Source organism: Lolium perenne, chromosome 6 (genome assembly GCF_019359855.2).
Source record: "Lolium perenne isolate Kyuss_39 chromosome 6, Kyuss_2.0, whole genome shotgun sequence".
In the NCBI taxonomy this organism is placed as follows: Eukaryota; Viridiplantae; Streptophyta; class Magnoliopsida; order Poales; family Poaceae; genus Lolium; species Lolium perenne.
The window spans coordinates 177378373-177450461 of NC_067249.2; the positions used below are offsets into that span (position 1 = coordinate 177378373).

At 43.3% G+C, this 72089-nt stretch overlaps 1 protein-coding gene across 2 annotated transcripts; it reads left to right on the plus strand.

Annotated features, from left to right (window-relative positions):
* The first annotated feature begins 34073 nt into the window (after positions 1-34073).
* On the plus strand, positions 34074-37303 carry LOC127306827 (uncharacterized). 2 transcript variants are annotated; one of them, XM_051337542.2, is made up of 4 exons: positions 34074-34261; positions 34332-34622; positions 36513-37038; positions 37113-37303. In XM_051337542.2, exons 1-4 carry the CDS (start codon positions 34109-34111, stop codon positions 37151-37153), a joined length of 1011 nt encoding a protein of 336 aa, XP_051193502.1. In that variant the 5' UTR covers positions 34074-34108; the 3' UTR covers positions 37154-37303. The 2 variants fall into 2 exon arrangements, with proteins under 2 accessions (XP_051193502.1, XP_051193501.1); XM_051337541.2 differs by having other exon boundaries at positions 34075-34261; positions 36513-37303.
* Positions 37304-72089: the final 34786 nt, after the last annotated feature.

Consider the following 72089-nt stretch of genomic DNA (forward strand, 5'->3'; position numbering starts at 1 on the left):
ACCTATTAGTGAAGAAATACATAGAACTTGCTAAAATTTGGTTTGCATAATTGGTCTCTCTAAAGTCTAGATAATTTCTAGTAAGGGTTGAACAACAAGGGAGACGGTGTAGAGTCTTATAATGTGTACAATATGTCTTTTATGTGAGTTTTGCTGCACCACTTCGTACTTGTGTTTGTTTCAAATAACCTTGCTAGCCTAAACCTTGTATCGAGAGGGAATACTTCTCATGCATCCAAAATCCTTGAGCCAACCACTATGCCACTTATGCCACCATACCTACCTACTACATGGTATTTCTCCGCCATTACAAAGTAAATTGCTTGAGTGCTTAATGTCTACGCCCCCTCCTTTTCCTGTAGACAGTGTTGGGCCTCCAAGAGCAGAGGTTTGTAGAACAGCAGCAAGTTTCCCTTAAGTGGATCACCCAAGGTTTATCGAACTCAGGGAGGAAGAGGTCAAAGATATCCCTCTCATGCAACCCTGCAACCACAAAGCAAGAAGTCTCTTGTGTCCCCAACACACCTAATAGGTGCACTAGTTCGGCGAAGAGATAGTGAAATACAGGTGGTATGAATAAGCAGCAACGGCACCAGAAAAGTGCTTTGCCCAGGACAGTAAACAAGCAGTAGTAACGCAGCAGTAGTAACGCAGTAAAACAGTAAACAAGCAGCGATAGCAGTATTTAGGAACAAGGCCTAGGGATCATACTTTCACTAGTGGACACTCTCAACATTGATCACATAACAGAATAGATAAATGCATACTCTACACTCTTTTGTTGGATGATGAACACATTGCGTAGGATTACACGAACCCTCAATGCCGGATTTAACAAGCTCCACAATTCAATGTTCATATTTAAATAACCTTAGAGTGCATGAAAGATGTCAACACCCGGATTTTTAAGTCCGAATGCCTATTATGTCATACATCGCAATCCCAGGAATATTGTTGTTGCGAGGCATAATAGTTAAGTATCACAGTCATCATTCATTACAACCCATAAGTCTTACAAATTGGAATCACATGATCCATATTACACGAATAGTTGATCTATTGATCAACGAACAAACACAAGTTCATAGTTCAACATAGCGGAAGCGTAAGATACAAGGACTCTCTAGTCCACAGGCCAACGCTTGACGTCGGAAGGCGCTTAGTTGTCGTAGGCATCCTGCTGGTCATCTCCTTGTTCATCTTCATACTCTGGCCATTTGAATAGCCAGGGACAAAGCCGTGAGTACGTTGAGTACTCGCAAACTAATTCAAGAAAAAGTGCTAGACATTCTAGTAGGGTTTGCTAAGCTCTAGTTTATTTGCATAAAGCTAGTTTTGGTTCACAAAGTTTTGAGAAAAACTTATTCAAGTGCTAACTAACCCAAGGGGGGAACATTAGTGTCATTCCCACCATTCAAGTGGTGATTTCAATTCAATTCACCACAAGTCAATTCACCAACACTTTTCAACATCTTTTTCAAAGATATGACATCGGAAACTGTATGGCCTTTCCAACCGTCCGTAACCGTGGACGCGGCTATTCGAATAGGTTTACACTCTGCAGAGGTTGCACACTTGTGCCACAACATTTGATTTCATCCGTCGGGATTTCCCCGAATAATCGTAACACGAGACGCGGATCATCAACCATAACCTTTCACTTACGAATCCTAGTATGAGCACCTCTCCCCATGAGCTTGGCCTCCCAAAGAAGACCAACCGTCAACCTGGGAACTGCACAGGGCTTGGGCCGGACATTCACCTCATTTCGCATCATATCGTATCGTTTCTTTTGTGGTAGAGGCAGCTTTCGGCATAACCCCGATGACGCTTGTTTAGAGGGAACCCATACTAAGACGCATAAACTTCCAGTTAAGCCCTACCCATAATCAGGTATTGTGGGGGTACTTGAGAATTGGAAAGGTATCGCATTCAAACCAACATCATGTTTTATCAAAAATCACCATCTTCTCTTGGTCATATTCACCTTCAACATTCATTCAATGGAAGGCATCTTCATTCCAAGGTTTTCAAAATCCTTTCAAATCACATTGTTCCCATCTAGAGTAGTTTAGTTCATTAGCACTAGCTCTAATTCATGAGGGGTGCTACCTTGCTTTGCTGGGAAGGGACTAACTCACTACTCTAGTAACCACTTGTATTTTGACCAAAGTTAACTATAAAAGGAAAATCATTTGGAAAACAAGTAAAAACTTGGGATGGGTTCACATAAGAAAAGGTAAGACATGGTGCCTTGCCCCAAGGGGCTTTGCACTTGGCAAGAATAAAAGCTTGCATAGTAATTTAGCTTGCCTTGGTAGTTCTCAAACTGTTCCTCTTCCTCCTCCTGGTAGCAACCTTCTTCTTTGGCGTACTCTCCGGTGCTACCGTCTAAATTTGAATACGAGTATAATTACTCACTAATTCCAGGGCTATTCCACACATCACAAATCAACACACCACTACTCTAGGCACACACATAAATAAACTAGGGTGCATGGGTGGTGGGATTTAAATAGGATTTGTATTCTATATGTAAATGATAGTTTCCATAGGGTTCTTGAGAAATAATTTCCTCTCATTGAAATCTTCTTAAGATTTAATTTCTCCAACGATCATGGATGAACTCATCTTGACCTAGATCAAATGTTCATCATCATCATCATTTGGTAGAATGATTTAAATGAGGTGGAACACCTCATGCCATTTAAATAACACTATATTTGATTTAAATCTCAAGAAATTCATATAAGAGAGTTTGGAACCAGGGGTCCAAACATCCCATGAATTCATGTGAGACAAGTTTAAAATGAAGTGTAAGACTTCACACAATTTAACTTTAATAGTTTTGGATAATATCAACTAGTTAAACTAGTCAAGATATCCATTCACTAAACCATGGCATGATCATGCAAAGTGACCACACCATTTTATTGCATAAACAATTAGTGTAAGTCAAAAGTGAGCTATTAGAGTTGGAAATAACTTAATATCTATTTTGGTTGATTTTTAAGAATTATTTGAATAGGGAAAAGTCCCTGGCTTGTTATTTTTGTCACATTAATTCTACAAAGAATTTGACCAAGAGGCCAGTGGCATTGGATAGAGAATTTCAGTGGCTTTCCAACAATGTCAAATTCACTAAATTTGGTTTAGCCAATTTGAAATGGTTGAATTTCAAAGTTTGGGCAGTATTGAAAATGTTTGGAAAATGTTTAAAACGAATTTGAATTAAACAGGCCGGCGGGAAAAGCTAACGGGCTGAAATGGTTTAAACAGGCCCAAGGCCAGCCCACCACGCGTCTGTGCCCGCGTGGGCTGCCTGACAGGGGGTCCCGCATGTCAGCGGCGTTTAAACGCCGAAGCGGTACGGGGCGATGTGGAGCGTAGGATTAGAGAGTAGATCGACGGCTCAGAGCCATCGTCTTCTCCGGCGAGATGCCGAGGTTCTGGCGGCGAGCCTAGGGGGTGGGAGAGCTAACCAGGGCTCCCGCGGTGGCTGGCAGTGTGCGTGATGTCGATGTGGACGACGGCGAAGCTCCTGGCACCGGCGGCGTCTCCTGGATCGGCTCCAATCGACGGCGGCGAGGTGCGGTACTGGCGGGCTCCGGGCTTCAAATTGGAGCAACTCCGGCAAGAATCGAGCGAGTGGTTGGGTGGAGGAGAAGCAGTGGAGGGTGGTGAACGTGGTGGTGTGCTCAGCTTTGTCCAGGGAACGCGGTATTTATAGATGGCCAAGGGTGCGGCTTGGCCGTGAAGAAGTCGACCGAGGTGCGGCGGTTCCGGCGAGGTGTTGGGCTAGGCGAGGGTGCTACGGTGTTCTCCTCGTCCAGGCGAATCTGTAGGTGGCGATGGCGCGGTCGGGCGGCGTCTGTGGGCGAGGCATTGTTTCCGCGACGGGCGCGTCTGCGGCGGATCGGGGTTCTCTTCTCCGGCGACGGCGGGCACGGGTCGTGGTCGAGATCATGTCTGGGCGCGCTGCGGTGTCACGGTGAGGCTCAACGTGTTCGCCGGGGGTCCAGGGGGTGCTCGAGGTCATGGCGTGGCGCGTGGCCAGGGTGTGTCCGCGGCGTGCACGCGCTCGACGCGAGCGGCGTCCAGGGCGCCATGGACGCGTGCTGGTCTGGCCAATGCAGGGCTCCTCCTCGACAACGGCCGATGCTAGGCGACTCAGTAGAGTGAGGTGGAGTGCAGGGACATGGTGGCCAGGGTCGGCGATGAAGGAGAGAGGGGGAGGTGCGGCATGGCCGGCATGTGGCCGGCATGGCCATGCCATGCATGTTCTCTCTCTCTCCCTAGGGTTTCTATGCTGGGGTTAGTGAGAGAGGGGACCAGGGGACCATTTGGGGTTGGTTAGAGTAGGTTAGTTTGAGTAGATCACTATTTGCTATAGTGTATGAATAGGGTTCAAATTTGGAAAATACAAAAATATCAAAAATGGAAAAAAATCAAAAGGTGAATGTTTGTGAAATGTGAGTGTTGAGATAAGTTGTATTTGACCAGAGATGAGTTGAGGTGGTGGTGGAAAAATTGGATTTCAAAAATGGCCCAAAATGGCTAAGTGAAGATTGTTGAACTCATTATAAAGTTGCAACTTTGGATGAGCATAGCTAGTGATCAAAGATGAATTTGGCAGGGTGGTCTTCATCAAAGTTGTTCACCTTGATGTTGACTTTGAAGTGGTGCAAGGAGTTAGCAAAGAATGGTTTGGGAAAATTGAATTGCAGGGGCTCAAAGTGGTGACCAGACTAAAATTGGCAGATTTGGTCATCATCACATGTGATTGGGAAAAGTGTTGGAAATTCAATTGAATTGTGAACCCTTGCTTCCAAAAGTTGGGATAAGTGTTTAGTAACATTATTCCACTAATGGTGAAGACAAAATAGGTCTAGGGTCAAAATTTATAAAAATGCCATAGGGCATATGTGAGGGTTTTTAGGGTTTTTCAATTATGGGAATTTCTTCCCTTTTTGATTTATTTGGTTGGTGATCTCCACATGATCACTCTAGGGTTTTAGAGCATATCAATAACAAGTAATAACAATCATCATGGCATATCACTCAAATGCACAAGTCCTATGCATGGTACTATATGCAAAAGAAAAGTTTTTGTTGGTTTGAAAATTTGTATTTAAGAATTCTCTAACTTTCTTTTTCATTGAAATTTGGGGTGTTACAAACCCTTCCCCCTTACAAAAGATCTCGTCCCGAGATCAAAAAGAAAGTTAGGTACTAAAGAGATCTGGGTACTCCTTCTTCATGAAATCTTCGCGTTCCCAGGTGGCTTCATCCTTGGTATGATTGCTCCATTGGATCTTTAGAAACTTGATGCTTCGGGTGCGGGTGGTTCTGTATGCTTCTTCTAGGATGCGAATCGGCACTTCGCGGTAAGTCAGATCCTTGTTGATATCCACCGATCGGTGATCGATGTTCTTGAACACTTCGGTCTTCTCAGGGACTTCAAGACATTTCCGGAGGAGTGAGATGTGAAAAACGTCGTGCACAGCCGACATTTCTTCAGGCAACTCCAGCTTGATAAGATACTTCACCTCGGCGGCGAGGACTTGGAAAGGTCCCACGTAGCGAGGTGCAAGCTTTCCTTTCAGCTGAAACCTTTGCATCCCTTTCAAGGGGGATACTTTGAGATAGACAAAATCTCCGATCTCAAAGGTCATCTCCCGACGTCTCTTGTCGGCGTAGCTCTTCTGTCTGGATTGCGCAGTCTTGAGGTACTCACGGATCTTGTGAACCTTCTCTTCGGCTTCACGAAGAACGTCTGGGCCGAAAACTTGACTCTCTCCGACTTCGACCAGTTCAGGGGGTACGGCACTTCCTTCCGTACAAGGCTTCAAAGGGGGCCATCTCGTAGGCTGGCTTGATAACTATTGTTGTATGAGAATTCTGCGTAAGGTAGGCGGTCTTCCCACTTGGATCCGTATTCCAAGACGCATGCTCTAAGCATGTCTTCCAAGATCTGGTTTACTCTCTCGATCTGTCCGTCGGTCCGAGGGTGATAGGCGGTGCTGAAATTTAGGCGAGTGCCTAGTCCTTCATGCACCTTCTGCCGTAACCTTGAGGTGAACCGTGATCCTCTATCCGACACTATCGATTTGGGGGTTCCATGCAAAGCGACTATTCTGGAGATGTAGAGTTCAGCTAACTTGGGGCCTTGATAGGTGGTTTTGACGGCGATGAAATGGGCGACTTTGGTCAATCTATCGACCACTACCCATATGGAATCATTGCCTTTGCTGGATTTGGGCAGTCCGGTGATAAAGTCCATTCCTACGGAGTCCCATTTCCATTCTGGAATCTGAAGGGGTTGCAACAGTCCGGCGGGTCTCTCGGTGTTCCGCCTTAACTCGCCGGGCAGATGTCACACTTAGCGATATAGCTACCGATCTCTCTCTTCATTCCGTGCCACCAAAATTGTTCTTTCAGGTCCTGGTACATCTTGGTACCTCCGGTGGATTGAGTAAAGGGTGTCATGGGCTTCTTGCAGATGACTTGTTTCGTGTCGAGTCCGATGGTACGCAGAGGCGTTCTTTGTACCAAAGCACTCCGGCTTCGTCAATGGTGAATCCGGGGCTTTTCCTGCGACTATCTGTTTCTTGATTCCATCAATGCTAGCGTTGTCCTTCTGGGCTTCCTTGATCTGACCAATCAAGGTGGGTTGCAGTTCGATGCTGGCTAGGAATCCTTCACTTACAAGTTCAAGTCTGAACTGTTCAAACTCTTGGTGCAAACTAGGCTGTTCGGTTGCGAGCATGGAGTTCAAGCTGCACGGCAGTCGACTCAAAGCATCCGCTACCACATTGGCCTTGCCGGGGTGGTAGTGAATCTCCATGTCGTAATCCTTGATCAATTCGATCCATCGGCGTTGTCTCATGTTTAACTCCTTCGGGTGAAAATGTATTTGAGGCTTTTGTGGTCGGAGTAAATCTCGCATCGATTACCCATGAGGTAATGACGCCAAACTTTCAAGGCTAAGACCACGGCTGCAAGCTCGAGGTCGTGGGTTGGGTAGTTCTGCTCATGTTGCTTGAGTTGTCTAGAAAGGTAGGATACAACCTTTCCTTCTTGCATAAGCACGCATCCAAGTCCAGTCTTGGAGGCGTCGCAATATACGTCAAAGGGCTTTGCGATATCCGGCATGATCGGGATTGGGGCTGTTGTCGGTCTACTCTTGAGCTGTTGAAAGCTCTCTTCACACTTGTCGGTCCACTCAAACTTTCTGTCCTTTTTCAGCAGTTGGGTCATTGGTCGAGCGATGCTCGAAAACCTTCTACAAATCTGCGGTAATATCCGGCTAATCCAAGAAAAGCACGGACCTCGGTTGTGTGGTCGGAGCTTTCCATTCCATAACAGTTTGATCTTGGCGGGATCTACGGCAATTCCTCCTGCAGACAAGATGTGTCCGAGGAATCCAACTTCTTCCAGCCAAAACTCACACTTGCTAAACTTGGCGTACAACCAGTGCTGTCTCGTGGTTTCTAGAACAATCTCCAGATGTCGTTCATGTTCTTCTTCGGACTTGGAGTAGACCAAAATGTCGTCGATGAAAACAACGACAAATTTGTCCAAGAAGTTCATGAAGATCTTATTCATGAGATTCATGAAATAAGCGGGAGCATTGGTCGATCCAAATGACATGACGTTGTACTCATACAACCCATATCCGTGGTAAAGGCAGTTTTTGGAATATCGGTGGCTCGGATTTTCGGTTGGTGGTATCCAGTTCTAAGATCAATTTTCGAGCAAACTCGGGATCCGGTGAGTTGGTCGAACAAGTCTTCGATCTTGGGTAAGGGGTATTTGTTTTTGATGGTGACATCGTTAAGCTTACGATAGTCGGTGCATAAACGATTTGCACCATCCTTCTTGTCGACAAACAAGACGGGGATCTCAGGGGATGCACTTGGTCTGATCAAACCTTTGGCTAACATGTCATCTATTTGCTTCTTCAGCTCCACAAGCTCGGCTGCGTTCATGCTGTAGGATCTCTGGGCGATGGGTCCCGTTCCGGGGATTAACTCGATGATAAACTCGATATCCCGGTCCGGGGGCATACCGGGTAGATCATCCGGAAACACATCAGGGTAGCGACAACCGCCCCGGATTTGATGCAGAGGAGGCTTGGATACACTTTGGTTGCGAGTAAATTTTCCGGGTAGTTTTTCGTAGACGTGCTCAACTACGATTCCGGTGCTGCTAGTCATGGTTATGGCTTTCTTGGCGCAGTCTATCAATCCATTGTGCTTGGACATCCAGTCCATTCCTAGGACAACTTCCAAACCTTTGGTTCCAAGTATGATGAGATTTGCAAAGAAATCAACATCATGGATTTTGATTGGCACATTTTTACAAAATTTTCTCGCTTTGGTGGTTGATCCGGGATTTGAACTATCATAACATGCTTCAAATCTGAGGGGTTGAATTTTACTTGTTGATGCAAAATCTTCGAGTGACAAAGGAATGCGATGCTCCGGAATCAAACAACACTCTAGCAGGGGTGTGGTTGGACGAAAACATACCCGCACCACATCTGGGGCTTCCTGGGCTTCTTCGGCGTTCATGTGGTAGAGGCGGCCGTTGCGGTTGTTGGGGTTGTTGGGGGCGAACTTCTTGCCGGTGGAGACACGGCGTTGCTGCTGAGCAGGAGCAGCGGTGTTGCCGGCGAGCTTGGCAAGACGCTTGGGACACTCGTTGGAGTAGTGCCCCACTACGCCACACTCATAACAAGTGATAGTGCTCTTGTCTGGCTTGTTCGCAACGGGAATGGCATTGCTCCCGGTTCTGGGGTTGGTGTTGGTGTTGGTGTTGTTGGTGTTCGGGGCTCGAGGTGGAGCGCGGTTGTAGTTGTTGTTGTTGTAGTTGGGGTTGTAGCCTCCTGGCTTGGAGTTTCCTCCACTTCGGTTCTGATAACCGGGGCGAGAGTTCTGCATCGGGGGTTTGTTATGTCTCGGATTGAAACCTCCGCTTGAGCTAGGGCGAAACTTTTGGGGGTGGCTTGATCCACTCTGATTTGCCATGCGGCGCTTGCGGTTCTCATTGGCTTGGTTCAACTTGCCCTCCATCTGGATGGCGGAGTCAACAAGGGCTTCGAGGTCGGCGAAGGGGATGTTGACGAGGACAGTCTGCATCTCATCATGCAGCCCGTTCAGGAATCTCTCCTTCCTCTTTTCAACGGTGTCCGTCTCATCAGGGGCATACCTTGACAAGGTGAGAAACTTGTCGCGGTACTCAACCACCGTCATGCGACCTTGTTTCAGTTCACGGAACTCATCCCTCATCTTCTTGATAAGACCCGGGGGTACATGGTACTTGCTGAACTTGAGTTTGAAATCCTCCCAAGTCATGAATTGACCTCCGTTCATGGCACGGGTACTTGTCCACCAAGCGCGAGCTGGTCCAGCGAGGTAGTGAGTGGCGAACAACACCTTCTCGTTGGCTTCCACTCCAGCTACTTCCAGATTGTTCTCCATAGTCTGGAGCCAATCGTCGGCGTCGAGGGGCTCCTCGGTCTTGCTAAACACCGGAGGGTTGGTGTTCTGGAAGTTCTTGAGCTTGGATCCGGGGTGGTCATGATTTCCATGGCCTTGGGCGATGTTCGCAAGGCGATGATGTTGGCTTGTCGCTCGGCACTCTCGGTTTCCCGGTCTGCAAGCAGGGTTTGCAGAAGCTGCATCATCGCGTCGTTGGTGCGATTCGGAGGGGCCATCTGAAGGTATAGAAGATCATGAGATAAGAGGGAACATTCTATGGTTCATTTAAGTTTGAAAAATATTTGAAAACTTGTAAACTTTTCATGACAAACATAACATTCATTCATTCATGCAACACATAGTACAAACTACACACATACTCCAATGGTTTTAAGAACCATTCTCATGCTACGATACAAAGGACGGGATACAACTCACACCTACTATAAGTGAAACTAGTGCAACTACTCCTCATCATCGATATCAATCGGGACGTAGTCATCCTGTCCGGCCTCCAGAACTCGTAGTCCTCCTCCTCGGTGTTCTCGTCCTCCTCAAAGTCATCGTCATCGCTCGTAAAGGCGTCTCCTCCCTGAATATCGATGCCTTCATCGTCCTCCTCCATGTGACGAATCTGATCCTCCTGGGCCGTGACAGTGGCCTCAAGTGACGCGATCCGGTCGCGAAGGCGGCGAATCGTAGCGTCCTTCTTGGCACGCTGCTGGCGAAGGTTCCTTCGGTCGTTGTTGAGTAGCTTGATCGCCTCACCCTGCTCGATGATGTGAGCATGGGTCTGGTTCGCGTAAGCGCGAGAGGCGTCGAGGTCCCTCTGAGTCTGGTAGAGCATGAAGTCCAAGTGATCCACATGGTGCCTCAACTGGGGGTGGAGTGGCACATCCATGGGTCTTCCGTCAGAGTTACGCCGTGCGAGATGCGCAAAGCGTTCCTCACGAAGGGCTTCGGTATTCTGTCCGCACAGACGAGCAAGTGCTTCCTGAAGAGCACGTGCAAGCCCGTCGAGCCAGTTGCTTTCCCTGAAAGAGAAAAGGATCCTCTCCGAGGTGGGAGGCTCCAACTTGCCCCTCAAGTCGGTAGTGATAATCCACTGCAGTTCCCCTCCCGGCTGGTCGTCCACCTGAATCCCGTGAAACTCGGGGTGTGGGCGGCCAAGGTGATCCGACAGGGAGTCGAGGTCATGCTCGAAGATCAAGCTTCCTCCGTTTCCAAGCTGATAGAACTTGGTGTTGAGGGGTTCATTCGGCTCCATCTGGAAGAGAATTGGATGAGTAAGTTAGAGAGTGCAAAGTGTGGCAAGGTTTTAAGTTGATTTAAAAAAAGATAGACATGATCAAATTTTGGCAAAGTCTCGAAGGCAAGAGTGTAGTAAATTTTCACAAATAAGTCCTTTCATTTGATTTCAAAGTTAAATTTTTCAGAACGCCCATTCTAACTAAGGTCTTCTAAGGTCAAACAATGGCTCTGATACCAACTTGTCAACACCCGGATTTTTAAGTCCGAATGCCTATTATGTCATACATCGCAATCCCAGGAATATTGTTGTTGCGAGGCATAATAGTTAAGTATCACAGTCATCATTCATTACAACCCATAAGTCTTACAAATTGGAATCACATGATCCATATTACACGAATAGTTGATCTATTGATCAACGAACAAACACAAGTTCATAGTTCAACATAGCGGAAGCGTAAGATACAAGGACTCTCTAGTCCACAGGCCAACGCTTGACGTCGGAAGGCGCTTAGTTGTCGTAGGCATCCTGCTGGTCATCTCCTTGTTCATCTTCATACTCTGGCCATTTGAATAGCCAGGGACAAAGCCGTGAGTACGTTGAGTACTCGCAAACTAATTCAAGAAAAAGTGCTAGACATTCTAGTAGGGTTTGCTAAGCTCTAGTTTATTTGCATAAAGCTAGTTTTGGTTCACAAAGTTTTGAGAAAAACTTATTCAAGTGCTAACTAACCCAAGGGGGGAACATTAGTGTCATTCCCACCATTCAAGTGGTGATTTCAATTCAATTCACCACAAGTCAATTCACCAACACTTTTCAACATCTTTTTCAAAGATATGACATCGGAAACTGTATGGCCTTTCCAACCGTCCGTAACCGTGGACGCGGCTATTCGAATAGGTTTACACTCTGCAGAGGTTGCACACTTGTGCCACAACATTTGATTTCATCCGTCGGGATTTCCCCGAATAATCGTAACACAGTACGCGGATCATCAACCATAACCTTTCACTTACGAATCCTAGTATGAGCACCTCTCCCCATGAGCTTGGCCTCCCAGTGAAGACCAACTGTCAACCTGGGAACTGCACAGGGCTTGGGCCGGACATTCACCTCATTTCGCATCATATCGTATCGTTTCTTTTGTGGTAGAGGCAGCTTTCGGCATAACCCCGATGACGCTTGTTTAGAGGGAACCCATACTAAGACGCATAAACTTCCGCTTAAGCCCTACCCATAATCAGGTATTGTGGGGGTACTTGAGAATTGGAAAGGTATCGCATTCAAACCAACATCATGTTTTATCAAAAATCACCATCTTCTCTTGGTCATATTCACCTTCAACATTCATTCAATGGAAGGCATCTTCATTCCAAGGTTTTCAAAATCCTTTCAAATCACATTGTTCCCATCTAGAGTAGTTTAGTTCATTAGCACTAGCTCTAATTCATGAGGGGTGCTACCTTGCTTTGCTGGGAAGGGACTAACTCACTACTCTAGTAACCACTTGTATTTTGACCAAAGTTAACTATAAAAGGAAAATCATTTGGAAAACAAGTAAAAACTTGGGATGGGTTCACATAAGAAAAGGTAAGACATGGTGCCTTGCCCCAAGGGGCTTTGCACTTGGCAAGAATAAAAGCTTGCATAGTAATTTAGCTTGCCTTGGTAGTTCTCAAACTGTTCCTCTTCCTCCTCCTGGTAGCAACCTTCTTCTTCGGCGTACTCTCGGTGCTACCGTCTAAATTTGAATACGAGTATAATTACTCACTAATTCCAGGGCTATTCCACACATCACAAATCAACACACCACTACTCTAGGCACACACATAAATAAACTAGGGTGCATGGGTGGTGGGATTTAAATAGGATTTGTATTCTATATGTAAATGATAGTTTCCATAGGGTTCTTGAGAAATAATTTCCTCTCATTGAAATCTTCTTAAGATTTAATTTCTCCAACGATCATGGATGAACTCATCTTGACCTAGATCAAATGTTCATCATCATCATCATTTGGTAGAATGATTTAAATGAGGTGGAACACCTCATGCCATTTAAATAACACTATATTTGATTTAAATCTCAAGAAATTCATATAAGAGAGTTTGGAACCAGGGGTCCAAACATCCCATGAATTCATGTGAGACAAGTTTAAAATGAAGTGTAAGACTTCACACAATTTAACTTTAATAGTTTTGGATAATATCAACTAGTTAAACTAGTCAAGATATCCATTCACTAAACCATGGCATGATCATGCAAAGTGACCACACCATTTTATTGCATAAACAATTAGTGTAAGTCAAAAGTGAGCTATTAGAGTTGGAAATAACTTAATATCTATTTTGGTTGATTTTTAAGAATTATTTGAATAGGGAAAAGTCCCTGGCTTGTTATTTTTGTCACATTAATTCTACAAAGAATTTGACCAAGAGGCCAGTGGCATTGGATAGAGAATTTCAGTGGCTTTCCAACAATGTCAAATTCACTAAATTTGGTTTAGCCAATTTGAAATGGTTGAATTTCAAAGTTTGGGCAGTATTGAAAATGTTTGGAAAATGTTTAAAACGAATTTGAATTAAACAGGCCGGCGGGAAAAGCTAACGGGCTGAAATGGTTTAAACAGGCCCAAGGCCAGCCCACCACGCGTCTGTGCCCGCGTGGGCTGCCTGACAGGGGTCCCGCATGTCAGCGGCGTTTAACGCCGAAGCGGTACGGGCGATGTGGAGCGTAGGATTAGAGAGTAGATCGACGGCTCGAGCCATCGTCTTCTCCGGCGAGATGCCGAGGTTCTGGCGGCGAGCCTAGGGGGTGGGAGAGCTAACCAGGGCTCCCGCGGTGGCTGGCAGTGTGCGTGATGTCGATGTGGACGACGGCGAAGCTCCTGGCACCGGCGGCGTCTCCTGGATCGGCTCCAATCGACGGCGGCGAGGTGCGGTACTGGCGGGCTCCGGGCTTCAAATTGGAGCAACTCCGGCAAGAATCGAGCGAGTGGTTGGGTGGAGGAGAAGCAGTGGAGGGTGGTGAACGTGGTGGTGTGCTCAGCTTTGTCCAGGGAACGCGGTATTTATAGATGGCCAAGGGTGCGGCTTGGCCGTGAAGAAGTCGACCGAGGTGCGGCGGTTCCGGCGAGGTGTTGGGCTAGGCGAGGGTGCTACGGTGTTCTCCTCGTCCAGGCGAATCTGTAGGTGGCGATGGCGCGGTCGGGCGGCGTCTGTGGGCGAGGCATTGTTTCCGCGATGGGCGCGTCTGCGGCGGATCGGGGTTCTCTTCTCCGGCGACGGCGGGCACGGGTCGTGGTCGAGATCATGTCTGGGCGCGCTGCGGTGTCACGGTGAGGCTCAACGTGTTCGCCGGGGGTCCAGGGGGTGCTCGAGGTCATGGCGTGGCGCGTGGCCAGGGTGTGTCCGCGGCGTGCACGCGCTCGACGCGAGCGGCGTCCAGGGCGCCATGGACGCGTGCTGGTCTGGCCAATGCAGGGCTCCTTCTCGACAACGGCCGATGCTAGGCGACTCAGTAGAGTGAGGTGGAGTGCAGGGACATGGTGGCCAGGGTCGGCGATGAAGGAGAGAGGGGGAGGTGCGGCATGGCCGGCATGTGGCCGGCATGGCCATGCCATGCATGTTCTCTCTCTCTCCCTAGGGTTTCTATGCTGGGGTTAGTGAGAGAGGGGACCAGGGGACCATTTGGGGTTGGTTAGAGTAGGTTAGTTTGAGTAGATCACTATTTGCTATAGTGTATGAATAGGGTTCAAATTTGGAAAATACAAAAATATCAAAAATGGAAAAAAAATCAAAAGGTGAATGTTTGTGAAATGTGAGTGTTGAGATAAGTTGTATTTGACCAGAGATGAGTTGAGGTGGTGGTGGAAAAATTGGATTTCAAAAATGGCCCAAAATGGCTAAGTGAAGATTGTTGAACTCATTATAAAGTTGCAACTTTGGATGAGCATAGCTAGTGATCAAAGATGAATTTGGCAGGGTGGTCTTCATCAAAGTTGTTCACCTTGATGTTGACTTTGAAGTGGTGCAAGGAGTTAGCAAAGAATGGTTTGGGAAAATTGAATTGCAGGGGCTCAAAGTGGTGACCAGACTAAAATTGGCAGATTTGGTCATCATCACATGTGATTGGGAAAAGTGTTGGAAATTCAATTGAATTGTGAACCCTTGCTTCCAAAAGTTGGGATAAGTGTTTAGTAACATTATTCCACTAATGGTGAAGACAAAATAGGTCTAGGGTCAAAATTTATAAAAATGCCATAGGGCATATGTGAGGGTTTTTAGGGTTTTTCAATTATGGGAATTTCTTCCCTTTTTGATTTATTTGGTTGGTGATCTCCACATGATCACTCTAGGGTTTTAGAGCATATCAATAACAAGTAATAACAATCATCATGGCATATCACTCAAATGCACAAGTCCTATGCATGGTACTATATGCAAAAGAAAAGTTTTTGTTGGTTTGAAAATTTGTATTTCTGGAATTCTCTAACTTTCTTTTTCATTGAAATTTGGGGTGTTACAAAAGATCAACACGACTAAACCAAGTACTAACGTAGCATGCACACTGTCACCTTCACGCTATGAAAGGAGGAATAGATCACATCAATACTATCATAGCAATAGTTAACTTCGCAATCTACAAGAGATCACAATCATAGCCTACGCCAAGTACTAACACGGATGCACACACTGTCACCATTACACCGTGCAGGGGGAATAAAACTACTTTAATAACATCACTAGAGTAGCACATAGATAAATTGTGATACAAAACACATTGCAATCATAAAGAGATATAAATAAGCACTTCACTATGCCATTCATAACAGTGAATAAGTATTCTGTGAAATATAGCCTAAGAGACCCACACGGTGCACACACTGTCACCTTTACACACGTGGGACAAGGAGTCTCCGGAGATCACATAAGTAAAATTCACTTGACTAGCATAACGACATCTAGATTACAAGCATCATCATATGAATCTCAATCATGTAAGGCAGCTCATGAGATTATTGTATTGAAGTACATAGGAGAGAGATGAACCACATAGCTACCGGTACAGCCCCGAGCCTCGATGGAGAACTACTCCCTCCTCATGGGAGACAGCAGCGTTGATGAAGATGGCGGTGGTGTCGATGGAGAAGCCTTCCGGGGGCACTTCCCCGTCCCGGCGGCGTGCCGGAACAGAGACTCCTGTCCCCCAGATCTTGGCTTCGCGATGGCGGCGGCTCTAGAAGGTTTCTCGTACCGTGGCTTTTTCGTCCCGAGGTTTTAGGTCCAGGGGCTTTGTATAGGCGAAGAGGCGGCGTCAGAAGGTCGAAGGGGCGCCGACACTATAGGGCGGCGCGGCCAGGGCCTGGGCCGCGCCGGCCTATGGTCTGGGTGGCCTGTGGCCCCCCTCTGGTCCTTCCCGGGTGTTCTGGAAGCTTCGTGGAAAAATAGGATGCTGGGCGTTGATTTCGTCCGATTACGAGAATATTTCGTTACTAGGATTTCTGAAACCAAAAACAGCAGAACAAGAATCGGCCTTTCGGCATCTCGTCAATAGGTTAGTTCCAGAAAACGCATAAATATGACATAAAATGTGCATAGAACATGTAGATATCATCAATAATGTGGCATGGAACATAAGAAATTATCGATACGTCGGAGACGTATCAGCATCCCCAAGCTTAGTTTCTGCTCGTCCCGAGCAGGTAAACGATAACAAGGATAATTTCTGGAGTGACATGCCATCATAACTTTGATCATACTATTGTAAACACATGTAATGAATGCAGCGATCAAAACAATGGTAATGACATGAGTAAACAAATGAATCATAAGGCAAAGACTTTTCATGAATAGTACTTCAAGACAAGCATCAATAAGTCTTGCATAAGAGTTAACTCATAAAGCAATAATTCATAGTAAAAGCATTGAAGCAACACAAAGGAAGATTAAGTTTCAGCGGTTGCTTTCAACTTATAACATGTATATCTCATGGATATTGTCAACATAGAGTAATATAACAAATGCAATATGCAAATATGTAGGAATCAATGCACAGTTCACACAAGTGTTTGCTTCTTGAGATGGAGAGAAATAGGTGAACTGACTCAACATAAAAGTAAAAGAATGGTCCTTCAAAGAGGAAAGCATCGATTGCTATATTTGTGCTAGAGCTTTGATTTTGAAAACAAGAAACAATTTTGTCAACGGTAGTAATAAAGCATATGTATCATGTAAATTATATCCTACAAGTTGCAAGCCTTATGCATAGTATACTAATAGTGACCGCACCTTGTCCTAATTAGCTTGGACTACCGGATCATCGCAATACACATGTTTTAACCAAGTGTCACAAAGGGGTACCTCTATGCCGCCTGTACAAAGGTCTAAGGAGAAAGCTCGCATTGGATTTCTCGCTATTGATTATTCTCAACTTAGACATCCATACCGGGACAACATAGACAACAGATAATGGACTCCTCTTTTATGCATAAGCATGTAGCAACAATTAATTTTCTCATATGAGATTGAGGATATATGTCCAAAACTGAAACTTCTACCATGGATCATGGCTTTAGTTAGCGGCCCAATGTTCTTCTCTAACAATATGCATGCTCCAACCATAAGGTGGTAGATCGCTCTTACTTCAGACAAGACGAACATGCATAGCAACTCACATGAAATTCAACAAAAGGTAGTTGATGGCGTCCCCAGGAACATGGTTATCGCACAACGAGCAACTTAATAAGAGATAAAGTGCATAAGTACATATTCAATACCACAATAGTTTTTAAGCTATTTGTCCCATGAGCTATATATTGTAAAGGTGAAGAATGGAAATTTAAAGGTAGCACTCAAGCAATTTACTTTGGAATGGCGGAGAAATACCATGTAGTAGGTAGGTATGGTGGACACAATTGGCATAGTGGTTGGCTCAAGTATTTGGATGCATGAGAAGTGATCCCTCTCGATACAAGGTTTAGGCTAGCAAGGCTATTTGAAACAAACACAAGGATGAACCGGTGCAGCAAAACTCACATAAAAGACATATTGTAAACATTATAAGACTCTACACCGTCTTCCTTGTTGTTCAAAACTCAATACTAGAAATTATCTAGACTTTAGAGAGACCAAATAAGCAAACCAAATTTTAGCATGCTCTATGTATTTCTTCATTAATAGGTGCAAAGTATATGATGCAAGAGCTTAAACATGAGCACAACAATTGCCAAGTATCACATTACCCAAGACATTATAGCAATTACTACATGTATCATTTTCCAATTCCAACCATATAACAATTTAACGAAGAAGAAACTTCGCCATGAATACTAAAAGCTAAGAACACATGTGTTCATACGAACCAGCGGAGCGTGTCTCTCTCCCACACAAGCATTTATTCAAACAAAAACAAAAACAAAAGCACACAGACGCTCCAAGTAAAGTACATAAGATGTGGCCGAATAAAAATATAGTTTCAAGAGAAGGAACCTGATAATTTGTCGATGAAGAAGGGGATGCCTTGGGCATCCCCAAGCTTAGATGCTTGAGTCTTCTTGATATATGCAGGGGTGAACCACCGGGGCATCCCCAAGCTTAGAGCTTTCACTCTTCTTGATCATAGTATATCATCCTCCTCTCTTGACCCTTGAAAACTTCCTCCACACCAAACTCGAAACAACTCATTAGAGGGTTAGTGCATAATCAAAAATTCACATGTTCAGAGGTGACACAATCATTCTTAACACTTCTGGACATTGCCCAAAGCTACTGGAAGTCAATGGAACAAAGAAATCCATCCCACATAGCAAAAGAAGCAATGCGAAATAAAAGGCAGAATCTGTCAAAACAGAACAGTTCGTATTGACGAATTTTATTGAGGCACCAGACTTGCTCAAATGAAAATGCTCAAATTGAATGAAAGTTGCGTACATATCTGAGGATCACTCACGTAAATTGGCATAATTTTCTGAGTTACCTACAGAGAATTTTGCCCAGATTCGTGACAGCAAAGAAATTTGTTTCTGCGCAGTAATCCAAATCTAGTATGAACCTTGCTATCAAAGACTTTACTTGGCACAACAAAACACAAAACTAAGATAAGGAGAGGTTTCTACAGTAGTAAACAACTTCCAAGACACAAATATAAAACAAATTACTGTAGCAAAATAACACATGGGTTATCTCCCAAGAAGTTCTTTCTTTATAGCCATTAAGATGGGCTCAGTAATTTTAATGATGCACTCGCAAGAAATAGTATTTGAAACAAAAGAAAGCATCAAGAAGCAAATTCAAAACAAATTTAAGTCTAACATGCTTCCTATGCATAGGAATCTTGTAAATAAACAAGTTCATGAAGAGCAAAGTAACAAGCATAGGAAGATAAAACAAGTGTAGCTTCAAAAATTTCAGCACATAGAGAGGTGTTTTAGTAACATGAAAATTTCTACAACCATATTTTCCTCTCTCATAATAACTTTCAGTAGCATCATGAGCAAACTCAACAATATAACTATCACATAAATCATGAGTCTCATGCATAAAATTATTACTCTCCACATAAGCATAATCAATTTTATTAGTTGTAGTGGGAGCAAATTTAACAAAGTAGCTATCATCAAATATAGGAGGCATATTGTAATCATAATCAAATTTATCCTCCATAACAGGTGGCAACAAAAGACTACTATCATTATAATCATCATAAATAGGAGGTAAAGAATCATCAAAGTAAATTTCCTCCTCAATTCTTGGGGGACTAAAAAGATCATGCTCATCAAAACCAGCTTCCCCAAGCTTAGAATTTTCCATAGCATTAGCAACAATAGTGTTCAAAGCATTTATATCAATAACATTCCCATTAGCATGCATATAAAGTTCCATGGGTTTTTTAATTTTCTCTTCAAACACATCATGTCCTAATTCAAGATAAAGTTCATAAAGATCTCTCATATTTTTGTTGTTTTCCATTATGCCTAACTAGTGTAAACAAGAAACAAAAAGTTGCAATTGCAGGATCTAAAGGAAATAGCTTTGAGTACTTACGGCGCCGGAAAATAGCTTAGTAGCCGAGATCCGGAGTGTGAGTACCTTTTACCTTTCCTCCCCGGCAACGGCGCCAGAAAATAGCTTAATGTCTACGCCCCCTCCTTTTCCTCAGAGATGCTGTTGGGCCTCCAAGAGCAGAGGTTTGTAGAACAGCAGCAAGTTTCCCTTAAGTGGATCACCCAAGGTTTATCGAACTCGGGGAGGAAGAGGTCAAAGATATCCCTCTCATGCAACCCCCGCAACCACAAAGCAAGAAGTCTCTTGTGTCCCCAACACACCTAATAGGTGCACTAGTTCGGCGAAGAGATAGTGAAATACAGTGGTATGAATAAGCAAAGAACGGCACCAGAAAAGTGCTTTGCCCAGGACAGTAAACAAGCAGTAGTAACGCAGCAGTAGTAACGCAGTAAAACAGTAAACAAGCAGCGATAGCAGTATTTAGGAACAAGGCCTAGGGATCATACTTTCACTAGTGGACACTCTCAACATTGATCACATAACAGAATAGATAAATGCATACTATACACTCTTTTGTTGGATGATGAACACATTGCGTAGGATTACACGAACCCTCAATGCCAGAGTTAACAAGCTCCACAATTCATTGTTCATATCTGTGTTATCGTTTTACCTGCTCGGGACGAGCAGAACTAAGCTTGGGGATGCTGATACGTCTCCGACGTATCGATAATTTCTTATGTTCCATGCCACATTATTGATGATATCTACATGTTTTATGCACACTTTATGTCATATTCGTGCATTTTCTGGAACTAACCTATTAACAAGATGCCGAAGTGCCAGTTGCTGTTTTCTGCTGTTTTTGGTTTCAGAAATCCTAGTAAGGAAATATTCACGGAATTGGACGAAATCAACGCCCAGGGACCTATTTTTCCACGAAGCTTCCAGAAGTCCGAAGATGAAACGAAGAGGGGCCACGGGGTGGCCAAACCCTAGGGCGGCGCGGCCCCACCCCTGGCCGCGCCGGCCTATGGTTTGGGCCCCTCGCGCCGCCTCTTGACCTACCCTTCCGCCTACTTAAAGCCTCCGTGACGAAACCCCCAGTACCGAGAGCCACGATACGGAAAACCTTCCAGAGACGCCGCCAACGCCGATCCCATCTCGGGGGATCCAGAGATCGCCTCCGGCACCCTGCCGGAGAGGGGAATCATCTCCCGGAGGACTCTACGCCGCCATGGTCGCCTCCGAAGTGATGTGTGAGTAGTCTACCCCTGGACTATGGGTCCATAGCAGTAGCTAGATGGTTGTCTTCTCCCCATTGTGCTATCATTGTCGGATCTTGTGAGCTGCCTAACATGATCAAGATCATCTATCTGTAATTCTATATGTTGCGTTTGTTGGGATCCGATGAATAGAGAATACTTGTTATGTTGATTATCAAAGTTATATCTACGTGTTGTTTATGATCTTGCATGCTTTCCGTTACTAGTAGATGCTCTGGCCAAGTAGATGCTTGTAACTCCAAGAGGGAGTACTTATGCTCGATAGTGGGTTCATGCCTGCATTGACACCGGGACAAGGAGAAAGTTCTAAGGTTGTGTTGTCTTGTTGCCACTAGGGATAAAACATTGATGCTATGTCTAAGGATGTAGTTGTTGATTACATTACGCACCATACTTAATGCAATTGTCTCTTGCTTTGCAACTTAATACCGGAGGGGTTCGGATGATAACCTGAAGGTGGACTTTTTAGGCATAGATGCAGTTGGATGGCGGTCTATGTACTTTGTCGTAATGCCCAATTAAATCTCACTATACTCATCATGATATGTATGTGCATGGTCATGCTCTCTTTATTTGTCAATTGCCCAACTGTAATTTGTTCACCCAACATGTTGTTTGTCTTATGGGAGAGACACCTCTAGTGAACTGTGGACCCCGGTCCAATTCTCTTTACTGAAATACAATCTACTGCAATACTTGTTCTACTGTTTTCTGCAAACAATCATCTTCCACACAATACGGTTAATCCTTTGTTACAGCAAGCCGGTGAGATTGACAACCTCACTGTTTCGTTGGGGCAAAGTACTTTGGTTGTGTTGTGCAGGTTCCACGTTGGCGCCGGAATCCCTGGTGTTGCGCCGCACTACATCCCGCCGCCATCAACCTTCAACGTGCTTCTTGACTCCTACTGGTTCGATAAAACTTGGTTTCTTACTGAGAGAAACTTGCTGCTGTACGCATCACACCTTCCACTTGGGGTTCCCAACGAGCGTGTGCTTTACGCGTCATCAAGCTAAATTTCTGGCGCCGTTGCCGGGGAACGAAGGAAAGCTACACCATTTCCTCCCACGCCAACTTCACGTCAGCAGTAAATTTCTGGCGCCGTTGCCGGGGAGATCAAGACACGCTGCAAGGGGAGTCTCCACTTCTCAATCTCTTTACTTTGTTTTTGTCTTGCTTAGTTTTATTTACTACTTTGTTTGCTACACTAAATCAAAATACAAAAAAATTAGTTGCTAGTTTTACTTTATTTGCTATCTTGTTTGCTATATCAAAAACACAAAAAAATTAGTTACTTGTTCTACTTTACTTAATATCATGCATGTTTTTATTTCACTAGTTTGGCATAATGGACAAGAATGAGCTTCTATTTCTATTTCCTGATTTAAAACATGGATTGTTTGATGCGAAAATTAAAAAACCTATGGAATCTTATTTGCATGCTGGTAGTAATATTAGTATGAACGCTTTGAACACCATTGTTGATAATAATATAGAAAGTTCTAAGCTTGGGGAAGCTGGTTTTCATGATCTTTTTATTCCCCCAAGCATTGAGGAGAAAATTTACTTCGATGATACTTTGCCTCCTATTTATGATAATGATATTGGTCTTTTAGTACCGCCTGTTATGGAGGATAAATTTGATTATGATTACAATATGCCTCCTATATTTGATGATGAGAATAATAATGATAGCTACTTTGTTGAATTTGCTCCCACTACAACTAATAAAATTGATTATGCCTATGTGGAGAGTAATAATTTTATGCATGAGACTCATGATAAGAATGCTTTATGTGATAGTTATATTATTGAGTTTGCTCATGATGCTACTGAAAATTATTATGAGAGAGGAAAATATGGTTGTAGAAATTTTCATGTTACTAAAACACCTCTCTATGTGCTGAAATTTTTGAAACTACACTTGTTTTATCTTCCTGATCTTGTCACTTTGCTTTTCATGAATTTATTTGTGTACAAGATTCCTTTTCATAGGAAGCATGTTAGGCTTAAATTTGTTTTAAATTTGCCTCTTGATGCTCTCTTTTGCTTCAAATACTATTTCTTGCGAGTGCATCATTAAAACTGCTGAGCCCATCTTAATGGCTATAAAGAAAGAACTTCTTGGGAGATAACCCATGTGTTATTTTACTACAGTACTTTGTTTTTATTTTGTGTCTTGGAAGTTGTTTACTACTGTAGCAACCTCTCCTTATCTTAGTTTTGTGTTTTGTTGTGCCAAGTAAAGTCTTTGATAGAAAAGTTCATACTAGATTTGGATTACTGCGCAGAAATAGATTTCTTTGCTGTCACGAATCTGGGCTGTTTTCCCCTGTAGGTAACTCAGAAAATTATGCCAATTTACATGAGTGATCCTCAGATATGTACGCAACTTTCATTCAATTTGGGCATTTTCATTTGAGCAAGTCTGGTGCCATTTTAAAATTCGTCAATACGAACAGTTCTGTTTTGACAGATTCTGCCTTTTATTTCGCATTGCCTCTTTTGCTATGTTGGATGAATTTCTTTGATCCACTAATGTCCAGTAGCTTTATGCAATGTCCAGAAGTGTTAAGAATGATTGTGTCACCTCTGAATATGTTAATTTTTATTGTGCACTAACCCTCTAATGAGTTGTTTCGAGTTTGGTGTGGAGGAAGTTTTCAAGGATCAAGAGAGGAGTATGATGCAACATGATCAAGGAGAGTGAAAGCTCTAAGCTTGGGGATGCCCCGGTGGTTCACCCCTGCATATTCTAAGAAGACTCAAGCATCTAAGCTTGGGGATGCCCAAGGCATCCCCTTCTTCATCGACAACATTATCAGGTTCCTCCCCTGAAACTATATTTTTATTCCATCACATCTTATGTGCCTTGCTTGGAGCGTCGGTTTGTTTTTGTTTTTTGTTTTGTTTGAATAAAATGGATCCTAGCATTCACTTTATGGGAGAGAGACACGCTCCGCTGTAGCATATGGACAAGTATGTCCTTAGTTTCTACTCATAGTATTCATGGCGAAGTTTCTTCTTCGTTAAATTGTTATATGGTTGGAATTGGAAAATGATACATGTAGTAAATTGCTATAATGTCTTGGGTAATGTGATACTTGGCAATTGTTGTGCTCATGTTTAAGCTCTTGCATCATATGCTTTGCACCCATTAATGAAGAAATACATAGAGCATGCTATAATTTGGTTTGCATATTTGGTTTCTCTAAGGTCTAGATAATTTCTAGTATTGAGTTTGAACAACAAGGAAGACGGTGTAGACTCTTATAATGTTTTCAATATGTCTTTTATGTGAGTTTTGCTGCACCGGTTCATCCTTGTGTTTGTTACAAATAAGCCTTGCTAGCCTAAACCTTGTATCGAGAGGGAATACTTCTCATGCATCCAAAATACTTGAGCCAACCACTATGCCATTTGTGTCCACCATACCTATCTACTACATGGTATTTTCCGCCATTCCAAAGTAAATTGCTTGAGTGCTACCTTTAAAATTCCATCATTCACCTTTGCAATATATAGCTCATGGGACAAATAGCTTAAAAACTATTGTGGTATTGAATATGTAATTATGCACTTTATCTCTTATTAAGCTGCTTGTTGTGCGATAACCATGTTCACTGGGGACGCCATCAACTATTCATTGTTGAATTTCATGTGAGTTGCTATGCATGTCCGTCTTGTCTGAAGTAAGAGCGATCTACCACCTTATGGTTAAGCATGCATATTGTTAGAGAAGAACATTGGGCCGCTAACTAAAGCCATGATCCATGGTGGAAGTTTCAGTTTTGGACATATATCCTCAAATCTCAAATGAGAAAATTATTAATTGTTGTTACATGCTTATGCATAAAAGAGGAGTCCATTATCTGTTGTCTATGTTGTCCCGGTATGGATGTCTAAGTTGAAGAATAATCAATAGCGAGAAATCCAATGCGAGCTTTCTCCTTAGACCTTTGTACAAAGCATAGAGGTACCCCTTTGTGACACTTGGTAAAAACATGTGCATTGTGATGATCCGGTAGTCCAAGCTAATTAGGACAAGGTGCGGGCACTATTAGTACACTATGCATGAGGCTTGCAACTTATAAGATATAATTTACATGATGCATATGCTTTATTACTACCGTTGACAAAATTGTTTCATGTTTTCAAAATCAAAGCTCTAGCACAAATATAGCAATCGATGCTTTTCCTCTATGGAGGACCATTCTTTTACTTTCAATGTTGAGTCAGTTCACCTATTTCTCTCCACCTCAAGAAGCAAACACTTGTGTGAACTGTGCATTGATTCCTACATACTTGCTTATTGCACTTATTATATTACTCTATGTTGACAATATCCATGAGATATACATGTTACAAGTTGAAAGCAACCGCTGAAACTTAATCTTCTTTTGTGTTGTTTCAATGCCTTTACTTTGAATTATTGCTTTATGAGTTAACTCTTATGCAAGACTTATTGATGCTTGTCTTGAAGTGCTATTCACGAAAAGTCTTTGCTTTATGATTCACTTGTTTACTCATGTCATATACATTGTTTTGATCGCTGCATTCACTACATATGCTTTACAAATAGTATGATCAAGATTATGATGGCATGTCACTCTGTAAATTATACGTGTTATCGTTTTACCTCGCCGGGACGAGCAGAACTAAGCTTGGGGATGCTGATACGTCTCCGACGTATCGATAATTTCTTATGTTCCATGCCACATTATTGATGATATCTACATGTTTTATGCACACTTTATGTCATATTCGTGCATTTTCTGGAACTAACCTATTAACAAGATGCCGAAGTGCCGATTCTTTGTTTTCTGCTGTTTTTGGTTTCAGAAATCCTAGTAAGGAAATATTCACGGAATTGGACGAAATCAACGCCCAGGGACCTATTTTTCCACGAAGCTTCCAGAAGTCCGAAGATGAAACGAAGAGGGGCCACGGGGTGGCCAAACCCTAGGGCGGCGCGGCCCCACCCCTGGCCGCGCCGGCCTATGGTTTGGGCCCCTCGCGCCGCCTCTTGACCTACCCTTCCGCCTACTTAAAGCCTCCGTGACGAAACCCCCAGTACCGAGAGCCACGATACGGAAAACCTTCCAGAGACGCCGCCAACGCCGATCCCATCTCGGGGGATCCAGGAGATCGCCTCCGGCACCCTGCCGGAGAGGGGAATCATCTCCCGGAGGACTCTACGCCGTCATGGTCGCCTCCGGAGTGATGTGTGAGTAGTCTACCCCTGGACTATGGGTCCATAGCAGTAGCTAGATGGTTGTCTTCTCCCCATTGTGCTATCATTGTCGGATCTTGTGAGCTGCCTAACATGATCAAGATCATCTATCTGTAATTCTATATGTTGCGTTTGTTGGGATCCGATGAATAGAGAATACTTGTTATGTTGATTATCAAAGTTATATCTACGTGTTGTTTATGATCTTGCATGCTTTCCGTTACTAGTAGATGCTCTGGCCAAGTAGATGCTTGTAACTCCAAGAGGGAGTACTTATGCTCGATAGTGGGTTCATGCCTGCATTGACACCTGGGACAAAGGATGAAAGTTCTAAGGTTGTGTTGTGCTGTTGCCACTAGGGATAAAACATTGATGCTATGTCTAAGGATGTAGTTGTTGATTACATTACGCACCATACTTAATGCAATTGTCTGTTGCTTTGCAACTTAATACTGGAGGGGGTTCGGATGATAACCTGAAGGTGGACTTTTTAGGCATAGATGCAGTTGGATGGTGGTCTATGTACTTTGTCGTAATGCCCAATTAAATCTCACTATACTCATCATGATATGTATGTGCATGGTCATGCTCTCTTCATTTGTCAATTGCCCAACTGTAATTTGTTCACCCAACATGCTGTTTGTCTTATGGGAGAGACACTTCTAGTGAACTGTGGACCCCGGTCCAATTCTATTTACTGAAATACAATCATCGCAATACTTGTTCTACTGTTTTCTGCAAACAATCATCTTCCACACAATACGGTTAATCCTTTGTTACAGCAAGCCGGTGAGATTGACAACCTCACTGTTTCGTTGGGGCAAAGTACTTTGGTTGTGTTGTGCAGGTTCCACGTTGGCGCCGGAATCCCTGGTGTTGCGCCGCACTACATCCCGCCACCATCAACCTTCAACGTGCTTCTTGACTCCTACTGGTTCGATAAACCTTGGTTTCTTACTGAGGGAAACTTGCTGCTGTACGCATCACACCTTTCACTTGGGGTTCCCAACGAGCGTGTGCTTTACGCGTCATCAAGCTAAATTTCTGGCGCCGTTGCCGGGGAACGAAGGAAAGCTACACCATTTCCTCCCTCGTCAACTACACGCCAGCACATGCACACTGTCACCTTCACGCTATGAAAGGAGGAATAGATCACATCAATACTATCATAGCAATAGTTAACTTCGCAATCTACAAGAGATCACAATCATAGCCTACGCCAAGTACTAACACGGATGCACACACTGTCACCATTACACCGTGCAGGGGGAATAAAACTACTTTAATAACATCACTAGAGTAGCACATAGATAAATTGTGATACAAAACACATTGCAATCATAAAGAGATATAAATAAGCACTTCACTATGCCATTCATAACAGTGAATAAGTATTCTGTGAAATATAGCCTAAGAGACCCACACGGTGCACACACTGTCACCTTTACACACGTGGGACAAGGAGTCTCCGGAGATCACATAAGTAAAATTCACTTGACTAGCATAACGACATCTAGATTACAAGCATCATCATATGAATCTCAATCATGTAAGGCAGCTCATGAGATTATTGTATTGAAGTACATAGGAGAGAGATGAACCACATAGCTACCGGTACAGCCCCGAGCCTCGATGGAGAACTACTCCCTCCTCATGGGAGACAGCAGCGTTGATGAAGATGGCGGTGGTGTCGATGGAGAAGCCTTCCGGGGGCACTTCCCCGTCCCGGCGGCGTGCCGGAACAGAGACTCCTGTCCCCCAGATCTTGGCTTCGCGATGGCGGCGGCTCTGGAAGGTTTCTCGTACCGTGGCTTTTTCGTCCCGAGGTTTTAGGTCCAGGGGCTTTATATAGGCGAAGAGGCGGCGTCAGAAGGTCGAAGGGGCGCCGACACTATAGGGCGGCGCGGCCAGGGCCTGGGCCGCGCCGGCCTATGGTCTGGGTGGCCTGTGGCCCCCCTCTGGTCCTTCCCGGGTGTTCTGGAAGCTTCGTGGAAAAATAGGATGCTGGGCGTTGATTTCGTCCGATTACGAGAATATTTCGTTACTAGGATTTCTGAAACCAAAAACTGCAGAAAACAGCAACTGGCCTTTCGGCATCTCGTCAATAGGTTAGTTCCAGAAAACGCATAAATATGACATAAAATGTGCATATAACATGTAGATATCATCAATAATGTGGCATGGAACATAAGAAATTATCGATACGTCGGAGACGTATCAGTGCTACCTTTAAATTTCTATCCTCTACCTTTGCAATATATAGCTCATGGGACAAATAGCCTAAAAACTATTGTGGTATTGAATATGTACTTATGCACTTTATCTCTTATTAAGTTGCTTGTTGTGCGATAACCATGTTCCTGGGGACGCCATCAACTACTCTTTGTTGAATATCATGTGAGTTGCTATGCATGTCCGTCTTGTCTGAAGTAAGGGAGATTTACCATGAGTTGAATGGTTTGAGCATGCATAATGTTAGAGAAGAACATTGGGCCGCTAACTAAAGCCATGATCCATGGTGGAAGTTTCAGTTTTGGACAAATATCCTCAATCTCATATGAGAAAATTAATTGTTGTTGAATGCTTAAGCATTAAAGAGGAGTCCATTATCTGTTGTCTATGTTGTCCCGGTATGGATGTCTAAGTTGAGAATAATCAAAAGCGAGAAATCCAATGCGAGCTTTCTCCTTAGACCTTTGTACAAAGTGCATAGAGGTACCCCTTTGTGACACTTGGTTAAAACATATGTATTGCGGTGATAATCCAGGTAATCCGAGCTAATTAGGACAAGGTGCAGGCACTATTAGTATACTATGCATGAGGCTTGCAACTTGTAGGATATAATTTACATGATGCATATGCTTTATTACTACCGTTGACAAAATTGTTTCTTGTTTTCAAAACCAAAGCTCTAGCACAAATATAGCAACCAATGCTTCCCTCTGCGAAGGGCCATTCTTTTACTTTTATGTTGAGTCAGTTCACCTATCTCTCTCCATCTCAAGAAGCAAGCACTTGTGTGAACTGTGCATTGATTCCTACATACTTCCATATTGCACTTGTTATATTACTTTACATTGACAATATCCATGAGATATACATGTTACAAGTTGAAAGCAACCGCTGAAACTTAATCTTCCTTTGTGTTGCTTCAATGCCTTTACTTTGATTTATTGCTTTATGAGTTAACTCTTATGCAAGACTTATTGATGCTTGTCTTGAAAGTACTATTCATAAAAAGTCTTTGCTATATGATTCATTTGTTTACTCATTGCATTACCATTGTTTTGATCGCTGCATTCATTACATGTGCTTACAATAGTATGATCAAGGTTATGATGACATGTCACTCCAGAAATTATCTTTGTTATCGTTTACCTACTCGGGACGAGCAGGAACTAAGCTTGGGGATGCTGATACGTCTCCAACGTATCGATAATTTCTTATGTTCCATGCCACTTTATTGATGATATCTACATGTTTTATGCATACTTTATGTCATATTTATGCATTTTCCGGCACTAACCTATTAACGAGATGTCAAGAGCCGATTCTTTGTTTCTGTTTTTGGTTTCAGAAATCCTAGTAAGGAAATATTCTCGGAATTGGACGAAATCAACGCCCAGGATCTTATTTTTCCACGAAGCTTCCAGAACACCGGGAAGGATACGAAGTGGGGCGACGAGGCGGCCAGACGCTAGGGCGGCGCGGCCCAGGCCCTGGCCGCACCGGCCTAGTGTGTGGGCCCCTCGCGTCGCCCCTAAACCTACCTCTCCGACTATAGGAAGCCTTCGTCGATAATAGTTCTAGTACCGAGAGCCACGATACGGAAAACCTTCCAGAGACGCCGCCGCCAATCCCATCTCGGGGGATTCAGGAGATCGCCTCCGGCACCCTGCCGGAGAGGGGAATCATCTCCCGGAGGACTCTTCACCGCCATGGTCGCCTCCGGAGTGATGAGTGAGTAGTTCACCCCTGGACTATGGGTCCATAGCAGTAGCTAGATGGTCGTCTTCTCCTAATTGTGCTTCATTGTTGGATCTTGTGAGCTGCCTAACATGATCAAGATCATCTATCTGTAATGCTACATGTTGTGTTTGTTGGGATCCGATGAATAGAGAATACTATGCTATGTTGATTATCAATCTATTATCTATGTGTTGTTTATGATCTTGCATGCTCTCCGTTATTAGTAGAGGCTCTGGCCAAGTTTTTGCTAGTAACTCCAAGAGGGAGTATTTATGCTCGATAGTGGGTTCATGCCTCCATTAAATGGGACAAAGGACAGAAAGTTCTAAGGTTGTGGATGTGTTGTTGCCACTAGGGATAAAACATCGATGCTATGTCTAAGGATGTAGTTGTTGATTACATTACGCACCATACTTAATGCAATTATCTATTGTTTGCAACTTAATACTGGAAGGGGTTCGGATGATAACCTGAAGGTGGACTTTTTAGGCATAGATGCATGCTGGATAGCGGTCTATGTACTTTGTCGTAATGCCCAATTAAATCTCACTATACTCATCATATCATGTATGTGCATGGTCATGCTCTCTTTATTTGTCAATTGCCCAACTGTAATTTGTTCACCCAACATGCTATTTATCTTATGGGAGAGACGCCTCTAGTGAACTGTGGACCCCGGTCCATTCTTTTAATCGAATACAATCTGCTGCAATACTTGTTCTATCAAGTTTTCGCAAACAATCATCATCCACACTATACATCTAATCCTTTGTTACAGCAAGCCGGTGAGATTGACAACCTCACTGTCACGTTGGGGCAAAGTAATTTGGTTGTGTTGTGCAGGTTCCACGTTGGCGCCGGAATCCCTGGTGTTGCGCCGCACTACACTTCGCCGCCATCAACCTTCAACGTGCTTCTTAACTCCTACTGGTTCGATAAACCTTGGTTTCTAACTGAGGGAAACTTACTGCTGTACGCATCACACCTTCCACTTGGGGTTCCCAACGGTCGCGTGCTGTACGCGTGTCAAGAATCAAAGGGGAGAACAAGTTCTTCCAAGAGCAACAATGGAGGTGAAGAAAGGGGAAGAACTAACTCAGCCCAAGGTGGAAGAAGGGCTATTTATAGCCCAAGAGCAAATATAACCGTTGGGAAAAAGTTGGGCTGAGTCAACCGTCGAGGAGGCCGGTCAACTGGGCCTGGGACCGGGCCGTCCGGTCCAGGGCCCGGTCAGACCGGGCCACAGACCCGACCAGCCGGTCCAAACCGGGCGGTAGACCGGACCCCGACCGGGGTCACTTTGTGTCGTCTAGGAGGTCGTCCGGTTGGTGCCCAGTTGGCGCCCGGTTGACCGGTCGGCACGCTGGGCCAGCCGGTTGGGAGGCCTGCTGACCGGAGCTAGTCCGGCGCACGGTTGGCGCCCGGTTGGCGCCCGGTTGACCGGTCGGCACGCCGGGCAGGCCGGTTGGGAGGCCGGCTGACCGGGCGGCAGACCGGAACCGGCCGGCGCATGGGCCGGTTCGACCGGGTCCCTGACCGGGTGAGCAGGAAAACATGTTATACAAAAACTTTGATAACTAATGCTCCCGAACTCCGATTGACATGAAACCAATTTTGTTGGAAATATGGAGACTCCTCACAGAACATTTTAGATGATTTTAGAGAGGGAGTCTCCCACCGTCAAGAAACGGTGAAGACGTCCAAACTCGAAAATGCAATAGAAGATGCATGCGGATTCCGTTTTCGATGAACTTGGGATTGTTTAAAGCTAGCAACAAGCTCAAGAACCTCACAAAGAGAAACACCAAGAAGCAATAAGGATATGCAAAGTATGCAAAGGATTGAGCTCCCTAAGACGATGTGATCAAGTTACTCAACTGAAAGCTCCTCTTAATAGTGCGGCTATCTATCCTATAATCCGGTCTCCCAACATCCACCTTGAGACCGGTAAAAGGAAAACCTAGCAAGGCCATACCTTTGCCTTGCGTATCCCGCTTGATCTTGATGACAACTCTTCAAGCTTCACTCAAGCCGGAATGCCTCACTTGACCAATGTTGCTTCGTGAAGACTTACAAATGCTCCCCCATACACTATGATGGGAAAGCTCCATTGATGCACATCTTCACATGACCATTATCACCAAATGGACAGCAAGCTTCAAGCATGTGATCAACTTGAGATGCTCATCTTGAACTTGCCCAACTCAACCTTGTATCTTCTCATACTCACTTAAGATAGAGCATGGCTAATATTGAGTTCCACATAAGAACTCCATCTTCATTTCATCTTCTTGATCATATCACATATATGTCTTCAAATCGATGATCTTGATTCCAATACACAAGATGTATCTTTATTTACATGGCATCCATACTTGAATCCAACACATGGAATACAAGTAGAACCTATGGAATATTCCTTCATATAAACTCAATGAAAACATTAGTCCATAGGGGTTGTCATTAATTACCAAAACCACACATAGGGGCAATGTGCCCTTACAGCCTTATTCCTTAAAACGGAGGTAGTATATAATATAATAAAGATCATATGCATCAAGGACACACCCATTTTAAGAAGAAATACAGGGGGAATCCAATAGAATAAGGTCCCTATTGTATGGTAGCACTTCCTCCGTTCATACAAATGTCCTATGAATTTAGTTACTAAAAGTTAATGTAATAAGTGGCGAGTATATAAATAAAAACATGAATATTTATAATACTAAATCAATGTTAATAAATTCATCATAAGATAAATCTTATAATAAGGGTAGAGCTTCACTAGGGCAAAGGGGGACGTGGCCCCCTACACTAGAAAGATCATTAACAGTATTCATAATTATTAGGTATATTCCAATGGTTATTCAAATATTAACTACGACTGGCGTTCTTGTCCCCCTTGACAATATATGTCCAAGGCACTGATAACATAACTTGGCGACGCAAGAGATGGAAGTAACCTCCTTTGGTGAAAGAGAGACCGTAGCAAGCTTGACGTATCGCCGTGCCCAGGGGCAGAATCACGATTTTGACAACTTAATTTGTAATATACCAACTCATCATGCGAACAGGGATCGTCGTAGGAAAATTAATATCTTGTGTTTTGTTCTCCATGAGGTGGCTAGAGCACGATGCAATGCAAACACGGAGATGAGCATGTTGGAAATACAAGCACCATAGATGATCTTCATATGAGCATAGTTCTGAATGGTCCTATTGATGTACTTAGCGTTCTTCGGGTGATGAGAACATAGTTAGTTAGTATTTAGTTCATAATATGTGAGCTTAGGAAGAAGTGAATGTAATGCAATAGTGAAAATTTATCTTGATGTAGGAAAAGCACTACTCTTCATCCATCATAATGGTTGGTGTCTCCTCGTCCCATCGGATTTCCTCAAGCCTTTTGAGTTTCAGGAGCTAAATCCTCCTAGCTCTCCAATGCCTCGTAATGGTTGTAGATATAGGGTGACCCGGCAGTCATGAACTTGAAAAACATCATGTGAAACTGTTTGAGGCTGCTTCTCTCTCTCTGAAGGTCAATTTTGGAGGGATCCCTTTGTGCTTTAAAAAATGTTGACGGTCTAGTAAAACCATTCAACTATATCAAAATAATTGTTCATGTAGGTTTTAAATAGTGCTCATATTGTTTCAAAACATGTACACACATATTTTGATATAGATGAAACTTTTTTGCAACCTAATTTTTTTCTATTTCATTATCGAAATCGACTTTTAGAAAACACAATTAAATATGGATATGATTTCGAGTTACTAAAAACAAAAAGTGAAAGTAAAACAGTGCCTACTTATTGGGCCGGCCCATCAATGGTAAATGCGGTGAACAAGAGCTCCCTGCGTTCAGTCCCAGCTTACCCATGCACTCTCCAACTAAAGAAAAAAGAAACTCCGGCGACATCGCCGCCGCCATGGAGCGGTGGACCGGCGACCTCCACGTCCCGCTCACCCGAGGCGGCCCCCTCTTCCGCGTCGCCGCCTCCCTCCTCCTCACACCCTCCAAAACCCTCGCCGTAAGGATGAACGTCTCCCCTGTATCCGTTTCCTCTCGCCGGAACCTGAAACGACCCTGATGCCGGCCAGGTTCCCCGCGCAAACGCGATCCTGTTCACGGGAGACCGCGCCCGGGGCACCGGCGATCCGGCGGTCGAGCGGCTGTCGGACGCCGCCTACCTCGCCGGGCTCCTCGCTGGGAAGCTCGCCGGGGAAGCCAACGCGTGGGTGGTCGATGCCGCTTGCTTCGCTGGGCCGTTTGCGGTCTACCGAGAGCTCGTTCCGTCCGTGGACACCGTTGGCGACCCAGAGCGGTATGACCCCAGTGGTCTACCGGCGGCGGCTGGCGTTGCCAACATCTTGACACAATGTATTCGGGAGGTATGTTGTGGTAAATTTGGGGAATAATATTCAAGCGCTAGTCAAATTTGTGCCAAGGGTGTGGTGTTACAGCGACTGAGGTGTGTCTGGGGTGGTATTTTTTTCAAATTTTTGGATAGGCTCAGGAATGTTTAGTTCAACGCTGCTTCTGTTAGGTCCTAGTATCATTCTGAAATTAGTTTACTGAATACATCTCGGATACATTTCTAAAGAGCAAAGAATAAGCGGGTCCTCTATTGGGGTTTAGGATATGCCTTTTAATTCACAACTTGCACACGAATGTATTATCTGTCACTTATTAGCCTCTTTGTACCACAAGTTATATTCAATAATGTGGCCTCCAATCATATTAACCCTCTCAGTACATAAGCAGTTCTGATTTTCTGGTGAAAATTCTTAGCATAATTATGACATATACTGTCGTAGTACACTTCCATTCCCTTCAGGGCATGTTCGTTTGTAGAATTAGATATTAGCAGAAAGCCTCGCATTCCTAGTAATCCTGTACCCACGGAATAGAGACTAAACAGTACTAGAGCGCCATGTCTAGTACAACACTGGAAGAATGCTAGGGTTATTAGATTATTCATAGATTTGACGTGGGAACCGGGTACATTTTCTGGTCCTTAGGTACATGGGTCGTCTGCACAAGTATAACTCATACTGATCCAAGAGGCCTGTGTGGACCATGCCAAGTTTGCCCACGGTCTCTTCATCATCTTTGAGTGTGTCAATCTCAGTGACAGTCTCTTCGCGGCTTGCGCACATCATTTTACCATGCTCCTCATAGGATGATGGTGTTGTGCAATCTTTGAGATTGACAGTAGTATGCAATCTTCAGTCAAATGCAACTGACATGCTTGGCCTTTTATGGATGAAGTTGCCTGCACGATTTAACCAAGATTCTTGTAGAGACGATGAATAGGTTAGCAAACATGCCGATGTTTATGCTTGATTCAGTTTAGTAATACCATAAACTACCATAATTTTTCGTGCATTTTCATGGGCCAGTATTCCAAGGTAACTATCCGAAGGTGATAGTAATACCACAGACTACCATATTCTTGTTACATATTAATGTCATATTCTATCTTATTATATTGATTCCGGATGATGGTGAGATGCCCCATGTTTAGTGGGAATCTCTGTAGGTTAACTGAAACCAAAGTAAACACTTTTAATGCACTGCTGCTTAGAAAATATATCCTTCCCATCACTGTTGGAGAAAACCTACCGTGTTACTAGTTTACTGCTTGTGTATGCTTATGTTAGTGTTCTTGTGTGCTAATGTGGGTTCTTGTTCTTTGATAATACGTTAGTGTTCTTTTGTTCTAATGCGGGTATTTGGCCTTTGATAATTATGTGCATACTGAGATGTCCAGTTTTCCTACAAGATCCCACCATTTAAGTTTCATTTTATGTAAAGGTGATAGTAATCTTGTTACATTGTAACCTTGCAATCTATCTTATATGATTATGGATAATGGTGAGATGCCCTATGTTTAGTGGAAATCTTTATAAGATAACTGAAACCAAAATTAGAAAATATATCCTTCACATAACTTTTGGAGTACACCTATTGTATTAGTAGTTTACTGCCGTGTATGCTTATGTTGGTTTTCTTGTGTGGCAATGTGGTTACTTGGTCTTTGATAATTATTCGTGTACTGAGAAGTTTGCTTTCTTACATATCCTACCATTTCAGTTTCCTTCTATGTATTTATTTATTACATCAAAATAGTTCGTATGGTATCTATGTCTTTCCACTTCCACTGAATCAGCATATCGTACTCATATTTTCTTTTCATGTAGTCATACTAGAGTTCACCAAGAAATCTGTGCCTTCTTGTATCTCTCTATTTATTTTTCCCATTTCTTTCTTTCTGCCAGATACAGAATATGGTTACTAGTGGCTCATTGAAGGATTCAAAAAGCAATCAAGAACCCACTTCATCAATACTATCGCACTCTCCCCCTAGGACTATCATTCTGGGGTTCAGCAAGGGTGGAGTTGTTGTCAACCAGCTTGTGACAGAACCCTATTGGTTCTCCATATCAAGAAAAAGTTCAGTTGATGTTTTACAACGAAGCACAGCCCTGTTGACCCGTAATCTGCTTGTTCCTGCTACAGCAAGTGATGTTTTATCAAGTATTTGTGAATTCCATTATGTGGATGTTGGCCTGAATTGTACTGGAGCATACATTACTGATCATGATGTGATCAAAGGGGTAGCCAATTATGTTTGCCATGCTAGCAATAATCTCTTTTTTGCCCTTCATGGTACTCCGAGACAGTGGTCTGACCCGAACCGCCCTTGGATCTGGGCAGAGAAAGACAGAATGCTAGAATTGCTTCATGATGAGGCTAAAAGATGCGAAGGGAGATTGTTGCTAGCTGAAAAGATGTACTTTGATGGTAGACCACATAGTCTGCTGATGCATTTTGAGATTTTGGAAGCAATGGACATTTGCTGATTTTAGTCTCTGCAGCTTGTAGCTTGCAGTCCCTGATCACAATGCGCAGGGAATGATAGAATGTGAATATGTCGAAGGGTATTAAATCTGTTTTCTTCTTTTCCAACTTTACCGTAGCTTCACTCCTTCAGGTCTTACGTTGTGCTAATGTGGTTTCTTGGTCTTTGATAATTATCTGCATACTGGGATTTGTCTTCTTGTGTGCTAATAGGGTTTCTTGGTCCTTGATAATTATCTGCTTCTGGGATATTTTTCTTACAAGATCCCACCATTTCAGTTTCGTTCTATGTATTTATTACCTCAAAATAGTGTAATTTTTGCATGGATTCTATGTCTTTCCAGTTCCACCGAATCAGCTTATATATTGTACTTTTTCATCTTTTGTAGTTACGTGGACGATCAAGGCTGAATCGTGTTTCATCTCTTCTTCGTAATAGGCAGTGGGATGAAGCCCTTGTCCGCAAAACCTTTCCGTCGATTGATGCGGACAGAATATTGAGAATTAAAATTTCAGATCGTATGCCCAAGGATATTCTGGCATGGCAGCCTGAAAAGAGTGGTCTGTTCTCGGTGAGGAGCGCGTATCGGATTGGTCTTCGTCTGGTCCAACACGGCCGAGCAAATGCAACGAGCAGCTCAACGCCTTTGGGAGATAAACCGATCTGGAAAAAAGTTTGGTCATGCAATATACCGGAGAAGGTGCGTATCTTTGCATGGAAAGCTCTCTCTGCTGGTTTAGCGACAGAGGAGAATAAAAGAAAGCATCATATGCCAGTGTCAGGTATGTGTAGGATTTGTGAACATGAACAGGAGAATACTTACCATGCTCTGGTACAATGCTCCCATGCATCAGCTCTCTGGGAGGCAATGAGGGAAGTGTGGTATATTCCCAGAATTTCCATGCCCGTACGTGAGGATTGGCTAGAAAATTGGCTGCTGCCTCTGTCGGCACAACAATGTGGTCGGATCCTAATGATTGCATGGAGGACCTGGTATGCACGTAATGAGATTACACACGACAAGCCGCTTCCTCCAATTGATGGGTTGCGGAGATTCATCTGCAGCTACTTACAATCCTTGGAAAATATTCGTAAGATGGAGCCTGAGGATGTTCTAAAGGGGAAGCAAGTAATCGATGCCCAACCAACTAATACCCCTGTTGTTCAGCCTGTCCGTGTTCCATGGGCTAAACCACCAGATGGTATGCTGAAGCTCAACGTGGATGGTGCCTATATGGCGCAGTCAGGAAGTGCTGGCGTGGGTATAATCTTGAGGCGTAGTGATGGCTCCATCGTCTTCACGGCCTGCAGATCACTGCGCTTGTGTTCTTCTGCTCTCGAGGCGGAGATTAGTGCATGCATTGAAGGTGTACGGTTGGCGCTTGAACTCAACCAAGATGGCATCCTCGTGGAAACTGATAGTTTGGAGATGGTCAGGATGGTGACAAGTACTGATGCAGACAAATCTTGTCTTGCACATTTAGTGGAGGACCTTCGTTTATTACTTTCTTCACAATATATTGTTTCTATTACTAAGATTCCTAGGTTGCAGAATTCTGCTAGTCATGAGTTAGCTAGTTTTGGTATGAGAGAGGATAGAAATGATGTTTGGTTAGGGTCGGCTCCAGAGCCTCTGTTGGGCCGCATCCTACGGGATTGTAACAACACTATTATTTGATTAATACAATCCCGTTTACCCCGCAAGAAAAAAAAAGCAATCAGGATTGCGATGCATCAATACTATCACACTCTCCTCCCAGGACTATCATACTGGGGTTCAGTAAGGGTGGAATTGTTGAAAATCAGCTCATCACGGAACATTCTTATTGGGCCTCGAAATCAAGAAAAAGGTTCAGTTGATGTTTCACGAGGTGGCACAGCTCTGTTGGCCCATAATATGCTTGTTCCTGCTCTAGCTAGTGGTGTTTTATCAAGTATTGCCAAATTCCATTATGTGGACTTTGGCCTGAATTGTGCTGGAGCATACATTACTGATCATTCTGTGATCAAGGGGATAGCCAATTATGTTTGCCACACTAGTAGTAATCTCTGCGTTGTTCTGAGGCAGTGGTCTTGGATCCGAACCGCCCTTGGATCCGTGCTAAGAAAAATGGAATCAGGGGCATACATAGACGGTGGGTTGGGTGGGCCATGACCCACCATGAATTTGCGAATTCTTTACTACTATCTCTAATCCGATGTTTAGAATTCATCCTAGTTAGCGATATTTTTTTTAGAAAACATGTATCTTTTTTGAGGTGAGATCACCCATTTTTTTTCTGCGTCTGTCACTGGACGGAATGCTTCCTTTGCGTCATGATGAGGCTAAAATACGTGAAGGGAGATTGCTGCTAGCTGAAAAGGAGTACTTTGATGGCATATACCACGTAGTCTGCTGATGCATTTTGAGATTTTGGAAGTGTGCTGATTTTCAATCTGTGACGTCTGTAGCCTTGCGCACTCTCTCCCGAGCATGTGCAGAAAATGACACAATGTGAATATGTCTAGGGCATTAGATGCTTTCATCCATGCATGTATATGCAATGTTTCCTTCTGTTGTAATGCTGTATAAGAGAAGTCTTTGTTGAACAATGAACTTCAGTTAAATACCTCAAATAATATGTCCAACAAATGTGTTATTTTCTTTTTAATCCGTTCAACCTTGGTGAATTCTGAACTCAACTTGGTCACTGTAATCTACCGACGTGTGATTATGGGTCACCTGTAGCTGCAGGCGTTAGCTCATCTGCTATCAGTTTTTAGGTTATCTTTTGTTGGTATGTACCACAATTCAACCAAGAAACTACATTAGCACAACTTAAGACCTGAAGGGATGAAGCTGCGGTGATCTTTTCTGCAGGCTTACACTCCTCCAGTTGTAACGCTGTATATGGAAAGTCTTTGTTGAACAATGAATTTCAGTTGAATTCCTCGAATAATGATCTATGGAATGCTTTGGAGTTTCTTCATTTACGGATTTTTTCCCGTGTCCTGCAAATGTCTTCTTTTCTTATTTGTTTCAGCCTTGGTGAAAGCTTTGAAGCAGGCATGTTGACCATTCTGAGCTCAACTTGGTCACTGTAATCTGCCGACAACTTGTGATCACGGGTCACTTGCAGCTGCAGGCTTAAGATCATCCACTATCAGTTTTTGGGTGATCTTTTGTCAGTTACTACCAGAATTCAACCAAGAACAAGTCTCTGGCGTTGATCAAACTTTACCTGAACAATACATGGCACTTGCCAGCTACAGTGTAGTAGTTTTTAAATATTGCAAGGCCAGCATCTTCAAGCTGTGTCATTTGCTACAACCTGGTCTTCATGGAGTCCTGCATATTAAGTTACTGAACACGTCACACCTGGAAAAACAAGTCATGACCAAATTCCACGCAATGACAACCTATCTGAACTTACTACGGACTGCAAGGTCCTACCGCTCGAGTGCAAGTCTTCACACAACAGCTGAACCAATCATCTTAGGGTTCAGTAAGGGCGGAGTTGCTATCAGCCAGCTTGTGACTGAACTTTCTTTGTTGGGCTCAGAAAGGCAAAATCCAGAAAAAACAAAAAGCTGTTGTTTCACAACGAAGCCTAGTCTTGTTATAACCCATGGCCTACTTGCTCCTGCTACAGCTAGTGATGTTTTATCAAGTACAGGCCGAAAGAACAAGGAGGGTTAGGAATTGAGGATTTAGAACTCAAAAATAAAAGTCTGTTAGCCAAGTGGCTACATAAACTTATTAATGAAGAGGGTATGTGGCAAGAGTTGTTGCACAAGAAATATTTAAGTTCTAAAACTCTCTCTCAGGTTTCTGCTAATCCAACTGACTCACCTTTTTGGAAGGGACTGATGAAAGTAAAGGATGAATTTTTTAAACGCGGTTCGTTTCAAATAGGTAATGGCCAGAGTACTAGATTTTGGGAGGATATTTGGCTAGGACAAAGGTCTTTGGCTAGTGAATACCCATCTTTATATAACATAGTGAACCACAGGAATGTTACTGTTGAGAATGTGTTATCAGCCTCACCGCTTAATATCAGCTTTAGAAGAACCCTGAATGATTATAAATGGGAAAGATGGACACATTTGTTAAATAGATTAATCATGGTACAACTCTCGGATAGCGAAGATACTTTCAAATGGAGCCTCACGTCTTCTGGTATTTATACGGTTAAATCCATGTATATTGATTTGCTTAATGATAACTCTGTTTTTCTTAATAAATACATCTGGAAGATGAAGGTACCTTTGAAGATTAGGATTTTTATGTGGTTTCTTCAGAAAAAGGTTATACTCACGAAGGATAATTTAGCCAAACGTAATTGGCAGGGGGATGTGAGATGTTGTTTTTGTGATCATGAGGAGAATATACAACACTTGTTTTTAACTTGTCCGTTCACCCAGATGATATGGAGAATTATTTACATGACTTTCAATATAACTCCTCCTTTAAACATCACAAATTTGTTTGGGAAATGGTTGAATGGGGTGCCCAAAATAGAAAAAGCTCATATTAGAGTGGGTGTATGTGCTGTTTTATGGGCGATTTGGAAAGTTCGGAATGATTGCATCTTTAACAAAAAGAGTTTCCCATCATTTTTGCAGGTCATTCCTTTAGCAACACACTTGATCCATATGTGGTCATATCTACAGTCGGTGGACGTGCGACTGGATATGGATATTGGGTGCAACCGCCTGGTTATGGTTGCACGGGATTTCTACAACCGGTGCGGATGGTCTGCTGATAGGCGTTTGGAATGCTGATGCAAAGAAGCTTCATGTTACTATTCTTTTTTAGATGGCTCATTTTTGTTGAGACCCTTTGTGATCCGTGATTTGTAATAAGTCTTTAGTCGTTCGTGTGTACAACTGGATTTGTTTTAAATCTTAATAAAGCGGCCGTATGCATCATTTTGATGCAGAGGCTGGGGAAACCCATTTCGAAAAAAAAAAATCAAGTACTCCGTATTTCTTAATTTCATTATTTGGATACCGGCCTCAGTTGTGCAGGAACATACGTTGTTTATTAAGCCAATACTTTTTATTACAGCCGAATTCCTCAAATCAAATGATTTAATAAATATGTGAGAGTTCTTTCGTGCAGATTTTCGTGTGTATGTACTCGAGCGGGGCAAGTGCCCTCGTTTTGCCACACTATTCCCTTCTTGGTTGTAACATGATGTGCTTACTGCAAAGGTTTCCAGCAAGGGTTTTTTGTTTATTTATAGCTTAAGTTGGTCTGTAAATTCCTGAGGAGTTTGGGTCACGGGTCACTTGTAGCTGCAGGCTTATAACGTTATAGCTATGTCATGCGTCCTCAATTGTTATCTGATTTTCGGTGATTTTTTGTCGGCTACTTCCACGAGTCAAGTGAGACCAAGCCTGAGTACTTATCAAACCGATCCGTACGCTACATCTGCAAGCTCCAATTCAGTTGTCAAATACTGGCGTCTTTAGCTGTGTCGTTTGACACAACAAGTCCGTGATGGAGCCCAACATATCCAGTTACTGAACACGTCACACCTGAAAAGGAAAAAAAAAACTAGCATTTTCTGCCCAAACCCAACATCTCATTTCCTGCCAATAGAAGTCACAACATACGGAGTCTAGTAGATGGCTTGAGGTCCCGCCGGACAATCTCAAGTTCATGTTGAGGTGAATTCCATTAGCACCTCTCATCTCCTCAAATATGAACAAGACGGTTTGAAAGGTTTGCTCCCCAGCTAGGATTAATGTTCAGTGATGTCAAAAGTCCAAAATAAAAGTAAGATATTAGTGTAGTGAGGTCAATGTCTAGTACTAATAGGGTCAAGAGTTGTGTATGTATAGCTAAGATAGTGCTGCTAATCATATTTTTGCGATGTCAATTGACATCACAAAGTACTCAAAAAGGATTTAAACGACTGACTGGTTGAAGAAACATGGATGGCTAAATTGTAGGATTTACCCCCTTTGCAAGCAATATATAAAATCCGCTAACCATCTATTTATTCATTGCCACTACTCCATCCGCCTTTGAGGTTTCATAAAAAAAATGGATGGGTAACCCGAGTTACACTGATGAGGACATCCCTACTACACCACTACCTCCGTCACTGATAAATGAAGATGAACCTGCTGTGAAGCTCAAGTCCAATGACGTTCGGATTGGACCAATTACAAGGGCTTGTGCGAAGCTACTTAAAAAACAAGTGAACTTGTTTCTAAACGGTACTTTGATTGATGAGAATTTTATACTCCTAAGTCCTATTACTTATGTATCATCAGGTATCAAGAGGAGACGAGCATCGCACGAGGAGGAGAGGAGCAGCTGGACATGAAGACGGACGTCAAGATGGACGTGAAGCTGGACATGGAGCTGGACATGAAGATATCTCATGGACGCGCGAGGGAGGAGCGGGAGGCATGCGCGAGAGGAGAAGACGACGTCCAGGCCGGTCCAGCACCCGGTTAGACCGGCCGCCAGACCGGCCAGCCCGGTCCCTGGTCCGGTTGACCGGGCGCCAACCGGATGCATCGTACCGGAGCAAAACCGGACGAATTTTGCGAACTTTCCGGTTGCCGCCCGGTTGACCGGATGCCAGACCGGCCGGCCCGGTCCCTGGCCCGGTTGACCGGATTCCAGACCGGATCCCCCGTCCGAGTCTGTCTCGACCAGATCTATTCTGGGTCGGTTATTCTTGTATCTTTTCGACCAGAAGTCGTCCCGGACGCCTATATAAGTGCCCAGGACGCCCCCTAGCTGCTTTAGACCACGTTTAAGATAAACCCTAGTTCTTAGTTGTTTGCTCTAGCAAAACTATTGAATCCCTACACCATATTGCTTGATATTGTGTAAATCCTGAAAAAGTTTTGTGTGATCTGCTGTTCCATTGGGAATTAGACGGTTGCAACTTACCGCTTCGTGGTCGGCGGCTACGTGCGCAAGTGTGTGGAGTTGCGAATATCTTGCAGGGTTGAGAGCTGTTGCATTGGCGACAGGGACCAATCGAGAGATCTCGTTGCGTCATACAAGTTATCATCCACTTCATCGTTGTGTTTCTCCGCTGCCATCACCCCGTGATCATCCTCACCACCGTTGCTTACTGAGAAGATCGGGCCACCCCTTATCATCTTGGTATCAGATTTCCAGTTTTCCTCGGTAAGCCATCCACAATCCACCCCATAGTTGAGTTGTGAGTGTTTTCCTATCCAGAAAAAGCTATAAAAATTTAGGGTTAGGGTTTGCCATAGCCTTCGATTGCACTAATTTCAAGTTTTAGTTGCTTTTCGTAGTTACTTTTGCGTATCTTTTCTTTCCATCGAGTCTTTTAGGGTTTGAGTTTACTCTATCATCTTGTGTTACTTTGTCGTCTAGTGTCAGTTTTTGTTACTCCGAGTCCACATAGCGTACAGTGTGCTTGTTCCTGATACGTCTCCGACGTATCGATAATTTCTTATGTTCCATGCCACATTATTGATGTTATCTACATGTTTTATGCACACTTTATGTCATATTCGTGCATTTTCTGGAACTAACCTATTAACAAGATGCCGAAGTGCCATTTGCTGTTTTCTGCTGTTTTTGGTTTCAGAAATCCTAGTAAGGAAATATTCTCGGAATTGGACGAAATCAAAGCCCAGGGGCCTATTTTCTCACGAAGCTTCCAGAAGTCCGAAGGAGAGACGAAGAGGGGCCACGGAGGGGCCACACCCTAGGGCGGCGCGGCCCCCCCTTGGCCGCGCGGCCCTGTGGTGTGGGGCCCCCGTGCCGCCTCTTGACCTGCCCTTTCGCCTATAAAAAGTCTCCGTGACGAAACCCCGCATCGAGAACCACGATACGGAAAACCTTCCGCAGACGCCGCCGCCGCCGATCCCATCTCGGGGATCCAGAGATCGCCTCCGCACCCTGCGAGAGGGGAATCATCTCCCGGAGGACTCTACGCCGCCATGGTCGCCTCCGGTGTGATGTGTGAGTAGTCTACCCCTGGACTATGGGTCCATAGCAGTAGCTAGATGGTTGTCTTCTCCCCATTGTGCTATCATTGTCGGATCTTGTGAGCTGCCTAACATGATCAAGATCATCTATCTCGTAATTCTATATGTTGCGTTTGTTGGGATCCGATGAATAGAGAATACTTGTTATGTTGATTATCAAAGCTATGCTTATGTGTTGTTTATGATCTTGCATGCTCTCCGTTATTAGTAGATGCTCTGGCCAAGTTGATGCTAGTAACTCCAAGAGGGAGTATTTATGCTCGATAGTGGGTTCATGCCTCTGTGAATCTGGAGGAGTGACAAGAACCACTAAGGTTATGGATGTGCTGTTGCCACTAGGGATAAAACATTAGTGCTATGTTCAAGGATGTAGTCACTAGTTACATTACGCGCAATACTTAATGCAATTGTCTGTTGTTAGCAACTTAATACCGGAGGGGTTCGGATGATAACCCGAAGGTGGACTTTTTAGGCATAGATGCGGTTGGATGGCGGTCTATGTACTTTGTCGTAATGCCCAATTAAATCTCACTATACTCATCATGATATGTATGTGCATGGTCATGCTCTCTTTATTTGTCAATTGCCCAACTGTAATTTGTTCACCCAACATGCTGTTCGTCTTATGGGAGAGACACCTCTAGTGAACTGTGGACCCCGGTCCAATTCTCTTTACTGAAATACAATCTACCGTACATCGTTTCTACTGTTTTCTGCAAACAATCATCTTCCACACAATACGGTTAATCCTTTGTTACAGCAAGCCGGTGAGATTGACAACCTCACTGTTTCGTTGGGGCAAAGTACTTTGGTTGTGTTGTGCAGGTTCCACGTTGGCGCCGAATCTCTCGGTGTTGCGCCGCACTACATCCCGCCGCCATCAACCTTCAACGTGCTTCTTGGCTCCTCCTGGTTCGATAAACCTTGGTTTCTTTCTCGAGGGAAAACTTGCTGCTGTGCGCATCATACCTTCCTCTTGGGGTTCCCAACGAACGTGTGAGTTACACGCCATCAAGCATATTTTCTCGGCGCCGTTGCCGGGGAGATCAAGACACGCTGCAAGGAGTCTCCACTTCTCAATCTCTTTACTTTGTTTTTGTCTTGCTTAGTTTTATTTACTACTTTGTTTGCTGCACTAAATCAAAATACAAAAAAATTAGTTGCTAGTTTTACTTTACTTGCTATCTTGTTTGCTATATCAAAAACACAAAAAATTAGTTTACTTGCATTTACTTTATCTAGTTTGCTTTATTTACTGTTGCTAAAATGGCCAACGCTGAAAACACTAAGTTGTGTGACTTCACAACCACAAATAATAATGATTTCTTATGCACACCTATTGCTCCACCTGCTACTACAGCAGAATTCTTTGAAATTAAACCTGCTTTATCAATCTTGTTATGCGAGAGCAATTTTCTGGTGTTAGTTCCGATGATGCTGCTGCCCATCTTAATAATTTTGTTGAACTATGTGAAATGCAAAAATATAAAGATGTAGATGGTGATATTATTAAACTAAAATTGTTCCCTTTCTCATTAAGAGGAAGAGCTAAAGATTGGTTGCTATCTCTCGCCTAAGAATAGTATCGATTCATGGACTAAATGCAAGGATGCTTTTATTGGTAGATATTATCCCCCTGCTAAAATTATATCTTTGAGGAGTAGCATAATGAATTTTAAACAATTAGATACTGAACATGTTGCTCAAGCTTGGGAAAGAATGAAATCTCTGGTTAAAAATTGCCCAACCCATGGACTGACTACTTGGATGATCATCCAAACCTTCTATGCAGGACTAAATTTTTCTTCACGGAATTTATTGGATTCAGCTGCTGGAGGTACCTTTATGTCCATCACTCTTGGTGAAGCAACAAAGCTTCTTGATAATATGATGATCAACTACTCTGAATGGCACACGGAAAGAGCTCCACAAGGTAAGAAGGTAAATTCTGTCGAAGAAACCTCTTCCTTGAGTGATAAGATCGATGCTATTATGTCTATGCTTGTGAATGATAGGACTAATATTGATCCTAATAATGTTCCGTTAGCTTCATTGGTTGCACAAGAAGAACATGTTGATGTAAACTTCATTAAAAATAATAATTTCAACAACAATGCTTACCTAACAATTCTAGTAACAACTATAGGCCATATCCTTATAATAATGGCAACGGCTATGGTAATTCTTATGGAAATTCTTACAACAATAATAGGAGTTCACCCCCTGGACTTGAAGCCATGCTTAAGGAATTTATTAGTACACAAACTGCTTTTAACAAATCTGTTGAAGAAAAGCTTGGGAAAATTGATATACTTGCTTCTAAAGTCGATAGTCTTGCTGCTGATGTTGATCTTTTGAAATCGAAAGTTATAACTAATGAGAATCATCATAATAAAATTACTACTACAGCAAATGCCATTCAAGTTAGAATTAATGAGAATATAAGATTAATGGCTGAACTGCGTGCTAGGTGGGATAGAGAAGAAAATGAAAAACTAGCTAAAGAGAAGAATATAGCTAAAGTTTGGACTATTACCACCACTAGTAATGCTAATGCTACACATGTTGCTGCACCTCCTACTCATACTAATAAAAGAATTGGTGTTAGCAATGTTTCCACTTCGAATGCAAAGCGCGAAAAACTGCCTCGAAACCGCTAAAATCATGAAACTGCCTGTGATAAAGCTGCTGAAATTTTTTCCAACATTGGGGATGATGATCCCATTGCTTTAGATTATAATGGTTTGAATTTTGATGATTGCCACATCTCTGAAGTTATAAAGTTCTTGCAAAAACTTGCTAAAAGTCCTAATGCTAGTGCTATAAATTTGGCTTTCACGCATCATATTACAAATGCTCTCATAAAAGCTAGAGAAGAGAAACTAGAGCGTGAAGCCTCTATTCCTAAAAAGTTAGAGGATGGTTGGGAGCCCATCATTAAGATGAAGATTAAAGATTTTGATTGTAATGCTTTATGTGATCTTGGTGCAAGTATCTCTGTTATGCCTAAGAAAATTTATAATATGCTTGACTTGCCACCGCTGAAAAATTGTTATTTGGATGTTAATCTTGCTGATCATTCTACAAAGAAACATTTGGGTAAAGTTGATAATGTTCGCATTACCATTAACAATAACCTGGTTCCCGTTGATTTTGTTGTCTTGGATATTGAATACAATGCATCTTGCCCCATTATATTGGGAAGACCTTTTCTTCGAACTGTTGGTGCTATCATTGATATGAAGGAAGGTAATATAAAATATCAATTTCCTCTCAAGAAAGGTATGGAACACTTCCCTAGAAAGAGAATGAAGGTACCTTGTGATTCTATTATGAGAACAAATTATGATGTTGACACTTCATCTCTTGATAATACTTGATACACACTTTCTGCGCCTAGCTGAAAGGCGTTAAAGAAAAGCGCTTATGGGAGACAACCCATGTTTTTACCTACAGTACTTTGTTTTTATTTTGTGTCTTGGAAGTTGTTTACTACTGTAGCAACCTCTCCTTATCTTAGTTTTGTGTTTTGTTGTGCCAAGTTAAGCCGTTGATAGAAAAGTAAGTACTAGATTTGGATTACTGCACAGTTCCAGATTTCTTTGCTGTCACGAATCTGGGTCCACCTCCCTGTAGGTAACTCAGAAAATTAAGCCAATTTACGTGCATGATCCTCAGATATGTACGCAACTTTAATTCAATTTGAGCATTTTCATTTGAGCAAGTCTGGTGCCATTTTAAAATTCGTCAATACGAACTGTTCTGTTTTGACAGATTCTGCCTTTTATTTCGCATTGCCTCTTTCGCTATGTTGGATGAATTTCTTTGATCCACTAATGTCCAGTAGCATTATGCAATGTCCAGAAGTGTTAAGAATGATTGTGTCACCTCTGAATATGTCAATTTATAATGTGCACTAACCCTCTAATGAGTTGTTTCGAGTTTGGTGTGGAGGAAGTTTTCAAGGATCAAGAGAGGAGTATGATGCAACATGATCAAGGAGAGTGAAAGCTCTAAGCTTGGGGATGCACCCGGTGGTTCACCCCTGCATATATCAAGAAGACTCAAGCGTCTAAGCTTGGGGATGCCCAAGGCATCCCCTTCTTCATCGACAACATTATCAGGTTCCTCCCCTGAAACTATATTTTTATTCCATCACATCTTATGTGCTTTTTCTTGGAGCGTCGGTTTGTTTTTTGTTTTGTTTGAATAAAATGGATCCTAGCATTCACTTTATGGGAGAGATACACGCTCCGCTGTAGCATATGGACAAGTATGTCCTTGGTTTCTACTCATAGTATTCATGGCGAAGTTTCTCCTTCGTTAAATTGTTATATGGTTGGAATTGGAAAATGATACATGTAGTAATTGCTATAAATGTCTTGGGTAATGTGATACTTGGCAATTGTTGTGCTCATGATTAAGCTCTTGCATCATATGCTTTGCACCCATTAATGAAGAAATACATAGAGCATGCTAAAATTTGGTTTGCATATTTGGTTTCTCTAAGGTCTAGATAATTTCTAGTATTGAGTTTGAACAACAAGGAAGACGGTGTAGAGTCTTATAATGTTTTCAATATGTCTTTTATGTGAGTTTTGCTGCACCGGTTCATCCTTGTGTTTGTTTCAAATAAGCCTTGCTAGCCTAAACCTTGTATCGAGAGGGAATACTTCTCATGCATCCAAAATACTTGAGCCAACCACTATGCCATTTGTGTCCACCATACCTACCTACTACATGGTATTTTTCGCCATTCCAAAGTAAATTGCTTGAGTGCTACCTTTAAAATTCCATCATTCACCTTTGCAATATATAGCTCATGGGACAAATAGCTTTAAACTATTGTGGTATTGAATATGTAATTATGCACTTTATCTCTTATTAAGTTGCTTGTTGTGCGATAACCATGTTTACTGGGGACGCCATCAACTACTCTTTGTTGAATTTCATGTGAGTTGCTATGCATGTTCGTCTTGTCTGAAGTAAGAGAGATCTACCACCATAGGGTTAAGCATGCATATGTTAGAGAAGAACATTGGGCCGCTTAACTAAAGCCATGTTCCATGGTGGAAGTTTCAGTTTTGGACAACAATCCTCAAATCTCAAATGAGAAAATTATTAATTGTTGTTATATGCTTATGCATAAAAGAGGAGTCCATTATCTCTGTTGTCTATGTTGTCCCGGTATGGATGTCTAAGTTGAAGAATAATCAATAGCGAGAAATCCAATGCGAGCTTTCTCCTTAGACCTTTGTACAAAGTGCATAGAGGTACCCCTTTGTGACACTTGGTAAAAACAATGCATTGTGATGATCCGGTAGTCCAAGCTAATTAGGACAAGGTGCGGGCACTATTAGTATACTATGCATGAGGCTTGCAACTTGTAAGATATAATTTACATGATACATATGCTTTATTACTACCGTTGACAAAATTGTTTCATGTTTTCAAAATCAAAGCTCTAGCACAAATATAGCAATCGATGCTTTTCCTCTATGGAGGACTATTCTTTTACTTTCAATGTTGAGTCAGCTTCACCTATTTCTCTCCACCTCAAGAAGCAAACACTTGTGTGAACTATGCATTGATTCCTACATACTTGCTTATTGCACTTATTATATTACTCTATGTTGACAATATCCATGAGATATACATGTTACAAGTTGAAAGCAACCGCTGAAACTTAATCTTCTTTTGTGTTGCTTCAATACCTTTACTTTGAATTATTGCTTTATGAGTTAACTCTTATGCAAGACTTATTGATGCTTGTCTTGAAGTGCTATTCATGAAAAGTCTTTGCTTTATGATTCACTTGTTTACTCATGTCATATACATTGTTTTGATCGCTGCATTCACTACATATGCTTTACAAATAGTATGATCAAGATTATGATGGCATGTCACTCCGTAAATTATCTCGTGTTATCGTTTTACCGCTCGGGACGAGCAGAACTAAGCTTGGGGATGCTGATACGTCTCCGACGTATCGATAATTTCTTATGTTCCATGCCACATTATTGATGTTATCTACATGTTTTATGCACACTTTATGTCATATTCGTGCATTTTCCGGAACTAACCTATTAACAAGATGCCGAAGTGCCGATTCTTTGTTTTCTGCTGTTTTTGGTTTCAGAAATCCTAGTAAGGAAATATTCTCGGAATTGGACGAAATCAAAGCCCAGGGGCCTATTTTCTCACGAAGCTTCCGGAAGTCCGAAGGAGAGACGAAGAGGGGCCACGGAGGGGCCACACCCTAGGGCGGCGCGGCCCCCCCTTGGCCGCGCGGCCCCGTGGTGTGGGGCCCCGTGCCGCCTCTTGACCTGCCCTTTCGCCTATAAAAAGTCTCCGTGACGAAAACCCCCGCATCGAGAACCACGATACGGAAAACCTTCCGGAGACGCCGCCGCCGCCGATCCCATCTCGGGGATCCAGAGATCGCCTCCGGCACCCTGCCGGAGAGGGGAATCATCTCCCCGGAGGACTCTACGCCGCCATGGTCGCCTCCGGTGTGATGTGTGAGTAGTCTACCCCTGGACTATGGGTCCATAGCAGTAGCTAGATGGTTGTCTTCTCCCCATTGTGCTATCATTGTCGGATCTTGTGAGCTGCCTAACATGATCAAGATCATCTATCTGTAATTCTATATGTTGCGTGTGTTGGGATCCGATGAATAGAGACTACTTGTTATGTTGATTATCAAAGCTATGCTTATGTGTTGTTTATGATCTTGCATGCTCTCCGTTATTAGTAGATGCTCTGGCCAAGTTGATGCTAGTAACTCCAAGAGGGAGTATTTATGCTCGATAGTGGGTTCATGCCTCTGTGAATCTGGAGGAGTGACAAGAACCACTAAGGTTATGGATGTGCTGTTGCCACTAGGGATAAAACATTAGTGCTATGTTCAAGGATGTAGTCACTAGTTACATTACGCGCAATACTTAATGCAATTGTCTGTTGTTAGCAACTTAATACTGGAGGGGGTTCGGATGATAACCTGAAGGTGGACTTTTTAGGCATAGATGCAGTTGGATGGCGGTCTATGTACTTTGTCGTAATGCCCAATTAAATCTCACTATACTCATCATGATATGTATGTGCATGGTCATGCTCTCTTTATTTGTCAATTGCCCAACTGTAATTTGTTCACCCAACATGCTGTTCGTCTTATGGGAGAGACACCTCTAGTGAACTGTGGACCCCGGTCCAATTCTCTTTACTGAAATACAATCTACTGCACATCGTTCTACTATTTTCTGCAAACAATCATCTTCCACACAATACGGTTAATCCTTTGTTACAGCAAGCCGGTGAGATTGACAACCTCACTGTTTCGTTGGGGCAAAGTACTTTGGTTGTGTTGTGCAGGTTCCACGTTGGCGCCGGAATCTCTGGTGTTGCGCCGCACTACATCCCGCCGCCATCAACCTTCAACGTGCTTCTTGGCTCCTCCTGGTTCGATAAACCTTGGTTTCTTTCTGAGGGAAAACTTGCTGCTGTGCGCATCATACCTTCCTCTTGGGGTTCCCAACGAACGTGTGAGTTACACGCCATCAGTTCCCAACCATAGCCACAGCCTTTCGATATAAAGTGACTAGGAACTTCCCCAGAAGAGACTAGTTTTACCGCTCGACAGGCTGCTCGTTAGGTTATCGGTGCTTTGCATATTTCTGTTGGCCGTGTTATCAAGGAGTTATGTCAGAAAATCAAAAGAAAAAGAGAAAATTGAAAAGAAGCAAAAAGAGCTATATAGCTGCGTGTGTTATACAAAAATAAAAATCCAAAAAGAAAAGTGAAGTGCTAGTTGAATCAAGTGAAGGCCTAAGTTTTCTTTACTGCACCTGTAGTTGAGCAATCTTGTGCCTGTCTCGTTGAGCTTTGCTAGCGTCTCTCTTGTGCATTGCAACCTTTTCCCACATATAGTTGCATTGCCCCATTATATCGCCTTGTGTGAGCATCTTTGGTTGTCTACGGTCAGCGCTAGAGCTTGTTATTGGTGCAAATAGGTAGCCTACCTACAGCCCCACATATATCCTGCTTTGTCGTGTGATTTGTTCTTATACCCTTGATATTCGCTTCGCTACATCCGTGCACTAGTTGTTTCTACAAGTGGTAAGCAACACTAATTTACTTTGGAACGGTAAGATCTCCTTTTCTTATCAGTTTTGAGTGAGTTGTGAGAGTACCACCAAATATTTTTGATTTAGTGGACTAATCTACTAACGATGTCTACTAGTGATCATAAACTTGTTAACCAGGAAAACAAGAGTGCTGCAGATATCATCACATGGAGGGAGTATGAGGCTCTTCGTAATGAGATGCGACGTGAATTCCGCGCTCAGGACGATGTGCTTAATGAGAAGGTTGAAGCGATCTCCCAAAAGCTGGATGCTACTCATGTGACCGTCACTACAATGAAGATCAAATGACGGATGTACAACACAGTCTTGCTGATTTGCGCTTAGCTGTTGAGAATTTGACCGCGCAACAACAACAAGAAGATGACGATGATCCTGAACTTCAAGATGACGCTCACAATGCTCGTGATGCGCCTCGTGGTAATCGTCCTCGCGGTTGGGCTCCACTTGGCCGCAATGGTCGTGGACAAGATGAGGAAGATGGTTTGGGTAAGCCCAAGTTTGAAGGAGGAGTTGATGTTGAAGAATACCTCACTTGGGAGCTCAAGATTGAGAAATTGTGGAGCTTACATCCACATTATACTGAAGATCGGAAGATCAAGCTTGCTTCTTCCGAATTTGATGGCTATGCTTTGCGTTGGTGGGATGCTTTTGTTCATAACCGCGAAGAGGATCGTGAGCAACCTATACGCACATGGCGTGCTATGAAGGAGGCAATGACTTCTCGTTTTGCGCCTACAAATTACTTGCGGAATATATATGATAAGCTGACTCTATTGAGACAAGGCTTCAAGACTGTGGATGAATACTACATGGAGATGGAGATGCTTATGCAGCGTGGCCGTGTCCGTGAGTCTCTCGAGATGACAATGCAGCGTTTCCTCAATGGTTTGAAGTATGATATCAAAGGCATTGTTCGTCACTACAACTACACCAATATGAATCAATTGTTACATCATGCAAGAGAAGCTGAATCACAGTTGGCTGACGAAGCAAAGATCAACGGTCGAGCTACAGGAGCTGGGCGTTTCACACCCCGCGCGGCCCCATCTACGGCGCCAGCGCCTTCGACGCGCTCCGCACCTTACTCTACTCCGCCTAGTAAGCCGGTCTCCAATGTGTCTAACACAAAGAAGTCCGAATCTGCTGCAAGTACGAGTGGCACTAATGTGTCTACTGCGCGTAACCGTGATATGGCTTGTCATACATGTGGTGGCAAGGGTCACTTCAAGAGAGATTGTCCTAACCGCAAAGTCAAGGTTATCAATGAGGACAATGAATACGAGACTGGAGATGATGTTGATCCTAATGCTCTAGAAGATGATGACTATGACACTGATGGTGAAGATGCATATCCGTCTGATGCTCGCACCATTGTTGTGTCGCAGCGTGCTCTTAATGTGTTGCCTAGTGCATCTACTCAGCGCTGCAGTTTGTTCCAAACAAAGGCTTTAGTTGGTCCTGACAAGGCTTGCAAGGTCCTTATTGATGGCGGGAGTTGCCGCAATTTAGCAAGCAAGGAGTTGTGTACCAAGCTGAAGTTGAAGTATCTACCGCACCCGCATCCATACTATATTCAGTGGTTGAGCGACAATGGTGAGATGAAGGTAAACCACATGGTGCGTGTTGAGTTTGCTATTGGACCGTATAAGGATTGCATTGATTTTGATGTCGTTCCTATGACGGTGTGTCACCTTCTATTGGGTCGGCCTTGGCTCTATGACCGTTCTGTGCAACACAATGGCCGTGCCAATACATATCACTTGGAGTTCAAGGGCAAGAAAATTAATTTACAGCCTATGACACCACAGCAAATTGTCAATGAGTCTCGTCTGAAAGTTGAAGTCAACTTGGAGGATGCTTCTTTAGATAGGCGAGAGAATTGTAATGTTGTGAGTGATATAATGAAAAGTGAGAGAGTGAATTCCTTAGTCTCATTAGCCACCAAAGAAGACATGAGAGAATTTAGTGAGGATCCTACAGCCATGTCTCTTGTGCTCTTGTACAGGGGTACGATTTTGGTTTCTAACGACATGACCCCTCTTCCTCTTGGTGTTTCTAATGTTTTGCAAGAATTTGGCGATGTATTTCCGGATGAGGTACCCGCGGGACTTCCACCATTGCGAGGTATTGAGCATCAAATCGACTTGATTCCCGGAGCTTCGCTACCCAATCGGGCACCATATAGAACGAACCCCGAAGAGACGAAGGAGATACAGAAGCAAGTACAAGCACTACTCGACAAAGGTTATATCCGCATAAGCCTTAGTCCTTGTGTTGTTCCTGTTATTCTTGTTCCTAAGAAAGATGGTACATGGCGTATGTGCGTAGATTGTAGAGCGATAAACAACATTACTATTCGATATCGTCATCCTATTCCCCGTTTAGAGGATATGCTAGATGAATTGAGTGGTGCTGCTGTTTTCACTAAAATTGATTTGCGTAGTGGTTATCATAAAATTAGGATGAAAGAAGGGGATGAATGGAAAACCGCCTTTAAAACAAAATTTGGTTTATATGAGTGGTTAGTAATGCCTTTTGGTTTGACTAATGCACCTAGCACTTTCATGAGACTGATGAACCATGTTTTGCGTGATTTTATTGGCAAGTTTGTGGTTGTGTATTTTGATGACATATTAATTTACAGCCGCAATGAATCTGATCATATTATACATATTCGACATGTTTTGCAAGTGTTGCGTGATATTAAACTCTATGGTAATCTTGAGAAGTGCACATTTTGCAAAGATAAGGTCATATTTCTGGGTTATGTTGTCTCTAAGCATGGAGTAGAAGTAGATGTGTCTAAAATTGAAGCTATTCAAAATTGGTCTACTCCCATGAATGTGAGTCAAGTACGAAGTTTTCATGGTCTAGCTGGGTTTTATCGTCGTTTTGTGCCCAATTTTTCTACTATTGCTGCACCTTTGAATGAATTGACTAAAAAGGGTGTTGCATTTGAGTGGGGCGTTGCCCAAGATCATGCTTTTGATGAACTGAAACGATTGTTAACTTCTGCACCGTTGCTTGCACTTCCTGATTTCAATAAGCAATTTGAGATTGAATGTGATGCTAGTGGTATTGGAATTGGTGGTGTGTTGATGCAAGAGGGTCGCCCAATTGCATATTTTTCTGAGAAACTTTCTGGTGCTAAGTTGAACTATCCAATATATGATAAAGAATTGTATGCTTTAATTAGAGTTCTTGAGGTTTGGCAACATTATTTGTGGCCAAAAGAATTTATCATACATTCTGATCATGAAGCTTTGAAATATCTGAAAGCCCAATCTACTTTGCATAGGCGTCTTGCTAAGTGAGTTGAGTTCATTGAGTCTTTTCCATACATTATTCAGCATAAGAAAGGAAAAGATAATATTGTTGCTGATGCTCTATCTAGGAAGAATATGCTATTAACTCAACTTGATGTTAAAATTCCTGGATTAGAAGTGCTATGTGATTTGTATGCTACGGATCATGATTTTGCTGAACCATATCGTTTATGTGCTCTTGGTAAAGCATGGAACAAATATCACATACATGATGGGTTCTTGTTTCGAGCTAACAAACTATGTGTTCCAGAATCGTCTGTGCGTTTGCTCTTATTGCAGGAGTCACATGCTGGAGGTTTGATGGGTCACTTTGGGCGTGAGATGACGCTACTCATGCTCGCTGATCATTTTTATTGGCCAAAGATGAGGCGGGATGTGGACAGGTATGTGAAGAGGTGCATTACTTGCAACAAGTCCAAGTCCAAGCTGAAGCCTCACGGTTTGTATACTCCATTACCGGCACCTACTACACCTTGGGAAGATATTAGTATGGATTTTGTGCTGGGTTTGCCGCGTACTAAAAGAGGCCATGGTTCTATATTTGTGGTAGTGGACAGATTTTCTAAAATGTCACACTTTATTGCCTGCCACAAAAGCGACGATGCGTCGCATATTGCTAACCTGTTTTTCAGGGAGATTGTTCGACTACATGGAGTCCCGAAGACTATTGTTTCTGATCGTGATGTGAAGTTCATGAGCTACTTCTGGAAGACACTTTGGGGAAAGCTAGGGACAAAGCTATTGTTCAGTACTACTTGTCATCCCCAAACTGATGGACAAACTGAGATGGTGAATCGAACATTGTCACAACTGTTGAGATCCATGATCAAGAAGAACCTGAAGGAGTGGGAAGAGTGTTTGCCGCATGTAGAGTTTGCTTACAACAGGGCAGTACATTCTACGACAGAGCTATGTCCTTTTGAGGTGGTGTATGGTTTTAAACCCATTACTCCACTTGACTTGTTGCCTTTGCCTATACATGAGAGAGTTAATATGGAGGCATCCAAGAGGGCAGATTTTGTGCGAAAAATCCATGTGAAGACTAAAGAGTTGATAGAGAAGAAAGGCAAGAGCAATGCTGCAAGGATGAATAAGAACCGCAAAGAGATGTTGTTCAAGCCTGGTGATATGGTCTGGGTACATTTTCGCAAGGATAGGTTCCCGAAGCTGCGGAAGTCTAAGTTGAAGCCTCGTGGTGCTGGTCCTTACAAAGTGCTTGCCAAGATCAATGATAATGCATACTCGATAGATCTTCCAGTTGATGAGTTTGGTGTCAGTAATTCTTTCAATGTTGCTGATTTGACACCATATGACGGAGAAGACCTTGGAGCGTCGAGGTCGACGCCTTTTGAAGGGGGGGGGGAGATGATGAGGACATCCATACTACACCACTACCTCCGTCACTGATAAATGAAGATGAACCTGCTGTGAAGCTCAAGTCCAATGACGTTCGGATTGGACCAATTACAAGGGCTCGTGCGAAGCTACTTAAACAACAGGTGAACTTGTTTCTAAACGGTACTTTGATTGATGAGAACTTTATACTGCCTAAGTGCTATTACTTATGTATCATCAGGTATCAAGAGGAGACGAGCATCGCACGAGGAGGAGAGGAGCAGCTGGACATGAAGACGGACGTCAAGATGGACGTGAAGCTGGACATGGAGCTGGACATGAAGATATCTCATGGACGCGCGAGGGAGGAGCGGGAGGCATGCGCGAGAGGAGAAGACGACGTCCAGGCCGCTCCAGCACCCGGTTAGACCGGCCAGCCCGGTCCCAGGTCCGGTTGACCGGGCGCCAACCGGATGCATCGTACCGGAGCAAAACCGGACGAATTTTGCGAACTTTCTGGTTGCCGCCTGGTTGACCGGATGCTAGACCGGCCGGCCCGGTCCCTGGCCCGGTTGACCGGATTCCAGACCGGATCCGTCCGAGTCTGTCTCGACCAGATCTATTCTGGGTCGGTTATTTTTGTATCTTTTCGACCAGAAGTCGTCCCGGACGCTTATATAAGTGCCCAGGACGCCCCCTAGCTGCTTTAGACCACGTTTAAGATAAACCCTAGTTCTTAGTTGTTTGCTCTAGCAAAACTATTGAATCCCTACACCATATTGCTTGATATTGTGTAGATCCTGAAAAAGTTTTGTGTGATCTGCTGTTCCATTGGGAATTAGACGGTTGCAACTTACCGCTTCGTGGTCGGCGGCTACGTGCGCAAGTGTGTGGAGTTGCGAATATCTTGCAGGGTTGAGAGCTGTTGCATTGGCGACAGGGACCAATCGAGAGATCTCGTTGCGTCATACAAGTTATCATCCACTTCATCGTCGTGTTTCTCCGCTGCCATCACCCCGTGATCATCCTCACCACCGTTGCTTACTGAGAAGATCGGGCCACCCCTTATCATACACCCAAGCCAATGGGCGGGCATCACAATAACGAATTGGTGGAATATGATGTCGGTCGGACGGCTCTGCTCTTAAGGGCATCTCCAGCGGCGCGACGCAAACGGACGCTGAGCGACCGTTTTCGTCCGCCGTGACCGGAAATGCGTCTGGGGCCTGTTCCAGCGGGGCGACGCAAAGTGACCGGGCCGTTGATGCGTGTGGTTGGCACGTCCGTTGGGAACCCCAAGAGGAAGGTGTGATGCGCACAGCGGCAAGTTTCCCTCAGTAAGAAACCAAGGTTTAATCGGACCAGTAGGAGTCAAGAAGCACGTTGAAGGTTGATGGCGGCGAGATGTAGTGCGGCGCAACACCAGGGATTCCGGCGCCAACGTGGAACCTGCACAACACAACCAAAGTACTTTGCCCCAACGAAACAGTGAGGTTGTCAATCTCACCGGCTTGCTGTAACAAAGGATTAACCGTATTGTGTGGAAGATGATTGTTTGCAGAAAACAGTAGAACAAGTATTGCAGTAGGTTGTATTTCAGTAAAGAGAATTGGACCGGGGTCCACAGTTCACTAGAGGTGTCTCTCCCATAAGACGAACAACATGTTGGGTGAACAAATTACAGTTGGGCAATTGACAAATAAAGAGAGCATGACCATGCACATACATATCATGATGAGTATAGTGAGATTTAATTGGGCATTACGACAAAGTACATAGACCGCCATCCAACTACATCTATGCCTAAAAAGTCCACCTTCAGGTTATCATCCGAACCCCCTCCAGTATTAAGTTGCAAAGCAACAGACAATTGCATTAAGTATGGTGCGTAATGTAATCAACAACTACATCCTTAGACATAGCATCAATATTTTATCCCTAGTGGCAACAACACAACACAACCTTAGAACTTTCTGTCACTGTCCCAGGTGTCAATGCAGGCATGAACCCACTATCGAGCATAAATACTCCCTCTTGGAGTTACAAGCATCTACTTGGCCAGAGCATCTACTAGTAACGGAAAGCATGCAAGATCATAAACAACACATAAGTATAACTTTGATAATCAACATAACAAGTATTCTCTATTCATCGGATCCCAACAAACGCAACATATAGAATTACAGATAGACGATCTTGATCATGTTAGGCAGCTCACAAGATCCGACAATGATAGCACAATGGGGAGAAGACAACCATCTAGCTACTGCTATGGACCCATAGTCCAGGGGTAGACTACTCACACATCACACCGGAGGCGACCATGGCGGCGTAGAGTCCTCCGGGAGATGATTCCCCTCTCGGCAGGTGCCGGAGGCGATCTCCTGGATCCCCCGAGATGGGATCGGCGTTGGCGGCGTCTCACGGAAGGTTTTCCGTATCGTGGCTCTCGATGCGGGGGTTTCGTCACGGAGGCTATTTGTAGGCGGAAGGGCAGGTCAAGAGGCGGCACGGGGGCCCCACACCACCGGGCCGCGCGGCCAAGGGGGGGGCCGCGCCGCCCTAGGGTGTGGCCCCCTCGTGGCCCCTCTTCGTCTCTCCTTCGGACTTCTGGAAGCTTCGTGGAAAAATAGGCCCCTGGGCTTTGATTTCGTCCAATTCCGAGAATATTTCCTTACTAGGATTTCTGAAACCAAAAACAGCAGAAACAAAGAATCGGCACTTCGGCATCTTGTTAATAGGTTAGTTCCAGAAAATGCACGAATATGACATAAAGTGTGCATAAAACATGTAGATAACATCAATAATGTGGTATGGAACATAAGAAATTATCGATACGTCGGAGACGTATCAGCATCCCCAAGCTTAGTTCTGCTCGTCCCGAGCAGGTAAAACGATAACACAGATAATTTCTGGAGTGACATGCCATCATAATCTTGATCATACTATTTGTAAAGCATATGTAGTGAATGCAGCGATCAAAACAATGTATATGACATGAGTAAACAAGTGAATCATAAAGCAAAGACTTTTCATGAATAGCACTTCAAGACAAGCATTAATAAGTCTTGCATAAGAGTTAACTCATAAAGCAATAATTCAAAGTAAAGGCATTGAAGCAACACAAAAGAAGATTAAGTTTCAGCGGTTGCTTTCAACTTGTAACATGTATATCTCATGGATATTGCCAACATAGAGTAATATAATAAGTGCAATAAGCAAGTATGTAGGAATCAATGCACAGTTCACACAAGTGTTTGCTTCTTGAGGTGGAGAGAAATAGGTGAACTGACTCAACATTGAAAGTAAAAGAATGGTCCTCCATAGAGGAAAAGCATCGATTGCTATATTTGTGCTAGAGCTTTGATTTTGAAAACATGAAACAATTTTGTCAACGGTAGTAATAAAGCATATGCATCATGTAAATTATATCTTATAAGTTGCAAGCCTCATGCATAGTGTACTAATAGTGCCCGCACCTTGTCCTAATTAGCTTGGACTACCGGATCATCACAATGCACTGTTTTTACCAAGTGTCACAAAGGGGTACCTCTATGCCGCCTGTACAAAGGTCTAAGGAGAAAGCTCGCATTGGATTTCTCGCTATTGATTATTCTTCAACTTAGACATCCATACCGGGACAACATAGACAACAGATAATGGACTCCTCTTTTATGCATAAGCATATAACAACAATTAATAATTTTCTCATTTGAGATTTGAGGATTGCTGTCCAAAACTGAAACTTCCACCATGGATCATGGCTTTAGTTAGCGGCCCAATGTTCTTCTCTAACATATGCATGCTTAATCATAAGGTGGTAGATCTCTCTTACTTCGGACAAGACGGACATGCATAGCAACTCACATGAAATTCAACAATGAGTAGTTGATGGCGTCCCCAGTGAACATGGTTATCGCACAACAAGCAACTTAATAAGAGATAAAGTGCATAATTACATATTCAATACCACAATAGTTTTTAAGCTATTTGTCCCATGAGCTATATATTGCAAAGGTGAATGATGGAATTTTAAAGGTAGCACTCAAGCAATTTACTTTGGAATGGCGGAAAATACCATGTAGTAGGTAGGTATGGTGGACACAAATGGCATAGTGGTTGGCTCAAGTATTTTGGATGCATGAGAAGTATACCCTCTCGATACAAGGTTTAGGCTAGCAAGGCTTATTTGAAACAAACACAAGGATGAACCGGTGCAGCAAAACTCACATAAAAGTCATATTGAAAACATTATAAGACTCTACACCGTCTTCCTTGTTGTTCAAACTCAATACTAGAAATTATCTAGACCTTAGAGAAACCAAATATGCAAACCAAATTTTAGCATGCTCTATGTATTTCTTCATTAATGGGTGCAAAGCATATGATGCAAGAGCTTAAACATGAGCACAACAATTGCCAAGTGTCACATTACCCAAGACATTTATAGCAATTACTACATGTATCATTTTCCAATTCCAACCATATAACAATTTAACGAAGGAGAAACTTCGCCATGAATACTATGAGTAGAAACCAAGGACATACTTGTCCATATGCTACAGCGGAGCGTGTCTCTCTCCCATAAAGTGAATGCTAGGATCCATTTTATTCAAACAAAACAAAAAACAAAAACAAACCGACGCTCCAAGAAAAAGCACATAAGATGTGATGGAATAAAAATATAGTTTCAGGGGAGGAACCTGATAATGTTGTCGATGAAGAAGGGGATGCCTTGGGCATCCCCAAGCTTAGACGCTTGAGTCTTCTTGATATATGCAGGGGTGAACCACCGGGGCATCCCCAAGCTTAGAGCTTTCACTCTCCTTGATCATGTTGCATCATACTCCTCTCTTGATCCTTGAAAACTTCCTCCACACCAAACTCGAAACAACTCATTAGAGGGTTAGTGCACAATATAAATTGACATATTCAGAGGTGACACAATCATTCTTAACACTTCTGGACATTGCATAATGCTACTGGACATTAGTGGATCAAAGAAATTCATCCAACATAGCAAAAGAGGCAATGCGAAATAAAAGGCAGAATCTGTCAAAACAGAACAGTTCGTATTGACGAATTTTAAAATGGCACCAGACTTGCTTAGATGAAAATGCTCAAATTGAATGAAAATTGCGTACATATCTGAGGATCATGCACGTAAATTGGCTTAATTTTCTGAGCTACCTACAGGGAGGTGGACCCAGATTCGTGACAGCAAAGAAATCTGGAACTGTGCAGTAATCCAAATCTAGTACTTACTTTTCTATCAACGGCTTAACTTGGCACAACAAAACACAAAACTAAGATAAGGAGAGGTTGCTACAGTAGTAAACAACTTCCAAGACACAAAATAAAACAAAGTACTGTAGGTAAAAACATGGGTTGTCTCCCATAAGCGCTTTTCTTTAACGCCTTTCAGCTAGGCGCAGAAAGTGTGTATCAAGTATTATCAAGAGACGAAGTGTCAACATCATAATTTGTTCTCATAATAGAATCAAAAGGGTACTTCATTCTCTTTCTAGGGAAGTGTTCCATACCTTTCTTGAGAGGAAATTGATATTTAATATTACCTTCCTTCATATCAATGATAGCACCAACAGTTCGAAGAAAAGGTCTTCCCAATATAATGGGACAAGATGCATTGCATTCAATATCCAAGACGACAAAATCAACGGGGACAAGGTTATTGTTAACGGTAATGCGAACATTATCAACTTTCCCCAAAGGTTTCTTTGTAGAATGATCAGCAAGATTAACATCCAAATAACAATTTTTCAGCGGTGGCAAGTCAAGCATATTATAAATTTTCTTAGGCATAACAGAAATACTTGCACCAAGATCACATAAAGCATTACAATCAAAATCTTTAACCTTCATCTTTATGATGGGCTCCCAACCATCCTCTAGCTTTTTAGGAATAGAGGCTTCGCGCTCTAATTTCTCTTCTCTAGCTTTTATGAGAGCATTTGTAATATGATGCGTGAAAGCCAAATTTATAGCACTAGCATTAGGACTTTTAGCAAGTTTTTGCAAGAACTTTATAACTTCAGAGATGTGGCAATCATCAAAATTCAAACCATTATAATCTAAAGCAACAGGATCATCATCCCCAATGTTGGAAAAAATTTCAGCAGCTTTATCACAGGCAGTTTCAGCAGTTTTAACAGTTTCAGGCAGTTTTTCGCGCTTTGCATTAGAAGTGGAAACATTGCTAACACCAATTCTTTTATTAGTATTAGTAGGGGGTGCAGCAACATGTGTAGCATTGGCATTACTAGTGGTGATAATAGTCCAAACTTTAGCTACATTCTTCTCTTTAGCTAGTTTTTCATTTTCTTCTCTATCCCACCTAGCACGCAGTTCAGCCATTAATCTTATATTCTCATTAATTCTAACTTGAATGGCATTTGCTGTAGTAGCAATTTTATTATGATGATTCTCATTAGGCAAAACTTTTGATTTCAAAAGATTAACATCAGCAGCAAGACTATCGACTTTAGAAGCAAGTATATCAATTTTCCCAAGCTTTTCTTCAACAGATTTGTTAAAAGCAGTTTGTGTACTAATAAATTCTTTAAGCATGGCTTCAAGTCCAGGGGGTGAACTCCTATTATTGTTGTAAGAATTCCCATAAGAATTACCATAGCCGTTGCCATTATTATAAGGATATGGCCTATAGTTGTTACTAGAATTGTTCCGGTAAGCATTGTTGTTGAAATTATTATTTTTAATGAAGTTTACATCAACATGTTCTTCTTGTGCAACCAATGAAGCTAACGGAACATTATTAGGATCAATATTAGTCCTATCATTCACAAGCATAGACATAATAGCATCAATCTTATCACTCAAGGAAGAGGTTTCTTCGACAGAATTTACCTTCTTACCTTGTGGAGCTCTTTCCGTGTGCCATTCAGAGTAATTGATCATCATATTATCAAGAAGCTTTGTTGCTTCACCAAGAGTGATGGACATAAAGGTACCTCCAGCAGCTGAATCCAATAAATTCCGTGAAGAAAAATTTAGTCCTGCATAGAAGGTTTGGATGATCATCCAAGTTGTCAGTCCATGGGTTGGGCAATTTTTAACCAGAGATTTCATTCTTTCCCAAGCTTGAGCAACATGTTCAGTATCTAATTGTTTAAAATTCATTATTCTACTCCTCAAAGATATAATTTTAGCAGGGGGATAATATCTACCAATAAAAGCATCCTTGCATTTAGTCCATGAATCAATACTATTCTTAGGCAGAGATAGCAACCAATCTTTAGCTCTTCCTCTTAATGAGAAAGGGAACAATTTTAATTTTATAATGTCACCATCTACATCTTTATATTTTTGCATTTCACATAGTTCAACAAAATTATTAAGATGGGCAGCAGCATCATCAGAACTAACACCAGAAAATTGCTCTCGCGTAACAAGATTCAGTAAAGCAGGTTTAATTTCAAAGAATTCTGCTGTAGTAGCAGGTGGAGCAATAGGTGTGCATAAGAAATCATTATTATTTGTGGTTGTGAAGTCACACAACTTAGTATTTTCAGGGTTGGCCCTTTTAGCAACAGTAAATAAAGCAAACTAGATAAAGTAAATGCAAGTAACTAATTTTTTTGTGTTTTTGATATAGCAAACAAGATAGCAAATAAAGTAAAACTAGCAACTAATTTTTTTGTATTTTGATTTAGTGCAGCAAACAAAGTAGTAAATAAAACTAAGCAAGACAAAAACAAAGTAAAGAGATTGAGAAGTGGAGACTCCCCTTGCAGCGTGTCTTGATCTCCCCGGCAACGGCGCCAGAAATTTGCTTGATGCGTGTGGTTGGCACGTCCGTTGGGAACCCCAAGAGGAAGGTGTGATGCGCACAGCGGCAAGTTTCCCTCAGTAAGAAACCAAGGTTTAATCGGACCAATAGGAGTCAAGAAGCACGTTGAAGGTTGATGGCGGCGAGATGTAGTGCGGCGCAACACCAGGGATTCCGGCGCCAACGTGGAACCTGCACAACACAACCAAAGTACTTTGCCCCAACGAAACAGTGAGGTTGTCAATCTCACCGGCTTGCTGTAACAAAGGATTAACCGTATTGTGTGGAAGATGATTGTTTGCAGAAAACAGTAGAACAAGTATTGCAGTAGGTTGTATTTCAGTAAAGAGAATTGGACCGGGGTCCACAGTTCACTAGAGGTGTCTCTCCCATAAGACGAACAGCATGTTGGGTGAACAAATTACAGTTGGGCAATTGACAAATAAAGAGAGCATGACCATGCACATACATATCATGATGAGTATAGTGAGATTTAATTGGGCATTACGACAAAGTACATAGACCGCCATCCAACTGCATCTATGCCTAAAAAGTCCACCTTCAGGTTATCATCCGAACCCCCTCCGGTATTAAGTTGCAAAGCAACAGACAATTGCATTAAGTATGGTGCGTAATGTAATCAACAACTACATCCTTAGACATAGCATCAATGTTTTATCCCTAGTGGCAACAGCACAACACAACCTTAGAACTTTCTCATCCTTGTCCTGTGTCAATGCAGGCATGAACCCACTATCGAGCATAAATACTCCCTCTTGGAGTTACAAGCATCTACTTGGCCAGAGCATCTACTAGTAACGGAAAGCATGCAAGATCATAAACAACACATAAGTATAACTTTGATAATCAACATAACAAGTATTCTCTATTCATCGGATCCCAACAAACGCAACATATAGAATTACAGATAGACGATCTTGATCATGTTAGGCAGCTCACAAGATCCGACAATGATAGCACAATGGGGAGAAGACAACCATCTAGCTACTGCTATGGACCCATAGTCCAGGGGTAGACTACTCACACATCACACCGGAGGCGACCATGGCGGCGTAGAGTCCTCCGGGAGATGATTCCCCTCTCCGGCAGGGTGCCGGAGGCGATCTCTGGATCCCCCGAGATGGGATCGGCGTTGGCGGCGTCTCGGAAGGTTTTCCGTATCGTGGCTCTCGTCACCGGGGGTTTCGTCACGGAGGCTATTTGTAGGCGGAAGGGCAGGTCAAGAGGCGGCACGGGGGCCCCACACCACAGGCCGCGCTGCCAAGGGGGGCCGCGCCGCCCTAGGGTGTGGCCCCCTCGTGGCCCCTCTTCGTCTCTCCTTCGGACTTCTGGAAGCTTCGTGGAAAAATAGGCCCCTGGGCTTTGATTTCGTCCAATTCCGAGAATATTTCCTTACTAGGATTTCTGAAACCAAAAACAGCAAGAAAACAAGAATCGGCACTTCGGCATCTTGTTAATAGGTTAGTTCCAGAAAATGCACGAATATGACATAAAGTGTGCATAAAACATGTAGATAACATCAATAATGTGGCATGGAACATAAGAAATTATCGATACGTCGGAGACGTATCAGCCGTCCGCGGAGACGCAAACCTGGCCCAAATATGCGCCAGGTTTGCGTCTCCGTGGACGCTCGGCGGTCGCTCCGAGCGTCCACTCGCGTCCCCACGGGCCCTCATGGCAGCGACCTAGGTTCAATCGGCCTCCAATTCACAACCGCCGGCGACCAACCGCCGCAATGGAGCGCCGAACTGCCGCGGAAGAGCAACCGCCGGCCTCTTCGTTTTACGCGCCGCTGTTAATCCGCGCACATTATAACCCCCGCGTCTACGGTAATTCAAGTTCAACCGTCTCCTTCTTCATCCTCTCGTCTTCTTCAACACCGGCACGTCATGAGCGACTACACGCTGCCGTCCGACTCGGAGAGCGAGGGCAAGTCGCCCGGATTCCTGCATTGGTGGATATCGCCGGCGACGCCAAGCGATCCGGGCTCCACGCCCAGCTACCCTACCTCCACACCGAGTGAGGACGAGGAGGAGGGAGACGGCAATGGCAGCGAAGGCCAGGAGGAGGACGGAGGCGGCGCCGCCAGCGACGCGGACGACGAGGAGGAGGGCCAGGAGGAGGAGGAGGAGGACTCCGACAGCAAGGCGGACGACAAGGCGGCAGTAAGGAAGAAGTCCAGGGCGCTGGCGCGGGCGGCGTGTCATCGTCCGTTCACCGACGACGACGACGAAGACGCCATTTCTTCCAGTTTCAAGTCCTCGACGGGCGCGTCGTCCTCCAGTTCCGAGGTGACAAGCAAGAGGCGGAGGAGTTTCCACGACGACGATGACGCAGGGCCTTCGAACAAGAAGGCCAAAAAATAGTTTTAGTTTATATGTTTTTAAATTTCTTCTTATTTGTATGTTAAATATGTTTGAATCTAGTCGATTGACGTATCCGGTTAATTGTTTAGGCTATAATCTATTCGATTGGACCAACATGACATCAGAGTACATCTTTTTCGCGTTTAAAACTTGATCATTCAACTATAAACTGTAAAGAAGTAGCTCAAAAAAGAAAACAGTTGCATGTCCAAAATGCGTCGGACCGCTGGAGGTAGCCCCCGACGCAAACGGACATTTTGCCCCTTGCGGTCAATTTGGCGTCCACGGGGCGACGCAAATGGACGCTCGCGGCCACTTTTGAGCGTCCGAAATGCGTCACGCCGCTGGAGATGCCCTAACCGCAACGCTACCGCATCTCTCACCTTCCTTACTACTCCATAACAAGCAATGCTAGGGTCTCTTCCATAACAAGCAAGCCCCTTTACAAGTGGTTTTCTTTATAAGTTCGAGACAGAGGACCGGTTGTGGGTTTTCACGGGTGCTAACAATTTTTTAAAATAATGTTGGAAAAGAAGTCCTTATTTAATAAATTAGCGCAAAACTTTTGCCCTGTTTAAGAAAAAATAGTACATGGATTTTAAGCCAGGGAAGACGGAATCCTACGGTCCACATATGCCTCAAACTAGCTAAGCATCATCCTGCATACGATTAATGGCACCAGACAGTAGTGGTTAATTGGTCATGTTGCACTAATACAGTTGTACTCCTAGAAATCTATGGTGATTCTGTACACCTGAAATCTTCTTGTCTCACTCTGCCGCAACACCTGAATCATTCAAATTAAGTCTCTTCGAGTAATGGTAAGGAAATCGGTAATTTGTAACTGCTTGGTCAGCTTAGGACTAGCGATTAGTCAGAATTTAGAGGATTAACTGATTTAATCGGTGCAACCTAAAAAAATTAGCATTTAAAATACGTGTATATAAGAAAGAAATAGTATATGGGTCTCTATATGCCCGATCCTACTTCTGTAGAACCCAAAAGAACATTGAAACATATACACCTTCTCCTCCCTTACCTAATCTTCAAGGTCACGAGCCACCCAGGATCCACCAGCCCTAACCACATTCCTTCCTTCCGCTTCGCATCTTCTTTCCCACCACATACATAGGGTACAACCCCTCTTGCATCTCAACCACCTAGATGGACGATATGCGTTGAAAATTTTGCAACTTTTTTAACCAAGCATAGTAGTTAATCGGGAACATACGTACTAATCGAACTGTCAGAGCAATTAATCGGTTAAATGAACCGATTAGTATATCGACACGGTCAGGTGCTGAGTAGCGATTAATCGGCCTATTAATCGTTTATTCGGATGATTCTTTAAACAGTGTCTCCAAAACCGAAGCAAGTTTTTTTTCTCTCGCGGTAGACTGGAGCAAGTTGACAGAATAAAGTTTAGATCCTGGGAATGAAGCTAGAATGTCTAGAACACGTCGAACAAACCTCAGGATCCTAGAGTCGTTATCTTGTGTTGTCGCTCGCTGCGGGACAAATCTGGAACGGATCAAACGCATACCGCCACCAAACCGAGTCCAAAAATGCACTTTTCGTGCGGGCGCCCGATTTTGCTGTGATCTGCTTTCGAAGTCAGCACTTGACATGGTCAGCCAAGAGTCAGTCAGAGAGATAATATTTTTTCCTGCTTCCATCGTGCGGTAACACCTCATATGGTCATCAGCTGGTAGCTTTGCAGCAAACCCGTTGTCATATCGTCATCGCACTGAGGTGTCGCTCCTGAACACGTCCGGTGCGTACATACATCGACAGCTCCAGAGTCCAGAGTTCCAGACAACTCGGATTGCTCGCATCGAACTCAGCTCCGAGGTAGACCTAATTTGGGTACAAGCGATATGCATATTTCTCCACGCGTTCAAAGCAACGCCGCTGTAATGCCTTTTTTTTCTTTTGAAACAAGGCTCTATTCAACTGAAGACTAAAAAGAATAGAATTTGATAATGAGGAAAAAACTGGACGAAAATGGATACATGGAACAAGTGAAGTACTCCCAAAACATGAAACCACAGAACCCACCCACATACATATAATTTCCCAACATGATAGTCTTATAGCACACCAACAAAAGAGTCTCCACATCACCCAAGTATCTCCATAGGCTGGAGGTAACTTGAGGAAAACACACCGACAAAGGTACCGAATAAAAGTACAACCATGATGATAGGCCAAGACAATTAAAGTCGTCCATCAAGAAAAGGCAGATGCCTCACCACTCTTCTCGGCGTCTATGCTTGTTTGATTTCTCCTTCACAATGACTTATCCATAGGGCTAGCCGCAGGTTGTCAAGGTGAGATTCCGGTAGGATTTCACTTATAGTGTATTTTGCTAATTCTAGTTTAAATTTTGGTGTAAAAATTTACACTAGAAAAAATGAAATGCACGGTGGTATCCCACTTGACACCCTATAGCCGGTAGCGCCATCTTGCTCTCATCCTTACTGGCCTTTTTCTTCAAGAGACGCCCAATCATCTTGTTGGATCCAGGGTTAGCAGCAGCTAAAATGGCGACGAATCGATACAAGCAATGCCAACTCCTCAAGTAAAACGATTAACGAAGTATAAGGGTTTCTTTATGTCCAGTTTTTCTTGTGCACCAACCGGGGCAAATGCCTTGTTTCTGCCACAGAACATGATGTGCCTAGCTACTGAAAGCTTTCGAGCAAGTGTTTTGTCAGTTCGAAGCTTAAATTGCGACAAATTTGGGTCACAGACTCACTGGTCACTTGGAGCTGCAGGCTTACTATAGTTACTGGCCATCCTCATCTGTTATCGGCTTTTAGGTGATTTTTTGTCAGCTACTTCCACGAGTCAAGTGAGACCGCGAGACCAAGTCTGGCACTCATCAAATCGATATGTACATGCACCTGCTAGCTCCAATTCAGTTGTCAAATCGCTGGTGTCTTTAGCTGTGTCATTTGACACAGCCAAGTCTATGATGGAGCCCAACATCTTCAGTTACTGAGAACGTCACGCCTGGAAAAGAAAAAAAAACTGACCGAATGCAACCCAAATAGGCCAACCCAGCCTCTCAAATCCCCTGCAATAGGATTCCCTGCATTGAAGTATTATTACACATCAAATGGTGCATCTAAGTGAGCATCATTGTGAATTAGATAATGGTACCAGGCCGGTAGTGGTTAATTGGTTATTTCAGTAGTGGCACTAATATAGTACTGCTAGAAATCTATGGTGATTCCAGCTATACACCCCGAAATCGTCTTGTCTCACTCTCCAGGCAACACCTGAACCGGTCAAATCAAGTCTGACCGAGACTGAAACAGGTTGACGAATAAAGATTAGATTCTGGGAATGAAGTTAGAATTTCTATAACACGTCGGTTTCAGCGTCTCGTGATCTCCCGTATCATAAGCTTAACGGTGGTGGTGACTGGATTACCGAGCTCGGTGTGTCCTCGTCTTGCTGCTCATAGCTACCCGTGTTGTCTTGCTGCGGGCCGGACAAAAATGGAGCAAACTGCACGAAGGGACCAAACGGATACTGCCACCGAACCGAGTCCAAAAATACGCTTTTCTGGCGGTCGCCCGATTTTGGCCAGCTCAACTTTTCGTAATCATCCTTTTGAGACTGTCAGCCAAGAGTCAGAGATATAACATTAACTAGATCTCTGTCGGTAAGTTTGGGCCGAAACGTAGCGGAGTTTAAAGTTAGTCCATCCATCAGATTATAAGATAATCACCAGCGTTTGTAAACACTTCCCAATATAGTGAAGTTTTACTCGCTGGCGGCCGTGGTTTTTTTCCCTCTGTGTTGGAGGGATTTCCACGTTAAAATCTTGTGTCTCCGTTACGTTTTTTTCATCGTTCTTCGTTATTTGCTTCGCATTTGTAAAACATATAGTATTTAATATAGTGGCTGACATGTTAGCCAGCGTGCAAAATTGATGGATAAACTGAAGGGTAGTTTCACACCTGGATGGTGGACTCTATTCTTCAATATGCAAGTGAAATATAG

Excerpts from the sequence above, each read along its gene's own strand:
- LOC127306827 (XM_051337541.2), top strand. The coding sequence starts at position 34,109 with ATGCACTCTCCAACTAAAGAAAAAAGAAACTCCGGCGACATCGCCGCC. Across the intron at positions 34,262-34,331 it reads CACCCTCCAAAACCCTCGCC|GTTCCCCGCGCAAACGCGAT; the intron begins GTAAGGATGAAC and ends GATGCCGGCCAG. Across the intron at positions 34,623-36,512 it reads TGACACAATGTATTCGGGAG|ATACAGAATATGGTTACTAG; the intron begins GTATGTTGTGGT and ends TCTTTCTGCCAG.